The 71,705-nt window shown below is 43.5% G+C and overlaps 3 protein-coding genes across 3 annotated transcripts; 1 reads left to right on the top strand and 2 right to left on the bottom strand.

Annotated features, from left to right (window-relative positions):
* Nucleotides 1-19,161: 19,161 nt before the first annotated feature.
* On the top strand, nt 19,162-20,087 carry LOC129840204 (basic helix-loop-helix transcription factor scleraxis-like). Its single transcript, XM_055907869.1, has 2 exons — nt 19,162-19,726; nt 19,948-20,087. The coding sequence occupies exons 1-2, from the start codon at nt 19,226-19,228 to the stop codon at nt 19,978-19,980; spliced, it is 534 nt and encodes a 177-aa protein (XP_055763844.1). The 5' UTR covers nt 19,162-19,225; the 3' UTR covers nt 19,981-20,087.
* A 1,951-nt stretch (nt 20,088-22,038) lies between these two features.
* Nucleotides 22,039-32,050, bottom strand: LOC129840203 (eIF5-mimic protein 2-A). The gene is made up of 12 exons (XM_055907868.1): nt 31,924-32,050; nt 31,136-31,209; nt 30,849-31,025; nt 30,515-30,609; nt 30,303-30,368; nt 30,011-30,146; nt 29,602-29,711; nt 25,526-25,696; nt 24,113-24,259; nt 23,352-23,490; nt 22,931-23,053; nt 22,039-22,798 (listed from the first exon to the last, which is right to left on the bottom strand). Exons 2-12 carry the CDS (start codon nt 31,197-31,199, stop codon nt 22,767-22,769), a joined length of 1,260 nt encoding a protein of 419 aa, XP_055763843.1. The 5' UTR covers nt 31,200-31,209; nt 31,924-32,050; the 3' UTR covers nt 22,039-22,766.
* An 18,451-nt stretch (nt 32,051-50,501) lies between these two features.
* Nucleotides 50,502-67,732, bottom strand: aox6 (aldehyde oxidase 6). The gene is made up of 31 exons (XM_055907984.1): nt 67,421-67,732; nt 67,088-67,145; nt 66,377-66,473; nt 65,739-65,847; nt 65,471-65,659; nt 65,297-65,377; nt 64,347-64,430; nt 63,774-64,011; nt 63,534-63,685; nt 63,172-63,265; nt 62,951-63,060; nt 62,618-62,802; nt 62,244-62,406; nt 62,047-62,136; nt 60,881-61,050; nt 56,528-56,654; nt 54,946-55,165; nt 54,706-54,830; nt 54,442-54,575; nt 54,213-54,300; nt 54,019-54,105; nt 53,695-53,886; nt 53,133-53,360; nt 52,938-53,033; nt 52,654-52,782; nt 52,425-52,499; nt 52,252-52,304; nt 51,890-52,004; nt 51,483-51,737; nt 51,164-51,331; nt 50,502-50,881 (listed from the first exon to the last, which is right to left on the bottom strand). The coding sequence occupies exons 1-31, from the start codon at nt 67,472-67,474 to the stop codon at nt 50,861-50,863; spliced, it is 3,987 nt and encodes a 1,328-aa protein (XP_055763959.1). The 5' UTR covers nt 67,475-67,732; the 3' UTR covers nt 50,502-50,860.
* Between the last annotated feature and the right edge of the window lie 3,973 nt (nt 67,733-71,705).

The raw sequence follows: 71,705 nt of genomic DNA, 5'->3' as shown, positions 1-71,705 counted from the left end.
TTTTTTACTTACATTTATTTTGTATATATTTTCTTAACTCTTTCTTGAGCTGCATTGTTGGTTAAGGGCTTGTAAGTAAGCATTTCACGGTAAGGTCTACACCTGTTGTATTCGGCGCACGTGACAAATAACATTTGATTTGATTTGCAACCCTTAATTAGTCTTTTATTCCAAGATGGATCTTTGTCAGGTTACTCACATTGAAATTGGATTGTACTTGGCAAACCATTGGTGTTAACGTCAAGGCTGTGTGCCTCCTCCTTGGGGTATACTATATAGGTGGAGAACATTGTCCAGAACAATGCTACGTCAAAAAATCCAGGTACAACCTTACAATTATATGGTATCTCTGTGTTGCTCATGTAACGGATGTGAAATGGCTAGCTAGTTAGAGGGTACGCGCTAGTAGCGTTTCAATCAGTTACGTCACTTGCTCTGAAACCTACTAGTAGTGTTGCCCCTTGCTCTGCAAGGGCTGCGGCTTTTGTGGAGCGATGGGCGTTTCAATCAGTTACGTCACTTGCTCTGAAACCTACTAGTAGTGTTGCCCCTTGTTCTGCAAGGGCTGCGGCTTTTGTGGAGCGATGGGCGTTTCAATCAGTTACGTCACTTGCTCGGAAACCTACAAGTGGTGTTGCCCCTTGCTCTGCAAGGGCCGCGGCTTTTGTGGAGCGATGGGTAATGACGCTTCGTGGATGTCAGTTGTTGATGTGTGCAGAGGGTCCCTGGTTCGCGCCCGGGTCGGGGCGAGGGGAGCCCGCCGTAAAGTTATACTGTTACACTCACTATATCCCATCTCTCTGTTCTGCAGTGGCGTGTAACCGCCACTGTCACAGCGGAGGAGAGTGTGTGTCTCCTGATGAGTGTGCCTGTCTGCCTGGCTGGACCGGACCCTCCTGTGAGACAGGTACAGCTCTGGTCCTGGGCACTTTCTTTCAGTTTATTAGGAACCCCATTAGCTGTTGCACATGCAGAACGCTATCCTTCTGGTGTGTTCTTCTGTCCTTCTGCTTGCTCTTTGGGGTCAAGGGTCAAGGCTACTGTAAAGCACTGTGTGACAACTGTCGATGTATGAAGGGCTTTATAAACACATGTGATTGATTGAATGGTCAGTTGATTGAATGGTTGACTGGTTGATTGTTCTGAGTGTCTGTCCTCCAGCTGTGTGCTCCCGTGTGTCTGAACGGAAGGACTTGTCTTCGTCTGAACACCTGTGGCTGTCCCCGGAGCTTCTACGGCGCCCAGTGTCAAAACAGTAAATTACACTCTTCATTTAATTGTTGCACTTAGGAGACACTTTTATCCAACGTGACTTACAGTAAAGTGGCTGCATACATTTTTAGTGTGTGGTCTCCACAACCTTGGCATTGCTAGCATCACACTCTTACCAGCTGAGCCACACACACACCATTCCGTCTGCCCATGTCCTTGTCCACATACTGTCCTGACAACACAACATGGGCCTGCTGTGGGATTTTTGACTTGTATATTTACTTGTTGAATGAAAGGAAAACGAATACAATAGATTGACAGAGGTTTAGGTGCATCTCTTTCTCTCCCACCTCTCTCTCTCTCACCTCCATCGCTCCCCGCCTCTCTTTCTCCATCTCTCCCCTGTCTTTCTATCTCTTGCTGTTTCCCAGCTGTCTGCAGCCCTCCCTGTAAGAACGAGGGCGTATGCATGAGAAACAGCGTCTGCTCCTGCGCCGAGGGATACACCGGATGGCGCTGTGAAAAAAGGGAGTAAAGCCACTCTACCTCCTCCTCCATGGCCCGCCCCTCCACCTGCTCCTCATCCACCTCCTCTTCCTCCACCTCCTCCTCTTCCATGGCCCGCCCCTCCACCTGCTCCTCTTCCATGGCCCGCCCCTCCACCTCCACCTCCTCCTCTTCCTCCACCTCCTCCTCTTCCATGGCCCGCCCCTCCACCTGCTCCTCATCCACCTCCTCTTCCTCCACCCTCTCCTCTCTTCGTCCTCTATCCCTCCTCCTCCTCCTCATCATCTCTTACCCACCACCATATGTGTGTCAGTGTGACAAAGTGCCCTCAACACAGTGGAGCCAGTTCATTCCAGAGCCTTGTTAATGTACAGCATATTGGCGGGTAAATTGAGCCATATGGATGAGGGAAGCATTTGATGGATGCACCCAGTAAGAGGCACCCGCCCAAGGGAGCAGGAACCAACATTTCAGAGCTTCATGTGGAGACTGGGTATAGTCAAATTGATGCTATGGAGTGCTATTGACTAAGAGTAGTGATGCATGCAGGGGTTTTTACGTGAAGGTTTTAATTTAGCTATACATTACCAACCTGCTACTAATGGGTAATTAGTGCCGTTATAGCTTCAGCAATGTGCTCATGGTAGAACTGGCTGTCCTCTCCACTGCATTGATCGGGGCGGCAGCGTAGCCTAGTGGTTAGAGCGTTGGATTAGTAGCTGAAAGGTTGCAAGTTCAAATCCCTGAGCTGACAAGGTAAAAATCTGTTGTTCTGCCCCTGACCAAGGCAGTTAACCCACTGTTCCTAGGCTGTCATTGAAAATTAGAATTTTTTTCTGAACTGACTTTCCTAGTTAAATAAAGATAAAATATTACGGCTATCAGGTACAATAAATGCATTGGTCAGTTGAAAATCTCTCTCTGCTGTGTGAGATACTGTGGATAGTTATTCTGGTTAATATGTAGGAGCTGAGGTGGTAAGTTCTAGTCTCTCCATCCCTCCCTCCCTTATGCAGGTATGTGAGCCCATGTGTATGAACGGCGGGCGGTGCGTGGGGTCCAGATGTGTGTGACTGTCCATCTGGATGGAGAGGAAAGCGGTGGCCTCACGTAGGAGTTCCACAGTTGCACCGCTACCTGTAAACAGATGCCTCCACGCTAGCTGCGTACGGGAGCAATTAATCATGGCGTTTGGGATGTGTAGTGGTTCACCGACGGCAGGCTGTGTCATGCCCTCACAGACAAGCATTTAATAGCAGCAGGTAGTCACATAGAATGTTAACAGCTTGTAAAGCGCTATATGCAAGCCTGTTTAGAGCACAATGTGGACACAATTATAACATACCAAAATATTTTCTGGTAAGGACTTCATAACACATTCATAACAATACATTTAGAACGTTCATAAGCCATACATAACTCATTCATAAGCTACTCGTAACTCATTCATAAGCCATAGTTAACTCATTCATCAGCAGTGGTTTGTGAATTGATTGATGTTCTGTTGTCTCTCCCCAGCCACTTGTCTACAGAAGTGTCTGAATGGAGGAGAGTGTGTTGGCCATAACACTTGCCACTGTCCTCCAGGCTGGCAGGGCATGCTATGCCAAGTCCGTAAGTACGCCTACATATGCGAGCCTGCTTGTACACACACTCACGCACGCACAAACACACACACACACACTTACTTCCTCTCTGAAGAGAATGGTGTGTTTAGGTTAACTATCTGAAATTGTCTGTTAATTGCCTCCCACCGCCCCAGTTCTCCCGTGGAGAGTGGAACTGTCTCTGTGATCAATGTTCTGTCTCCTTCCCCTGTTCTGTGTGTCTAGCATAGGCCAGGTCTCTACTACAATTACAATGTTAGGTGTAGACCAGAGGAGGCTGGGGGGGGGGGGGGGGGGGTAGCTAATAGGAGGACAGGCTCATTGTAATGGCTAGAAGTCAAACCTGAGGTCTCCTTACTTAGAACCTTTTAGTTCTTCTGCAGTGACACCACAGTCTGAATAGTGATATTGGTCATTCCTATGTTGAAGTCTTTACATGTGTTCTATTATGTGTTTGATACCATTCCATTCAATCCATTCCAGCCATTACAATGAGCCCGTCCTCCTATAGCTCCCACCAGCCTCCTCTGGTGTTGACTCCTGAGACCAGCTCTACACAGTCCTGGGCTGGTTTATGATACCACTGAGATACCGATTTAGACAGTGGTTATTCCCCCAGAGTTACCGCTGATAAACCTCTTTATTTATTTTCTAAAGGGGTAGATCAGCTTAAATAATGCAGATAGATTGTGGCTTCCATCAATGTAATTGTCTACATCATTTCCATTCATCCATATATTTTTGGGGGAATATATACAGTGGGGAGAACAAGTATTTGATACACTGCCAATTTTGCAGGTTTTCCTACTTACAAAGCATATAGAGGTCTGTAATGTTTATCATAAGTACACTTCAACTGTGAGAGACGGAATCTAAAACAAAAATCCAGAGAATCACATTGTATGATTTTTAAGTAATTAATTTGAATTTTATTGCATGACATAAGTATTTGATACATCAGAAAAGCAGAACTTAATATTTGGTACAGAAACCTTTGTTTGCAATTACAGAGATCATACGTTTCCTGTAGTTCTTGACCAGGTTTGCACACACTGCAGCAGGGATTTTGGCCCACTCCTTCATACAGACCTTCTCCAGATCCTTCAGGTTTCGGGGCTGTCGCTGGGCAATACGGACTTTCAGGTCCCTCCAAAGATTTTCTATTGGGCTCAGGTCTGGAGACTGGCAAGGCCACTCCAGGACCTTGAGATGCTTCTTACGGAGCCGTTCCTTAGTTGCCCTGGCTGTGTGTTTCGGGTCGTTGTCATGCTGGAAGACCCAGCCACGACCCATCTTCAATGCTCTTACTGAGGGAAGGAGGTTGTTGGCCAAGATCTCGCGATACATGGCCCCATCCATCCTCCCCTCAATACGGTGCAGTCGTCCTGTCCCCTTTGCAAAAAAGCATCCCCAACGAATGATGTTTCCACCTCCATGCTTCACGGTTGGGATGGTGTTCTTGGGGTTGTAGTCATCCTTCTTCTTCCTCATCCAGATGGTCATTGGCAAACTTCAGACGGGCCTGGACATGCGTTGGCTTGAGCAGGGGGACCTTGCGTGCGCTGCAGGATTTTAATCCATGACAGCGTAGTGTGTTACTAATGGTTTTCTTTGAGACTGTGGTCCCAGTTCTCTTCAGGTCATTGACCATGTCCTGCCGTGTAGTTCTGGGCTGATCCCTCACCTTCCTTATGATCATTGATGCCCCACGAGGGGAGATCTTGCATGGAGCCCCAGAACGAGGGTGATTGACCGTCATCTTGAACTTCTTCCATTTTCTAATAATTGCGCCAACAGTTGTTGCCTTCTCACCAAGCTGCTTGCCTATTGTCCTGTAGCCCATCCCAGCCCTGTGCAGGTCTACAATTTTATCCCTGATGTCCTTACACAGCTCTCTGGTCTTGGCCATTGTGGAGAGGTTGGAGTCTGTTTGATTGAGTGTGTGGACAGGTGTCTTTTATACAGGTAACGAGTTCAAACAAGTGCAGTTAATACAGGTAATGAGTGGAGAACAGGAGGGCTTCTTAAAGAAAAACGAACAGGTCTGTGAGAGACGGAATTCTTACTGGTTGGTAGGTGTTCAAATACTTATGTCATGCAATAAAATGCAAATTAATTACTTAAAAATCATACAATGTGATTTTCTGGATTTTTGTGTGTACGTATGATAAAAATTACAGACCTCTACATGCTTTGTAAGTAGGAAAATCTGCAAAATCCGCAGTGTATCAAATACTTGTTCTCCCCACTGTATATATATTTTTTTTTCATATATATTTTCCTTTATTATTTCCCCCTAACCTTACCACCCCTCCCCTAATTGAAGTAAACTAATGGACAACAACCCTTAGGCTTCTACTTACAGCTTATACATAATGTATACATTTTTATGGACACAGTATATTTTACAATAGTTCTCTTTTATTGACGTTTATTGCCAGTTTCATATGTCTCTAAAACATCCCTCGTCAGCTCACTCTCACCACCACCATGCGTAACAAGCTCTCGGTTAACAACTTTCATCATCTGGTCACAGCAGCAGCAGCAACAACAAGAGCCCCAACCACGTTAACAATCCGCTGTGTCTTTGTTGCACACACAAACACTAACAGCTACATCTCATCAGAGTATCACTAGTAGTTCCTGCAGGAGCTCGTTCAGCATCCCAGCATTAACCAGCCAATACATGACTTTGAAGAATGACTCGGGAGTCATGAGAGGAACGGAAGTACTTAACTCCCTTTATAGTGAAGTCACCGTCCGTAAAGATGATTCATCATTTCTGTTTATCTGTTTACACTGCCTCAGCCCTATTTATTTCTTTCTATCAAACCACTAATAGCTGTAAGTAAATCTCCCAAGTATACGGCGTAGTAAAATCTATAAAATTCAGTCCACACAGTATTCAAGTGTATAATAAAGTCATTCCTGCCTTAAATTCAAAGGCAGACTCAGTCCCAGTGTTCACATTTAGTTATGCATGGTAATGATTCAGAGGTTTGATGGGATGATTATGGTAACTGTGTTGTCATGGCTCCATTTTGGCCCCTCTCTGGGACTTACCCAGAATCCTCAGGATGGTAATATGAGTAGAGAGGGATTAGTGTCAGCTCTGTCGTTATGACGATGTCATTATTAGGATGCTAGGCTGATTTAGGACTTGTCCTTCACCTGCTGCCTCTCTCTCTCTCTCTTCTCTGCATTGTGATTTTCATTTTCAAATTTGTCATTTCTACATTGTGATTTCTGACATTTCTATAGCACTCTGTGAACAGAAGTGTCTTTACGGGAGCAGTTGTATCCGCCCTAATGTCTGTGCCTGCCGGAAAGGATATTCAGGGGTCCTGTGTTCCCATAAGGTAAGTAGATACATCACCTCAACACCTACTGTGACTGGAATCAAGAGAGGAATTGGGAGTATAATTTGAAAGCCGAGCATCAAGCTCACGCCTGAAAGTCAGAAATCTTTTATTGATGATGGCTTTTCCACTCTCTTGCATTGGCTGGTCCATTTCAAGACTGTATGAATGCACGGTGGAATGAGTGTGGCCAAAATATGTGTGGTGTTTCTCATCTCCCAATTCCACGAGGCTGATGGAGGTCTGTGAACTATGTAGTGAAGATGCTGGGCTGAAACAAGACAATGCAACTCCTAATGGAGCCACCACACTGAATATCAGGATGCTCAATACCACTGTTTTTGTTTCTTCAAAATAATTTGTCACAATTCCAAAGATTATGATCTGTACATAATATATGTATAATATTTGTATAATACTTTTTCTTAGAACCAATAATACTGTATTTTATCTTTTGAAGTCTGGCTTTTTTTTATACGATTAAAACAAAGCACAAAACAGTCCTGTGTACTGTGGAACAAACTCACCAAGTTGGCAGTTTACGGTCAAACTAAAAACTCACTTGGAATTGTTATTTATTTGGTTGTCTGATGTTTTATAATTTTATACTGTTGTACATATCATCAAATAGGTTTTGTATTAATCACAAATCAAACCCAGGCAATGTATGATATTAAAGTCCATTTGTTATGCGCAATACATAGTCTTGATTCTCATTCTGCATACAATCATTTCTTAAAATGTGAGAAGAAATGTGCTTCGTGTAATGTCTATATTTTTTATTTTAGCTTTATTTAAAACAGGTCACCGTTGAGATTAGGGTCTCTTTCGCCAAGGAGCCCTGCGCATACAATCTGCACGTACAATTCATAGACCAAATCAAATGAAAATCTGAAAAAAACTAAAATACAGCACAACAATCAATCAAGAAAACAGCCACATTCCACAGCAAATAGTTCCCCAATCAATATTTACATTTTCCCTATGCGGCATCAGAGCATCCAATTCCAGTGTATTTTGCAGTTGGTTCCAGTAATGAGGTGCATTAAAACTAAAAGCGGATTTACCTAATTCGGTGGAGACCCGAGCAATCTCAAGAGTTAACCAACCATGGTTTGGTCTCTCATGGTTTAAAAAACAATACTTTAACAACAAAGTTAAGTAAGTTGAAAGCTTGTGTAGTAGGGCTTTGTGAACAAATGGGGAGTAATGAATTGATCTATGGGACTTTAATGAGGACCAGCCAACCTTTTGATACAGGATGCAGTGATGAGTATTAAAACTGTCGCCCTGTGATAAAACAAATGTCCCTATGGTAGACGGCATCCAAAGGAGAGTAGAGTAGTGACTGCTGCAATGTGGGAAACGGTGTCACCATAATCAAGAACTAGCAATAAGGTTGACTGTACAACCTGCTTCCTGCTATTTAGGGAGAGGCAAGATCTACAGTTGAAGTCGGAAGTTTACATACACCTTAGCCAAATACATTTAAACTCAGTTTTCACAATCCCTGATATTTATATCCTAGTAACTATTCCCTGTCTTAGGTCAGTTAGGATCAACACTTTATTTTAAGAATGTGAAATGTCAGAATAATAGTAGAGAGAATTATTTATTTCAGCATTTATTTATTTCATCACACTCCCAGTGGGACAAAAGTTTACAAACACTCAATTAGTATTTGGTAGCATTGCCTTTAAATTGCTAACTTGGGTCAAACGTTTCGGGTAGCCTTCCAAAAGCTTCCCACAATAAGTTGGGTGAATTTTGGCCCATTCTGTGTCAGGTTTGTAGGCCTCCATGCTCGCACACACTTTTTCAGTTCTGCCCACAAATTTTCTATAGGATTGAGGTCAGGGCTTTGTGATGGCCATTTCAATACCTTGGCTTTGTTGTCCTTAAGCCATTTTCCACAACTTTGGAAGTATGCTTGGGGTCATTGTCCATTTGGAAGACCCATTTGCGATCAAGCTTTAACTTCCTGACTGATGTCTTGAGATGTTGCTTCAATATATCCACATAATTTTCCTGCCTCATGATGCCATCTATTTTGTGAAATGCACCAGTCCCTCCTGCAGCAAAGCACCCCCACAACATGATGCTGCCACCCCCGTGCTTCACAGTTGGGATGGTGTTCTTCGGTTTGCAATTCTCCCTTTTTCCTCCAAATATAACGATGGTCATTATGGCCAAACAGTTACATTTTTGTTTCTTCAGACCAGAGGACAACTCTCCAAAAAGTACGGTCTTTGTACAGGTGCAAACCGTAGTCTGGCTTTTTATGGCGGATTTTGAGCAGTGGCTTCTTCCTTGCTGAGCGGCCTTTCAGGTTATGTCGACATAGGACTCGTTTTACTGTGGATATAGATACTTTTGTACCTGTTTCCTCCAGCATCTTCACAAGGTCCTTTGCCGCTGTTCTGGGATTGATTTGCACTTTTCGCACCAAAGTACGTTCATCTCTAGGAGACTGAACGTGTCTCCTTCCTGAGCAGTATGACGGAAACGTGGTCCCATGGTGTTTATACTTGCGTACTATTGTTTGTACAGATGAACGTGGTACCTTCATGCATTTTGAAATTTCTCCCAAGAATGAACCAGACTTGTGGAGGTCTGCAATTTTCTTTCTGGGGTCTTGGCTGATTTCTTTAGATTTTCCCATGATGTCAAGCTAAGAGGCACTGAGTTTGAAGGTAGGCCTTGAAATACATCCACAGGTACAACTCCAATTGACTCAAATTATGTCAATTAGCCTATCAGAAGCTTCTAAAGCCATGATATAATTTTCTGGAATTTTCCAAGCTTTTTAAAGGCACAGTCAACTTAGTGTATGTAAACTTCTGACCCACTGGAATTGTGATACAGTGAATTATAAGTGAAATAATCTGTCTGTAAACAATTGTTGGAAAAATTACTTGTGTCATGCACAAAGTAGATGTCCTAACCGACTTGACAAAACTATAGTTTGTTAACAACAAATTTATGGTGGTTGAAAAACAAGTTTTAATGACTCCAACCTAAGTGTATGTAAACTTCCGACTTCAACTGTATTTATAAAAAAAGGGCCGTAGCTTTTTAACTAGCTCATCCGTATGTTTTTTAAGCATTAAGTCTTTGTCTAATTAATAAATATGTAGAAACATTCTTGTGAGAAAAACATATATTTAGTCCTTCAAGTTAAGCCAACCAAGGCTTTCTGTAAGGTAACAAGGTCAGATTTCAGCTCTAACACACAAAAGGTGTGATGGGTCCGCACTCACAAACATGTCCCATAAAGCTTACTTTTATACATTAAGTAAGCTTTATGCAACATCTTTTTGAGTGCGGACCCATCACACCTTTTGTTTGTCTGAATTCACGGGTTTTACACACCAGCCACGCTTCTGGAAGAGCGCGATGGTCCCCTTTTGGTTTGTGCACCTCTAACAAAGCCTGGTCAACAGTTGGGGCAATGACGTACATGACAGTGTTGTTCGCATACAGATGAATAATACAAGTTAACAGATATACCATTATTATTTACATAAATAGTAAAGAGAACAGGTCCCAGTACTGACCCCTGTGGTACACCTTTTGTAATATCCATGAACAATTTATGTTCAAATCTGTGCATACCAAACCATTTATAAATGAGGCCCCTGGTAATGATGCAGTGAGGAAGTTAGGGGTACAGGGGTTAGAGGAATGCCTCACCTAGCCCAGGGGCCACAGACATTCACTATGTGAGTCACTGGAGGTGGAGGATGAGGAGGAAATGGGGATTAAACAGATAAAACCACCACCAAACTGCATCAACTCTGAGCCAATTACGACAGGCTATTCTGCTCCAGCAGCTTTTGTGGTTGGTTTTCAAATCTCATTTAAATGAGTCTTAGTTGCCCTGTTTGAGCAGAGTAGGATTAGTCTTTTTGCAAGTCAGTTGATGTTTGCGTATCTTTGTTCTAATCCCCCGTACTCTGCATACTGGCAGCTAATTCTAGTTGAACCCAAACAAGCAGCCTATGCTTTTGAAATAGTGTTCCGAATAATTCTGTGGCAACCTCACCAACTCCTGGATGGTAAATATCACGGGAAAGCCTGAGATCCACCCTCAGCGATTGTCTCTCGCGGTTAAAACTTTGAGAAGCGAAACAAACTTTGTGATGGAAATGACTGTATTCTCTGCTCTTTATCCCTCACAAGATGCTGAAAGATATTAGTTTATGGAAATTGATTTCTTTTGGAATAACAGATTTGCTTGCATTAAATGAAAACGCTGTTCATTTTGTCACAGAAATGACAATGGATCTTCCTCTCCAACAAATTTAGTCAGAGCTTCGCTTTCTGTGTTTGTCTGACTGTCTTCACTGTCTCTGTCTGACTGTCTCTGTCAGATCCTCAACAGTTCTACAGCTGCCCCAGAGAGCATCTTGACTGGCTGCATCACTAGGGCCGAGCTCCCTGCCATCCAGGACCTCTACGCCAGGTGGTGTCAGAGGAAGGCCCCCAAAAATTGTCAAAGACTCCAGCCATAGAGTGTTCTCTCTGCAACTGCACGGCAAGCAATATCAGTGCACCAAGTCTGGAACCAACAGCACCGTGAACAGCTTCTTCCCCCAAGCCATAAGACTGCTAATCAAATCGCTACCTGGACTATCTGCATTGACCCTTTTCCGGCACTAACTCTGTTGCACTGACTCTATGCACACAAACTGGACTACCCACACACTCACACATACGTACACTGAAACCCCAACACACACACACACACACTTAACATGCGCACACATGCATACTCACACCACACTCACTCACAAACACACACTTTCACACGCTGCTGCTACTGTCTGTTATCCATCCTGTTGCCTAGTCACTTTACCCTTACCTATATATACATAGCTACCTCAATTACCTCTTACCCCTGCACATCGACTCGGTACTGGTATTGCCTGTAAATAGCCATGTCATTTTTTACACGTTATTGTTATTCGTTATTCGCTGTGTATTTATTCCTTGTGTCACGCCTTCTATTTTTTATGTTTAACTCTGCATTGTTGGAAAATGATCCGTAAACTAGAATTTCACTGTGAATCTACACATGTTGTTTACGACGCATGTGACAAATACAAATGTATTTTTATTTTATTCTCTCTCGGTCTGTCTCTCTCTCTTTTCACTATGTCCTCTGTTAGTCCCCAGTCTCACTGTCTGATCTCTCTAAACCCTTCATATGTACCAATAAAGTGTGCCTGTACACGTCTATGGGTGGTAATCAAAGTGATTTGGGAGGTGCAAAGTTTCCTAGTGTTGCATAATGGTCCAGAAGCAAAGGGGAGACGCAGCTGCTGCTAATGACCCTACTAACAGAAAGAAAAGGCTGAACCACACCTCTCTTTTAGCACAGACAGACAAGCATGTAGGCCTGCACCTCGCTCCTTGAATCCCTCAGCCCCCTCCTCTCTCGCTCCCCTCTCTCTCCCACCTCCTGTCGTTCTCTACCCTATCCCCCTCTCTCTCTCAGGAGCAGTTTGCCTCTGAGCTCTCCCTCTGTCAACAGTGTTAGTGACAGAGCTGCTGCGTCAAACATGTCACGCACTTCTCACTAGTAAGTCAAGCCAATGCGCTGTCACACACACACAGCCCACACACGACTGACACAGCACCATTCCTGCGCATGCCCGTGCCCACCTACACAAATAAGGGCTGTCAAAGTGGCTCATTGTAGTTCCACACCAGTGCTATATTGCCATCTAGTGGTGACATGCAGTCTATTGCTATATAACCCATAGTGTAGACCTGAAATACCAAAACAACAACTTGACAATGCACATACAAATTAACTACCCTAATTTTTTACATTTTAATTTCCACAATTTATGGCTGCATTGATTAGCTCAGTTTGCCCTTTGAAATCACTCAAACCTATTGATATGAAATTGCTGTGATTAGAATTCCCTTTCCACACAACTTACATTGCTCTCGGGAACACAAACTATTGCTGGTATCATGACGAAGATCTTGGTGTGATGATCTTAAAGTTTACTGAAGTAACACTATATAAGTGACTTGTGCATTTACAGATATTTATATCAAGGCTAAAGATGGCACAGGTTATGGGGAGACTGCCACGGGGTGGAGGAACAGCTGGCGGGTGACCGGTACACCTGGACTATTCACTCACGGTCCTGGTCGGGGGGGTGCTAAAGCTGGTGTCATGACTCGAAGACCAAGGAGTAATTCCTTCACTGGGGTTTGAACTGAGTTTGAATTTGAGTTCTGAGAGCTGTTGACATGCTGTAACGAAGTAGCACTTCCACCGAAACGCTTCACCAAATCATACTGACAGGATTTCTAGGAGCACACATCCTAACGTGAATCTGTGCAACGTGTTTTAAATAGCAGTCATTTGACTGACACAGTGGTCTAACGTAAACCGGATGAATGTTTTCACTATGTCCAGATTTGCATTATCATCATTATGTGACCTTTGCACCTTTACGTGCAATAGAAGTTTGGGCGACTGTGTGTATGTTGTTGAGGCTTCCCGTAGTTAGACCGGCGTTTGAGTCAGCGGGAGAAGATGAAAGACTTCCAGGAAACAGGAGATGAGAAAATGAAGGTTTGTGATGAAGGAGGGAGTCACAGCATGACCATGTCTTTACCTGGGCTGAGAGTCGGAGAAGGTTAATGTAGTGCATCTGCACTGTCACACTGTCTGTCACACCCTGACTCCTCAATGTGTGCAGATCTGAAGCGGCTGGAGAAGTATAAATCAAATCAAATATATTTATATAGCCCTTCTTACATCAGCTGATATCTCAAAGTGCTGTACAGAAACCCAGCCTAAAACCCCAAACAGCAAGCAATGCAGGTGTAGAAGCACGGTGGCTAGGAAAAACTCCCTAGAAAGGCTAAAAGCTAGGAAGAAACCTAGAGAGGAACCAGGCTATGAGGGGTGGTCAGTCCTCTTCTGGCTGTGCCGGGTGGAGATTACAACAGAACATGGCCAAGATGTTCAAATGTTCATAAATGACCAGCATGGTCAAATAATAATAATCACAGAAAGTCAGCACATCAGGAGTAGATGTCGGTTGGCTTTTCATAGCCGATCATTAAGAGTATCTCTACCGCTCCTGCTGTCTCTAGAGAGTTGAAAACAGCAGGTCTGGGACAGGTAGCACGTCTGGTGAACAGGTCAGGGTTCCATAGCCGCAGGCAGAACAGTTGAAACTGGAGCAGCAGCACGGCCAGGTGGACTGGGGACAACAAGGAGTCATCATGCCAGGTAGTCCTGAGGCATGGTCCTAGGGCTCAGGTCCTCCGAGAGAGAGAAAGAAAGAAAGAGAGAAAGAAAGAATTAGAGAGAGCATACTTAAATTCACACAGGACACCGGATAAGACAGGAGAAGTACTCCAGATATAACAAACTGACCCTAGCCCCCCGACACAATAAATACTGGAGGCTGAGACAGGAGGGGCCAGGAGACACTGTGGCCCCATCCGATGATACCCCCGGACAGGGCCAAACGGGAAGGATATAACCCCACCCACTTTGCCAAACACAGCCCCCACACCACTAGAGGGATATCTTCAACCACCAACTTACCATCCTGAGACAAGGCCGAGTATAGCCCACAAAGATCTCCGCCACGGCAAAACCCAAGGGGGGGCGCCAAACCAGACAGGAAGATCACGTCAGTGACTCAACCCACTCAAGTGACGCACCCCTCCTAGGGACGGCATGAAAGAGCACCAGTAAGCCAGTGACTCAGCCCCTGTAATAGGGTTATAGGCAGAGAATCCCAGTGGAGAGAGGGGAACCGGCCAGGCAGAGACAGCAAGGGCGGTTCGTTGGTCCAGAGCCTTTCCGTTCACCTTCACACTCCTGGGCCAGACTACACTCAATCATATGACCTACTGAAGAGATAAGTCTTCAGTAAAGACTTAAAGGTTGAGACCGAGTCTGCGTCTCTCACATGGGTAGGCAGACCATTCCATAAAAATGGAGCTCTATAGGAGAAAGCCCTGCCTCCAGCTGTTTGCTTAGAAATTCTAGGGACAATTAGGAGGCCTGTGTCTTGTGACCGTAGCGTACGTGTAGATATGTACGGCAGGACCAAATCGGAAAGATAGGTAGGAGCAAGCCCATGTAATGCTTTGTAGGTTAGCAGTAAAACCTTGAAATCAGCCCTTGCCTTAACAGGAAGCCAGTGTAGGGAGGCTAGCACTGGAGTAATATGATCAAATATTTTGGTTCTAGTCAGGATTCTAGCAGCCGTATTTAGCACTAACTGAAGTTTATTTATGCCTTTATCCGGGTAGCCGGAAGGTAGAGCATTGCAGTAGTCTAACCTAGAAGTAACAAAAGCATGGATTAATTTTTCTGCATCATTTTGGACAGAAAGTTCCTGCTTTTTGCAATGTTACGTAGATGGAAAAAAGCTGTCCTTGAAACAGTCTTGATATGTTCGTCAAAAGAGAGATCAGGGTCCAGAGTAACGCCGAGGTCCTTCACAGTTTAATTTGAGACGACTTTACAACCATCAAGATTAATTGTCAGATTCAACAGAAGATCTCTTTGTTTCTTGAGACCTAGAACAAGCATCTCTGTTTTGTCCGAGTTTAAAAGTAGAAAGTTGGCAGCCATCCACTTCCTTACGTCTGAAACACAGGCTTCTAGCGAGGGCAATTTTGGGGCTTCACCAAGTTTCATTGAAATGTACAGCTGTGTGTCATCCGCATAGCAGTGAAAGTTAACATTATGTTTTCGAATGACATCCCCAAGAGGTAAAATATATAGTGAAAACAATAGTGGTCCTAAAACGGAACCTTGAGGAACACCGAAATTTACAGTTGATTTTTCAGAGGTCAAACTATTCACAGAGACAAACTGATATCTTTCCGACAGATAAGATCTAAACCAGGCCAGAACTTGTCCGTGTAGACCAATTTGGGTTTCCAATCTCTCCAAAAGAATGTGGTGATCGATGAAATCAAAGGCAGCACTAAGGTCTAGGAGCACGAGGACAGATACACAGCCTCGGTCTGACGCCATTAAAAGGTAATTTACCACCTTCACAAGTGCAGTCTCAGTGCTATGATGGGGTCTAAAACCAGACTGAAGCATTTCGTATACATTGTTTGTCTTCAGGAAGGCAGTGAGTTGCTGCGCAACAGCTTTTTCTAAAATTCTTGAGAGGAATGGAAGATTCGATATAGGCCGATAGTTTTTTATATTTTCTGGGTCAAGGGTTGGCTTTTTCAAGAGAGGCTTTATTACTGCCACTTTTAGTGAGTTTGGTACACATCCGGTGGATAGAGAGACGTTTATTATGTTCAACATAGGAGGGCAGGAAGCAGCTCTTTCAGTAGTTTAGTTGGAATAGGGTCCAGTATGCAGCTTGAAGGTTTAGAGGCCATGATTATTTTCATCATTGTGTCAAGAGATATAGTACTAAAACACTTAAGTGTCTCTCTTGATCCTAGGTCCTGGCAGAGTTGTGCAGACTCAGGACAACTGAGCTTTGGAGGAATAAGCAGATTTAAAGAGAAGTCCGTAATTTGATCTTTTCCTCAAAGAAGTTCATGAATTTATTACTGCTGAAGTGAAAGCCATCCTCACTTGGGGAATGCTGCTTTTTAGTTAGCTTTGCGATAGTATCAAAAATAAATTTCGGATTGTTCTTATTTTCCTCAATTAAGTTGGAAAAATAGGATGATCGAGCAGCAGTGAGGGCTCTTCGATACTGCACGGTACTGTCTTTCCAAGCTAGTCGGAAGACTTCCAGTTTGGTGTGGCGCCATTTCCGTTCCAGTTTTCTGGAAGCTTGCTTCAGAGCTCGGGTATTTTCTGTATACCAGGGAGCTAGTTTCTTATGACAAATGTTTTTAGTTTTTAGGGGTGCAACTGCATCTAGGGTATTGCGCAAGGTTAAATTGAGTTCCTCAGTTAGGTGGTTAACTGATTTTTGTCCTCTGACGTCCTTGGGTAGGCAGAGGGAGTCTGGAAGTGCATCAAGGAATCTTTGTGTTGTCTGAGAATTTATAGCACGACTTTTGATGCTCCTTGGTTGGGGTCTGAGCAGATTATTTGTTGCGATTGCAAACGTAATAAAATGGTGGTCCGATAGTCCAGGATTATGAGGAAAAACAGGATCCACAACATTTATTCCATGGGACAAAACTAGGTCCAGAGTATGACTGTGACAGTGAGTAGGTCCAGAGACATGTTGGACAAAACCAGTCGATGATGGCTCCGAAAGCCTTTTGGAGTGGGTCTGTGGACTTTTCCATGTGAATATTAAAATCACCAAAAATTTGAATATTATCTGCTATGACTACAAGGTCCGATAGGAATTCAGAGAACTCAGTGAGGAACACTGTATATGGCCCAGGAGGCCTGTAAACAGTTTCTATAAAAAGTGATTGAGTAGGCTGCATAGATTTCATGACTAGAAGCTCAAAAAAAGAAAACGTCATATTTTCTGCTATCGTAAATGTTTGCAACACCTCCGCCTTTGCAGGATGCACAGGGGATATGGTCACTAGTGTAACCAGGAGGTGAGGCCTCATTTAACACAGTAAATTCATCAGGCTTAAGCCATGTTTCAGTCAGGCCAATCACATCAAGATTATGATCAGTGATTAGTTCATTAACTATAACTGCCTTTGAAGTGAGGGATCTAACATTAAGTAGCCCTATTTTGAGATGTGAGGTATCACGATCTCTTTCAATAATGGCAGAAATGGAGGAGGTCTTTATCCTAGTGAGATTGCTAAGGCGAACACCGCCATGTTAAGTTTTGCCCAACCTAGGTCGAGGCAAAGACATGTCTCAATGGGGAAAGCTGAGCTGACTACACTGACTGTGCTAGTGGCAGACTCCACTAAGTTGGCAGGCTGGCTAACAGCCTACTGCCTGGCCTGCACCCTATTTCATTGTGGAGCTAGAGGAGTTAGAGCCCTGTCTATGTTGGTAGATAAGATGAGAGCACCTCTCCAGCTAGGATGGAGTCCGTCACTCCTCAGCAGGCCAGGCTTGGTCCCAGAAAGAGGGCCAATTATCTACAAATTCTATCTTTTGGGAGGGGCAGAAAACAGTTTTCAACCAGCGATTGAGTTGTGAGACTCTGCTGTAGAGCTCAAAACTCCCCCTAACTGGGAGGGGACCAGAGACAATTACTCGATGCCGACACATCTTTCTAGCTGATTTACACTCTGAAGCTATGTTGCGCTTGGTGACCTCTGACTGTTTCATCCTAACATCTTTGGTGCTGACGTGGATAACAATATCTCTTATACTCGCCAGTTTTAGCTTTAGCCAGCACCATCTTCAGATTAGCTTTAACGTTGGTAGCCCTGCCCCCTGGTAAACAGTGTATGATCGCTGGATGATTCGTTTTAAGTCTAATACTGCGGGTAATGAAGTCGCCAATGACTAGGGTTTTCAATTTGTCAGAGCTAATGGTGGGAAGCTTCGGCGTCCCAGACCCCGTAACGGGAGGTGTAGAGACAAGAGAAGGCTCGGCCTCAGACTCCGACTTGCTGCTTAATGGGGAAAACCGGTTGAAAGTTTCTGTCGGCTGAATGAGCGACACCGGTTGAGCATTCCTACAGCATTTCCCTCCAGAAGCCATGAGAAAGTTATCCGGCTGCGGGGACCATGCGAGGGGATTTATACTAACGTTACTATCTGTACTTACTGGTGGCACAGACGCTGTTTCATCCTTTCCTACACTGAACTTACTCTTGCCTAACGATTGCGTCTGAAGCTGGGCTTGCAGCACAGCTATCCTCGACGTAAGGCGATCGTTCTCCAGTATATTATGAGTACAGCGACTGCAATTTAGAAGGCATCATGTTAATGTTACTACTTAGCTTTGGCTGTTGGAGGTCCTGACGAACCATGCCGAGATAAAGCGTCCGGAGTGACAAAGTTGAATGAAAAAAAGTTAAGTGAGGGAAAAAAAAAAAATATACACGGTAATTACAAAGTCAAAAACGTAAAGTTGTCAGGTAGCAAAGTAAGGTTGGCAACAAAACGCACTGCAACACGTAAACAAGTCAAATTGTAAGCAGTGTAATGGTCAAGCTTCCACCATATTGCTTCCACTTTACAGATCTGCAAACATGGAAGGGTTAGGGGTCAAGGGGCAGGGGTTAGGAGCAAAGTGGGAGTGTGCTGGCTCTCCGTGTGGGGGGGGGGTTATATATATAAACCTCTAGCACCCAAGAACCACGACAGGTGGCCTCTACTCTCTAGCCTCCACCTGTCTTTCCTTTTCCAGAGGCCGCATGCATGGTGACCGGGCCCAGAACGGATCCGTTATTCAAGAAATGGCATGCTGCTCTGCCAAGGGAATGGCGTGAGCCCAGTTAACGCAGGATCCCCCACCCCCAGTCACCGGATCACACGGCGGCAGCTGGTCCCAGGTGCTATTTTCACTCTGCTTTTATAAAGTGGTTGGCAGCAGTCGGCTGCACCATGAAACAGACACAGTTGCAGAGCCAGTCCCAGATCCCAGCTCAGTCCCCCGCCTTAGACACCCAGCCAGGTCCACCATGAAGTCCACAGGGAGCGAACAGGGTGCCACGCCGGACGGTTTCCCTTCCGACCTGGACGAGCTGGAGAGTGGAAGCGAGGAGAGCTCCGACAACAAGTCGACGAGCGGTGGCTGTAGCCCCCAGGGAGAGTGCCGGGAGGGAGCCAGGCAGAGGGAGGGGGGGTACAGCAGCCGTCTGCCGGGCGTTAGCAAACAGAGACAGGCAGCCAACGCGCGGGAACGGGACAGGACCCACAGCGTGAACACGGCGTTCACCGCGCTGCGCACCCTCATCCCCACAGAACCGGCAGACAGGAAACTGTCCAAGATCGAGACGCTGCGCCTGGCGTCCAGCTACATCTCCCACCTTGCCAACGTGCTGCTACTGGGGGACGAGTGTTTGGACGGGCAGCCCTGTCTCAGGTACCACAGCATACTGCAGAGCAGCACCAACATCAGTAGCAGCAGCCCCCCGCTCAGGCCCATATGCACTTTCTGTCTCAGTAACCAGAGGAAAACGGTGAGTCCTCAAAATAAATCAGTATTTATTGGTTGACAGACTGTGGGCTATCATGGAAGGTTGCACGTAATCTCCACAAGAAAACAATGGATGGGATTTGGCTACATTTAGATAACGGGACTTTATTTAACATTGGAGCAATTCCATAACAGCATCACAATCAATAGTATTTCAACGGTTTTATTTCAATGTAAACGACTACAATTTCTCTACCCTCACAGCTCAGAGATGGAGAAAAGCACACAGCCATCTGACATGGGTTCAACAAGGATGTATACCAAGTCACACGGATGTTTACATGTACCTACGAGTGGAAAAAAAGATATCACTTTGTACATATTTTTGCTGAATCTTAGGACAACCCCCCCCCCCCCCCCCCCCCCACTGAAATGCACTTTCCGTTCTCACATGTGCGTCTTATCCACTGTGTTTTGGTCAAATTGTAACTCGAGCACAATGTGTAAGGTTCCACCTGACAGTGGGCTATTTCGGTATCAGAAATAGTAAGCCCTAGTGTCGCGCTCCTAAAAACACAGTCTCGCCTCCCCCATGCAGCCAGTCACATGGTTGTAACCCAAACATAGGCCATGCAGCGGTTGCTGTCAGTAGAGTAGTGGACTGGTTGGCTTGTCTCCTGACTGACTCATCTTTTGCCAACTGAGTAGAGGGTGCCTTGCTTGATTATTATGATTTCAAACTCAATAGCCCCAAATATACTTTGGTAGCTGTAAAATTGTATTTCATTTTAACCAGGATAGTGCACTTATTAGTAAATGAGTATAAGCCACTGCTTTCGTGGGAGTCTTGAAATCTAAATGGGGGAGGCAAAACAAATATAAAATGTGCTTGAATCCAAATATGATGAATTAGTGTTATATAGGCCCGGCCCACTAGTACAGCAGAAGCAACCACACTTGGTGTTTACAAACTTTACCACAACATCAAATCATATTCCATGTCAAATGTAGCATGGTGTGGAACAGAACAAAACATAACATATATGTAAACACTGCTTTTGGGAGCTCAATGTTATACCGTATGTTGAGAAATGTTTACTTGCATGTATTGCACAAGCCTTTTCACAATTCACAAACACACAATAGTTCTGCATGTGTGTCTGTGCAGTATTGGTTGCACCTTTGAAGGCCCAATGCAGCTGTTTTTATATCACCATTAAATAATTTATACTTAAAAGTACCTTACTGTAATAGATTTCCATTAAAATTGGAAAAAAATTGCTTTTTAGCACAACTTTCTCCAGCAAGAATTTTGCTAGGACTGTCTGGGAGTGGTCTGAGTTGGAAGGGTAAACTGAAAACTAGCCGTTACTGGCAGAGAAGTTTGGAACTCTTATAGGTCATGGTGTATTAACCAATTAACCGCACGGTGATGTCAAAACTCCCGCCCATGCAAACCTGCTGATCAGAAGGTCCTGTGTAGATTGTATTTTCAACCAGCAACTATCAGGAAATAACACTGATCAATGTTTTCATACTTTTACAGTGTTAAGTTTCATCAGCACAATAGAAGTTAAAAGACCGGGACAGAATTGACTGCACTAGACCTTCAACACCTTTAAGCTTAACACAATATTTGTATTTTATGCATCGACTGGGTATATATCAAATTATTTCAAAATCATGCAAGATAAAAATACAATTTTTATGAATTATCCAACACACATAACTTGTTGCACACTGATTGCAATACACTTTTACCTCAATGAAGACCTCTGAATGTATTAACCTAATAGAATTATAGGCCTACCGCCAAGTCTATTGTAATGTGTATCATTGTTGTAAACATACTTGAATTTCTCCTAACTTATGGAAGACAATTGTCCTCTGCACATAATGAGAAGCTGTTTAAGAAAAAAAAAAATGTATTTTTGTACAATGAGTTAAAAATATATATTAGTTGACTTGTAAACAATCATTAAACTACTTTCAAAAAAAATAATGGACTGATGACTTGAATGTGCATGTAAAAAAACCATTAGGCCAAGTTTACACAGGTAGTCCAATTCTGATTTTTTCACTAACTTGACCAATCAGATCAGCTCTTGTCAATAATTGTCCAAACGATCAGAATTGTGCTGCCTGCATTAACACAGCCTTAAAATATATATATATATATTTTTAAATCACTCAAGACCATTTACTGTGGATACCCAGTAATAACATTAAGCTGTGTGTGAATTTGGGACCTCAGGTGGAGATGTATTAGTACAGCAGGCAGCCAAGTTAAAGTATAGTAATTGATTGCATTGCTACACAAACATACAATGTATACCATAAATAATCAAAACAATATGAATGTCATCTTTATTTCTTTAAAAAAGTCAATTGGTTTAATCAGATTAAAGTAGTAACCAAAATTAATTACTTAGCTGGCAATTCATCTTCCAGAGAGGTTGTCAGTTAGGTCAAAGGGTGGATCTACCCAAGATGAGTCACCGCACAACGTTCATCTGATCACCAATTCAACTGTTCATTACAGGTTTGTCCAAAAGGCCAAGGTAAGGAAAGGAGCTAACATGAGGATAGAGCTACCGGTAAATCCTTTGGCGAGAAGGCAATGACTTGTCATTTTAGGGTGCCTTTAAGTCACACGGCAAGAAGGCGCACTACTGCAATATTAACAGATATAGCAGTATCCGGGATATCATGGTTTATCAGACTTTAGACTGGATGCAGCAACATAAAATCTTAATCTTCAAGTAGAATGAAATACTAATAACAAAAGGGAGTTCATTTCTGCATCTTTCCAAACAAATCAACACTTAATTTGTTCATTTTATGATTGAGGTTTTAATTCACAATATATGTGAACTATTAAGGGTAAGTTTCAAATAAAATCTAATAAGGAGTGCACTGTTGACATCACAGCTCTTGAATTAAATGTAAATGTTGAAGTTGGAGAGGGGTGAAAGAAACCAGAAGGTAAAATAGAAAAACAGGACTGGGAGAGACTAGCACTTCAGTAACATTCTACTGCTCCTACTGTGCTGTTTAAAATGCACATCCAGAGGGTCGAGTTCTCAGTTCTCTTCCTCCTCCTCGGACTCAGACTCTGGAAGACAGAAAAAAGTCGACTCAAATCAGAACATTACAATTTACATCAACATGAATATTAAGAGAACTTTGGTGTTTTTCAAAACGGTGACTATTTACTATGAAAACGTTTTTTTTGTTGTTTTTTTACCTTCCTCTGCATGCTTCAGCCACTCAACAAATTTCTTCATCTGGTCGAGGAAAACACTCTTTCCTTTAGCAACGTGTGCCTCTGTGTACCACTTAAGAATGGCCTCTTCACTCAAAACATCCGCTGTGTTGGGAGAGGGGGGGGGGGGGACAAGGAACAGAAGAATGTTAGGTCAAAGGTCATGAAAGCCAGGGGACCAGGGTTCATTAGGGCACACCATAAAGCCTCAATGGAAAAAAAATGTAATGTTTCTTATTAGAGAAGTCTGGGAAGTCTGTACCCGTTTCAGTCCATTTTATTCCGTTTGGTACCAAATGAACGTACCAAAATGTCATGTCACATGAGACACCCCCTACACAGTCTGTCCAAAATGGCACCCTAATTCCCTTTAGTGTGCACTACTTTCAACCAGGGCCCACACCTTTGTAGAGGAGCACCACAATCTTCTGGAAGGCCTTCATGAAGTGGATGTTGTCATAGCAGTACTCCTGGATCTTCACCAGCAGGATAATCTCAGAGGCTCCCTGGGAGGTGAATGCCTTCAGGAGAGGACTGTATTGCTGTGGAGAAGAGAGAAAGACACATGGTTAGGGTACAGGAGGGTTAGAGACTAGATGGCCTCCTTTGGAGGTTAACAACTTCAGGAGAGGACTAATGCTGTGGTGGAGAGAAGACCAATTAGTTTCCATGTATCCAATCTTTGATTTACTAAATAGGCAAGTCAATTAAGAACAGATTCTTAGTTTCAATGACAAGATGTCAGGGGCAAGCACAGCAGCAATATAAGCACCTACATTTACATTTTAGTCATTAAACCGATGCTCTTATCCAGAGCAATTAGGGTTAAGTGCCTTGCTTAAAGGCACATTGACAGTATTTTCACCTAGTCGGCTTGTGGATTTGAACCGGCAACATTTTGGTTACTTACCCAACACTCTTAACCGCTATACGAGGGGCGGGGGGCACAAGGTGGTTGACTGAACTAAAACCTAAATCACACTCCAATCTGGCCCATATTAGTACCACCCCACCCTCTTCCAATACTATACAGTTCCACAAAACACTAATCTGCAGTTAACTTAGCAACTAATTTAACCTTTATCTAGGTTTGTCTCATTGTGAAATCTTAGGCAAAAGACCTGTTCAAGAACACAGAAGATTACAATTACAAAAAGCATTTACCTTCAAGTGTTTGATAGATTGCTCACAGACCAGCTCTTCCTTCTTGTTCCATTCCACACAGCTCATGACACTGGACCACACGATGCCGATCATCAGTTGTTCAGAGATGCTGGTCTTCTTCATCTCCTCCCTGACGTAGGCAATTATCTAAACAAAGCAGGGAACATGTCAATGAACAATGCCCAGCTATCAAGTGTATGTATGCATATATATATAACACACTGAACAAAAATATAAATGCAACATGTAAAGTGTTGGTCCAATGTTTCATGAGTGGGAAAAAATAAAATAAAAATCTCTATACCGTATGCACAAAAAGTGTATTTTAATTTGTTTACTTCCCTGCAAGTGAGCATTTCTCCTTTGCAAACAATCCATCTACCCAACAGGTGTGGCATATTAAGAAGTTGATTAAACAGCATGCTTATTACACAGGTGCACCTTGTGCTGAGGACAAAAGGCCACTAAAATGTGCAGTTGTCACAACACAATGTCACAGATGCCTCTGCTGACTAGAGGAATGTCCATCAGAGCTGTTGCCAGAGAATTGAGCATTCATTTCTCTACAATAAGCCATTTTAGAGAATTTTTCAGTACTTCTAGCCTCAGAACTGCAGACCATGTGCAACCACACAAGCCCAGAACCTCCACCAGGTTCTTCGCCTGCGGGAATGGTAGAAACCAGCCACCCGGAACACTGATGAAACTGACGAGTGTTTGTGTCAATAATAAAGTCCTTTTGTGGAAGCAAACTCATTCTGATAGGCTGGGTCTGGATCCCAAGTGGGTGGGCTGATGCCCTCCCAGGGCCATGCACCTGGTCATGTGAAATCCATAGAAAAGCCTCAAATGCATTTCAATTGACTGATTTCCTTATATGAACTGTACAGCGCATTCGGACCCCTTGACTCTTCCACTTTGTTACATTACAGCCTTACTCTAAAATGGATTTAAAATGTTTTTCCCCCCTCAATCTACACACAACATCCCACAATGACAAAGCAAAAACTTTAAATCCTTTACTCAGTACTTTGTTGAAGCACCTTTGGTAGCGATTACAGCCTCTAGGCTTCTTGAGTATTACGCTACAATCGTTGCATGCTAGGAATATGGGACCAAATACTAAATTGTTGACTACTTTAAAACAAATTAATTTGTCCCAATACTTTTAGTCCTCCTCCTCCTCCAAAAAAAAAGTGGGGACTACGTACAAAAAGTGGTGCAATTTCTAAATAGTTCACCCGATCGATGAAAATCCCCTCAAATGAATGCTGAGTCTGCACTTTAACCGGTCATTGTATCATTTCAAATACCAAGTTCTGTATGCAGTTGAGACCCCCCCCAAAAAATTGGGGTCACTGTCCCAATACTTTGAGCCCACCGTATAAGAATAATAGTGAAGCCGGGCCTCACATCTTTGAAGTTGTCTCCGCGGGCCATCATCTCCTGGAGCTCTTTCTGCAGCTCCTTACGGGACCCGATGGCCTCCTGGTTCCTGGCAAAGTCTGACAGCTCCTTCAGTCCCGCGTCAGTGAAGTACTTCGAAAAATGTTCACAGCTCCGCTTGTTGGCAGGAAAGAGTTCCTGTGACAGATATTGATACAAGTAATTAGTTCCCATTCAATATTTATTTTGTTTTAAATCTATAGGCCTATATAAAAACTCTTAGGGCTGGTTCAACAGACAATCTCCTCCATTGAACATGCTTTTTAGACTACGACTAGTCTTGAAGGGATAGTTCACCCAAATTACAAAATTATACTTGCTTCCTTACTCCTATGGATAAGGTACGACAGAAATCCATGCTTTGGTTTAGTATCCCTCGCACAATTTCAACATGCTAACGTTTCAGCATATATGAACAAATCCCATTAAAGTCATGGGACCAATTAGCATTTTCCACACATGCCCAAATCATCCAAAAGTATCTAAAATTGATTTTGAAGCTCAACAAAGTCACTCAGAGGATGTGAAAGTGGTGTGAAATGTTAATATCGGTCCCATGACTTTAATGGGATTTGTTCATAAATGCTGAAACGTTAGCATGTTGAAATTGTGCCACAAATGCTAAAATGTTAACATACGGAAACAGTGCCAGGGATACTAACCTAAAGCATGGATTGCTGTCATGCCTTGTCCATAGACCGCTTACAGCAGGTGTATCAAACTATTTCCATGGAGGGCCTAGTGCCTGCTGGTTTTTCCCTTTCAATTAAGACCTAGACAAGCAGGTGGGGAGAGTGTTACTAATTAGTGACCTTGAGTCAAACAAGTACAAGGGACGAGCGAAAACCCGCAGACACTCGGCCTTCCGTAGAATTAGTATGACAGGGCTTACAGGGTAAACAAATCAAGACTTATTTGTCACATGCGCCGAATACAACAGGTGAAATGTTTACTTTACAAGCCCTTAAACCAACAATATACAGTTCAGAAAATAACCTTTTAAAAAGTAAGAAATAACTAAAGAGCAGCAGTAAAATAACAATATCGAGGCTATATACAGGGGGGTACAGGTACAGAGTCAATGTGTGGGGGCACCTGTTAGTCGAGGTAATATGTCCATGTAGGTAGAGTTAAAGTGACTATGCATAGATTAGAGAGTAGCAGCAGCGTAAGGGGGGGGGGGGGGGAGACACACACACAATGCAAATAGTCTGGGTAGTCATTTAAATAGATGTTCAAGAGTTTTATGGCTTGGGGGTAGAAGCTGTTTAAAAGCCTGGGTCGTACGCACTTGCCTCTGTAGTGCCTTGCAGTCGGAGGCCGGACAGTTGCCATACCAGCAAGCGTCAGGATGCCCTCGATGGTGCAGCTGTAGAACCTTTTGAGGATATGAAGACCCATGCCAAATCTTTTCAGTCTCCTGAGGGGGAATAGGTTTTGTCGTGCCCTCTTCACGACTGTCTTGGTGTGTTTGGACCATGTTCGTTTGTTGGTGATATGGACACCAAGGAACTTGAAGCTCTCAACCTGCTCTACTATAGCCCTGTCAATGAGAATGGGGGTGTGCGCAGTCCTCCTTTTCCTGTCGTCCACAATCATCTCCTTAGTCTTGATCACGCTGAGGGAGAGGTTGTCCTTGCACCACACGGGCAGGTCTCTGACCTGCCTATAGGCTGTCTCGTTGTTTTTCAGGCCTACCACTGTTGTGTCAATGGCAAACTTTATGGTGTTGGAGTTGTGCAATCATGAGTGAACAGGGAGTACAGGAGGGGACTGAGTACGCACCCCTGAGGGGTCCCCGTGTTGAGGATTATTGTGGAGGATGTGTTGTTACCTACCCTTACCACCTGGGGCAACCCGTCAGGAAGTCTAGGATCCAGTTGCTGAGGGAGGTGTTTAGTCCCAGGGTCCTTAGCTTAGTGATGAGCTTTGAGGGCACTATGGTGTTGAACGCTGAGCTGTAGTCAATTATTTGCTTTCTCACATAGGTGTTCCTGTTGTCCAGGTGTGAAAGGGCAGTGTGGAGTGCAATAGAGATTGCATCATCTGTGGATCTGTTGGGGCAGTATGCAAATTTGAGTGGGTCTAGGGTTTCTGGGATAATGGTGTTGATGTGAGCCATGACCAGCCTTTCAAAGCACTTCATGGCTACAGATGTGAGTGCTACGGGTCTCTAGTCATTTAGGAAAGTTAACTTGGTGTTCTTGGGCACAGGGGCAATGGTGGTCTGCTTGAAACATGTTGGTACTACAGACTACAGACAGGGAGAGGTTGAAAATTTCAGTGAAGATACTTGCCAGTAGGTCAGTGCATGCTCAGAGTGCACGTCCTGGTAATCCGTCTGGCCCTGCGGCCTTGTGAATGTTGACCTGTTTAAAAGTCACAACAGCTGCAGAGAGCGTGATCACACAGTCCGCAACAGCTGATGCTCTCATGCGTGTTTCAGTGTTACTTGCCTCGAAGCGAGCATAGAAGTTATTTAGCTCATCTGATAGCTGCCCAGTGACACGAGCCTCTCAGCTGTGCTTCCCTTTGTAGTCTAATAGTTTGCAAGCCCTGCCCCCATCCAACGAGCGTCAGAGCCGGTGTAGTACGATTTGATCTTAGTCCTATATTGATGCTTCGCCTGTTTGATGGTTCAGAGGGCATAGCGGGATTTCTTATAAGCTTCCGGGTTAGAGTCCCACTCCTTGAAAGTGGTAGCTCTACCCTTTAACCAGGTGCGGATGTTGCCTGTAATCCATGGCTTCTGGTTGGGGTATGTACGTACAGCCACTGTGGGGATGACGTCATTGATGCACTTATTGATGAAGCCAGTGACTGATGTGGTGTACTCCTCAATGCCATCGAAAGAATCCCGGAACACATTCCAGTCTGTGCTAGCAAAACAGTCCTGTAGCTTAGCATCTGCGTCATCTGACCACTTTTTTATTGACCGAGTCACTGGTGCTTCCTGCTATAATTTTAGCTTGTAAGCAGGAATCAGGAAAGAATGTCAGATTTGCTAAATGGAAGGCGAGGGAGAGCTTTGTACATGTCTCTGTGTGGAATAACGGCGGTCTAGAGCTCCTCCCCCCTCTCTGGTTGCACATTTAATATGCTGATAAAAATGAGGTACAACTGATTTAAGTTTCCCATGCATTAAAGTTCACGGCCACTAGGAGCGCCACCTCTGGATGAGCGTTTTCCTGTTTGCTTATGGTGGTATACAGCTTATTGAGTGCTGTCTTAGTGCAGCGTCGGTCTGTGGTGGTATGTAGACAGCTATGAAAAATACACATGAAAACTCTAGGTAGATTGTGTGGTCTACAGCGTATCATGAAATACTCGACATCAGGCGAGCAAAACATTGAGACTTCCTTCCTACCAATATACATAGACCGCTACCCCTTGTCTTACCAGAGACTGCTGTTCTATCCTGCCAATAGAGTGTATAACCCGCCAGCTGTATGTTATTCATGTCGTCATTCAGCCACGATGTCTCAGTGAAACATAAGATTACAGTTAATGTCCCGTTGGTAGGATATAAATGCTTTTAGTTCGTCCCATTTATTTTCCAGCGATTGTACGTTGGCTAACAGTACGGATGGCAAAGGCAGATTAGCCACTCATCGCCTAATCCTCACAAGGCACCCCCAATCTCCCGCAAAATCTTTGTCTCTTTCTGCTGCTGTGAACGACAGGTATGAGGGCCTGTTCGTGTGTCTGGAGTAAATCCCTCTTGTACAACTCATTAAAGAAAAAGTCTTTGTACAGTTCAAGATGAGTAATCACTGTTCTGATGTCCAGAAGCTCATTTCGGTCACATTTCGGTAGCTGTAACATTATGTACAAAATAAGTTAAACGCAAAAATAAAATAGCACGGTTGGTTAAGAGCCAATAAAATAGTAGCCATCCTCTCCGGCGCCATTAAATGTTGCAAGGAAACGCATGTAATTTTGGAGAACCACCCCTTTAATCTGTGTTGAGGAAAGCACCACATACTCTATGTATTGGTATACTTGGAGGGACAAAAAAAAAAGTAAGGATTTGTAGCTTTTACCATCAGCCTGTTGTCCATGCCGACTTTGCGGAGAGCGACAGCAACAGCGTTGATGTCCCTTTCATAGATCCAGGACTTGAACAGTTTCACAGCAAAGGCCGCAGATACTCCTGCAAACAGTCATAAAGCAACAGTCAAAGCAGCAGGTACCCTGCAATGAACAGCACTCAAATCACTATTTTGTATGAACTAAAAACATTCATTTCAGAGACATTGGATTCACAAAAAATAAGTTGTTTGACTGAATTCTGTGTCCATTTCAGAGACCATTTAACAAAAAGGTGGGTATCCAGTGAAGAGGGTCATGTTCATTAGGGCCCACCGTAACCAAACATTTGTGAAAATGAAAACAAGCAGCTCTTATTGGACAGGTCCAGGTAAAGATAGTGGTGGGTTGGCAGACACTCACCCTCTTTGACCACGTTCTCGTTGAAGAGACTTCCAATGACGGCGGCTGATATGTTTCCATTGGCCAACAGAATGCCAGTGAGCATGGCCAGCTTGTTGCGTTCTGATTCGGTGAACCCTTTTAAAAAGAGCAGCAACTGTGGAGTAGATAGAATAATGAGCCTGCTGGGTAAATGTTTTAGGTCTTTGTTGTGAAAATAAAATATCCCATTCAAACAGCTCATGCAGGTTCCATTGCGTGCAACTTCCATCAGTGCCAACTGCCAAGCAGGAGTTCAAACCAACTGTCTCACCTTCTTGATCTCCTCCTCAAACCCTTTCTCCAGGTACTTGTAACGCCGGATCAGCTTGTTAAAAACCTACAAGTCCAAAACAAAGGAAGATGTGAAATTGTGGTAAATTCATTATACATCATTGATTAGCTGGATAGAGCTTCTTGACAGATGTATATCTAGAGTGGGATATAGATACTTTGCCCTAATAAATTATTTCCACATCCTCTTACCTGAGCATATGCTTGCATTGTCTCAAGGTCCTCTTGTGCCGTGAAGAGGCAGAACTCTGTGCGGGTCAGGTCATCAGATATACTACCTCCTGGGGCTGCCAACAGGTGAAGGGGGAGAAAGAGAAAGTGTCAGTGTGCTGATCTGGACTTTAGTGGCTTTCCAAATGGTATGGAAACTGACTTCCAACACTACACTTCCTCTAAAACTTTCCACGAATCCTCTTTCCTTCTCAAAAAACACATCGTAGAAGGTCAGATGGGTGGGACTTTGGAAGGGGGCAAGGGATCCCTGAAAGCTACTGACTTTCAACACTGCTTAAAGATCTGTACTCACCAAGCATTCCGCCAGCCACCAGGATGTCAAAGAGCGTCTCTGCATACCTGCGGTAGTCAAGCTTGGCGCCAGAGGCATCAAGGAATTTTGCAACAGCTTCCAAATCAGAGCCAGTTTGATTTAAGCCTTGTACGATACTTTCTTGAAACTGAGTAGGGTCAAATCTCTCCTTTTCATCTGTTGAAAAACATGCCAGAATTTCACCGCTGGTAGCATCTTGACATAGCTAAGTGAAACCCCCAAAAAGTAGTGGTCAATTTGGTCGACAATGAAGATGCCCAACTTACCTCTTTTCCTCGTTTTGAAACGCTGGCCGGTTAGCGTTGGCTTTTGCTGCTTTTGATTATTCATAAAAGACACTCTGGATGAGAGAAGTTTCATATTAACGTCTGTGATTGAGCACTGTCAAGATAGCCTGATAATGTTAACTAGTTTTGTATAGCTAGTTGGAAACGTGCTCTGCCCAACAGGATTTATGTAACGTTAGGCCCATAAGAGCCAGTCAGAACTATGCTATGCCTTGTTCTGGATATCTTTTGGCAAGCCACACCTGGTAATTTGGATAACTGGTAAAGTTGACATTGTTTTATATTCATCATGACAAAGCTAGGTTACAATCAAAATGTAGTTAGGTGACGTTAGCTAGCCTGCTTAGTTACCATCCAAGATGGTAGGCTTTAGTGTGAGCACCGGGACCTTCCCCCATGCGCCTGTTCAGCCAGGCCTTGCTTGTTCGTGTGGCACCAGCGAAACTCCCATAGGAGCTAACGTTAGCTAACAAGCTACAATTTCCTGTAATGCCAACAAAACTTGGACCAAAGGACGTCGATATGGCAACTAGGTGTCTCTACCGTGGGTAGTTACTTATACATGCGTTTCAACGTGCCATATCTAACAAAGTCAGTTCTTCCGACATGATAGTTGTTAGCCATTTAGTTCGCTAAGTAACGTTAGCCAAGTTGTGCTTGCTAGCGAACAATGCCTGAAAAAGAACTCTAGCTAGCCAATGTTAGTTTAAACAGACACGTGTAGATTAAATTGTCTACCGAATGTGCAAAGTATGCAGGTCACCTACCGAAATTTATGCAGATAAAAAACGGTTAGAGTAAGAACAAATTCAAACACCCGATTTCAGTTCTATCGACCTAACAAAAATACCCTTTCCGGAACCAACCAGTGACCGGTTTTCGCAAGTACGCATGCGTGTTTAAATATGTCTCTATCGTGTATTTGTAATGTTTCTTTGTCATGATATAACTTTCTTGATAATGTGTGTAAATGATTGTCATGCTCAAGCAATGTGACATTGGTCAATTCCAAAGGTATTTCAACTGCCACAAATGATAGTTCAGAGTTTCAAATTGCTGCTTTTGAGTAAACATCACTGATGTCACCCCACCAAGTTGCAGTGAATTGATTTTCGATGTCATATCAAATCAAACTTTATTTGTCACATGCGCCGAATACAAGTGTAGACTTTACCGTGAAATTCTTACTTACAAGCCCTTAACCAACAGTGCAGTTCAAGAAGAGTCAAGAAAATATTCACCAAGTATTCTAAAATTAAAAGGAATAATAAAAGCACAATAAGAATAACGAGGCTATATACAGGGGGCAGTGTACCGAGATAGTGTGCGGGGTTAGTTGTGGTAATTTGTACATGTAGTTGGGGGTGAAGTGACTATGCATAGATAATAAACAGCAAGTAGCAGGGAGGGGGGTCAATGTAAATTGTCCGGTGGCGATTTTATTAATTGTTCGACAGTCTTATGGCTTGGGGACTAAGTACACACCCCTGAGAGGCCCCAGTGTTAAGGATCAGCGTGACAGCCGTGTTGTTGCCTACTCTTACAACCTGGGGACGGCCCGTCAGGAAGTCCAGGATCCAGTTGCAGAGGGAGGTGTTTAGTCCCAGAGTCCTTAGCTTAGTGATGAGCTTCGTGGGCACTATGGTGTTGAACGCTGAGCTGTAGTCAATGAACAGCATTCTCTAATAGGTGTTGGTTTTGTCCAGGTGAGAAAGGGCAGTGTGGAGTACGATTGAGATTGTGTCATCTGTGGATCTGCTGGGGCGGTATGCGAATTGGAGTGGGTCTAGGGTGTCCGGGAGGATGCTGTTTCAAAGCACTTCATGGCTATTGACGTGAGTGCCACGGGGCAGTAATCATTTAGGCAGGTTACCTTCGCTTCTTTGGGCACAGGGACTATGGTGGTCTGCTTGGAACATTTAGGTATTACAGACTCGGTCAGGGAGAGGTTGAAAATGTCTGTGAAGACACTTGACAGTTGGTCCATGCATGCTTTGAGTACACGTCCTGGTAATCCGTCTGACCCTGCGGTGTTGCTTGCCTCGAAGCGAGCATAAAAGGCATTTAGCTCATCTGGTAGGCTAGCGCCACTGGGCAGCTCGCGTCTGGGTTTCGTTTGTAGTCCATAATAGTTTTCAAGCCCTGCCACATCTGATGAGCATCAGAGCCGGTGTTGTAGGATTCAATCTTAATCCTGTATTGACTCTTTGCTTGTTTGATTCTTCTTATTAGGGCATAGCGCGATTTCTTATAAGAGTCTGGATTAGTCTCCCGCTCCTCTAGCCTTTAGCTCTATGCGGATGTTGCCTGTAATCCATGGCTTCTGGTTGGGATATGTACGTACAGTCACTGTGGGAACGACGTCGTCGATACACTTATTGATGAAGCCGGTGACTGAGGTGGTGTACTCCTCAATGACTTTGGATGAATCCCGGAACATATTCCAGTCTGTGCTAGCAAAACAGTCCTGTAGTGTAGCATCCACATCATCTGACCACTTCCGTATTGAGCGAGCCACTGGTATTTCCTGCTTTAGTTTTTCTTGTAAGCAGGAATCAGGAGGCTAGAATTATGGTCAGATGTGCCAAATGGATGGCGGGGGAGAGCTTTGTATGCATCTCTGTGTGTGGAGTAAAGCCTCCTGATTATCAAGAAGAACGGATGGCAGTGGGTGTTTACTCGCTCGCCTACGGATTCTCAGAAGGATGGAGAAAAGATCCGAATTGGGCTGCCTGTGTAAAAAAAAAAATCCGGACTGCTTAACCATATTGGATCAACACTTTATTTACTCTCCATTAGATGTTGGTTTGACCATTTATGCTGTACTGGTCTTTTGGAATAACATTAGGCCACATTTTCAAACTGCAGAGGACGGTATATTTTCCTTTTGCTGAGCAGCTCAATTGACATTAGTTCCAAATGAAATTGAATAATAATTGTCATTTACGCTATGAAGTTGTCTGGTAAATGTTTATTGTGTTTGTGATACTTTCTATTATTTCTATGGTTAGTATGAGCAAATCATATCACTTCAACACTGTAAGAAAATATTAAACAAAAGGCTGCTTTTTAAAATTTATAATCTTCTGAAATATTTTATTATGCAGTATTCAATATATTGATGCATATTCCTCCAGTCCTCCCACCTCAAATTGTTGACTTTTATGTAAAGCACATGATTGTCAGCAGACTGATACACCAATATCCTGATTATAGTCACAGATAGTACTGTAGATTAGATGCAGAGAGTATGACATTCTAAAGCCACCCGTGATATCATTTTGACTCTCCAGGGTCCTTTCCTGTCTCCAGGGACTTTCCTTTCTCCTGATGTAGATATGCCTTGTTACTGTTTTCTCACAGACAGAGGCTTGGTTGTCTTAGAATAGATTGTGGTGTGTGTGTGTGGTGTGTGGTGTGTGGTGTGTGGTGTGTGTGTGTGTGTGTGTGTGTGTGTGTGTGTGTGTGTGTGTGTGTGTGTGTGTGTGTGTGTGCATTTCAGATCTTAGAGAGGAATGCCGATCCAGAGGAGGTGCTCCTCAAATTCCTCAGAAGGAAAGGTACTTTTCCTCAACAAAATAACAACACCTTTTTTATGTAAATAACAGCACGTAATGTCTATGTTCATCAAATCTAATTGCATTGGTCACATACACATATTTAGCAGATATTATTGCAGGTGTAGCAAAATGCTTGTGTTCCTAGCTCCAACAGTGCAGTAGTATCTAACAATACACAAATCTAAAAGTAAAAAAATGGAATTAAGAAATATATAAATATTAGGACGAGCAATGATGGAGTGGCATTGACTAAATACAGTAGAATAGAATACAGTTAATACATATGAGATTAGTAAATCAGTAAGTAAACAGTATTAAAGTGACTAGTGTTCCATTATTAAAGTGGCCAGTGATTCCATGTCTATGTATATAGGTCAGCAGCCTCTAAGGTGCAGGGTTGAGTAGCAGTGAGTCATTTCAAAATGCTTAGCCAAAATCCTCTACATGTATCTCTTCTCTATATAGTGCTTCTAACTGGGACTAAGTATGGTTGTGGAGGGGGTGGGGCCTGCACGGTCATGGTGTCCAGATATGACCAACTCCACAACAGAGTTCTCTATCCTTTCGTTCTAATACTGCCCTCACAACTATATCTGGGAAGCAAACCATTTCATTTAATATTTTACTAAATAACACTGCAAAATATCATGACTGAGAAACCCAGTTTTGAGGTAAAATGACTGGAATCTTCTTCAGTTTGCGTCACACTATTCTATTCCATTCGAGACGGCACTGCTTGTAATATCCTTGACCTCTGATCCTAGCCACTGCACTGTTAACGCTTGTCTGCAGCCCATCTGCACACTGCGTGGGGCTGCTGTGGTAACAGTGGAGGGTATCGGCAGCATCAAGACCAAACTGCATCCGGTTCAGGTAGGTCCTACTATAGGGTTATATAGGGTTTTGTGATCCTAAATCCTACAAGTGTATCTCACCATTCATTGTAAGGGAAGCTGATATGTCTAGGTACTTCAAGGAGCGTATAGCTAAGGCCCACGGATCTCAGTGTGGGTTCTGTACTCCAGGCATGGTGATGTCCATGTGCACTTTACTGAGGAACAAACCACAGCCCACCATGGATGTCATCAGACCTAGGAGGTCATTTCTATATATTTTATAGATCAAATATAAAACATAGGTTATTTACTATTATTATTATTTTTATAATATTGAGTAGTCCAAAGGTCTCTATAAAAACATTAGCTGTAGGTGCTAGCTATTTTCAAACATTATTGACAAGTTTTTTGACCACATTCTCAAAGGAAACCTCTGCCGCCGTACTGGCTACAGGCCGATCATGAATGGATTCCAAACTTTCTATGATACCTTTAACCCATTTCCACAAGCTAGTTGTTTGATTCAAAGCACATGTCTGTTAACCACAATGCACATGTTTTCTCTTTTTATTACTTTGACACATGTTCTGTAAAAATGCATGTTACATATCACTAGGTATCAGAGAATGGAGAGGGATGTTGCCGGAATGGCCAGAATGGAGAATCAGGGGGAAAGTTGCTGTATAGAGAATGGAACTAAGCAACACATGGATAGTGACGTGAGTTAAATACTTTACATTTTCACCTAATGAATTCCAACCTTATACTTGCGCAAGATGCGTTAGGGAATGGTATAGTCCTATAGTCCCCATAACCCAACGAGTCCCACCATAATGCCAGCGTGTTTTGGACTTTTAACACCTTTTAAACATTGTGTGTTTGAGCTACAGACTTCTGGGGTGAACCTTTGGCTTTTTATATTTATTCTGCATCCGTTAGTCTTTGTGGTTAGTGGGGGCTGAGCTAGAGCGGTGTTTGTGAGACAAGGGCGGATCCCGAAGGGGCGCGGGGCTGGGTCTTTTACATAAATGTCTGTGGAGTTCGAATGGTTTCAGCTACAAACGATTAAAAGCTGAGACTCACAAATATGCACGTTTTGTGTCTATTGTGACATAGTGTCTAAAATGCTATAATAAGCTCATATACTGTAGTTGCTGTCACAAACTCCACACAGTTGTCACTGACTAGTTGGATATTCATTTCCCAGCGAGCAAACAATTTCTGCATTCATATAAATTCATTTTTTATCAGGTTTTTGCTTTGGCAGACCTTATTTTATGTCAATAAAAATCATGGATGCAGCTGTTTATGTCAAATTGTTTTGTGTACTACTCTACTTGTAGCCCTGGTTGTTGTGAAACTAAAATGGTAAAACATTTAATTGTCAGGCTAAATATAAGGGCTGGACATGCAGATAAAGGAAAGTCCGATAAATGAAAAGCAGATTTTTGCTGGGGTTTCGGAACTGATAGGGTTAACCAAAAGAATACCTTAACACTAATTCATGTAAAGGTAGTCACAGCATGTAACTACATGGCCCTAAGGGGCAAATTAGCTTTTTCAATTAAGGTCACAGTTATGAAAACTTAGGACACTAAAGAGGCCTTTCTACTGACTCTGAAAAACACCAAAAGAAAGATCCCCAGGGTCCCTGCTCATGCCCAGGGTCTTGTTATGTTCATACAAATATTTACACATGTTAAGTTTGCTGAAAATAAATGCAGTTGACAGTAAGAGGGCGTTTCTTTTTTTGCTGAGTTTAGACCCATACGTTGTATACGGTATAAAAAAATATTAATCCTGATGACTACTAAGCCACATTGTATCTTTTATGCGTGTATTTATTTTGAACAGGACCAAAAATGCAAGTGAAAGGAGTCCATGATCCTCTCATCATCTACGCCGGGAGAGTTTCAGATTTACATACTATGACGTGGGGGAAGGAAGGTAGGTTTAGATGTGTATTTATTGTCTGTTCATTTAAATTACTTTTCAGCTTTTCGTCATCTACTTGTGTTCGTGTCCATGCAGGTGTGAGTGTAGGGGCTGTCTGCACCCTGTCCAGTATGAAGGAGGAGATGGAAAGGGCTGTGAGGGAGATGGAGGCAGAGAGAACCAGGGGGTACCAGGCCCTGCTTCAGACCCTACAGTGTCTAGCAGGGAAACAGATCCGCAACATGGCTGTAAGCCCTATAACTGTTACCTACAGATACAGATGTTCTATCATAATTTGACCAGTTTCTCACAGCAGGAAAGTAATCCTGCAGCAAAATGACACTTTAATTAGTATGTGGATTATAATTAATGGACATGTTTGTATTGGCTGATACATTTTTAGTTAGGGTAAATCATGTCTGACATTTTAAATGACCAACTTTAGAAGCCTAATTCTCTGTGACAACAGAATGATCAAATTAAGATAGCACACCTGTATGTACCCAACAAACTTAACTGTGGCGGCTCAGATATTTTCTTCTCACCTTTTTAGCATGGTTCCAGCAGCTATGGTCAATGCGTAACCAGGCAAGCACAGACAGCTTGGCTTGGCTATGTAGTGTGAAAAGGGTGTCGCTGGGCCACTGTCGTGCAATAGGCCAGTCGTATGACATTAGATCACTGCATTACTCTTGCCCAAAAGCCTTATTGATGTGTTTTATTTGATCGGTTTTATGATGTCCCATGTCTACAGACCATTGGAGGCAATATCCTCAGTGCCAACCCAAAGTATGATCTCAATGGTGTTCTAGCTGCCTTGGACTGCACGATTCTCCTTGATTTGATCATTTTTCTTTCAGTTCGTGATCATGCAATATCACATGACCTAAATGGGAAGGACATGGTTGATTGAGTGATGCCTAGATTCATAGTATAAAACTTTTTGTTGTAGAAAATGGGACAAGGGAGATCACTCTGAATGAAGAACTCTTCACTGGCTTTGGCAAGACAGAGCTTAGATCAGATGAAGTCCTCCTGTCCATTGACATCGCTTACACCAAACCAGTGAGGAATAACTGCTTTACTCTCTCATTCAAATACCACTCTGGATATTGATGATGACCTGAGTTTAACTCATAACTCCAACCTGATTTTTTTCAAATACATGACAATACTTTCAACCTGGACTCCGGGGTAGACGTAAGATAGTAAATGTAAATCTGGGACACTCCAATTAGTAGGATATGTTACATTTCGTGTGGTATTTATTAATTTGTGGATGTCCATAATCCATTTTGTTTGATATTTTCCCATTTACAATTTGTATGATATGTAACGAATTGTAATTCGTACAATATATTACAGATTGCAATTCGTACAATATGTTACAAGTTTGCAAACGTATGATATGTTACGAATTCCAATTTGTTGTGGCTAATGTTAGCTAGGTGGCTAATGTTAGCTTGGCTAAGGGTTAGGGTTGGCAGTTAAGGTTCGGAGTTAGGTTCAGGTTAATTTTACATTTAAAGTTTTATTTTTTATTGAACCTTTATTTAACTAGGCAGGTCAGTTAAGAACAAATTCCTATTTACAATGACGGCCTACAGGGGAACAGTGGGTTACTGCCTTGTTCAAGGGCAGAACGACAGATTTTTACCTTGTCAGCTCGGGGATTCGATCCAGCAACCTTCGGGTACTGGCCCAACATGCTAAGTAGATGCAAAGCTGCTAATTAGCTTAAATGCTAAAGTTATCCGTGATGAGATTGGACACACAACCTTTCGGTTGCTAGACTTTGCGTTATACGCCTGACCCAGCACCCTATTGTCATGTAAATTCATCACTAAGGAGTCAAATTCAAAGTAAATTAAGTTATCTTTATTATCACAGCCGGAGAGGTTCACAAACTCAATACAATCTATCCTTTCAGTCCTTACAAATTGCTACACAAACAAGTCACATAAGCATGATTTACATTATTCATTATTGAACTTGGTTCCTGCATTTGACTGACTGATACCTCACGAGTGTTCTTCTCTGAGATGCTCCTTTTGGTTCCCAGAGCAATGTTCTTGGCATACTGCCAAATTGCTTATCAATATGGGAAGGGATTCCTCCCATATACAATCAATCAGTCACTCTCATGAACCCAACCAAGACAGGTTATTAGAAAAGCAGCATTATACTAAACATACGATCTGATACGCAGACGAAATTTCCATCACACTCCCTCCTTTTATCACTCTGTGATAATTATTGTTACATATTAAGGTAAGCATTAGATTGTGGCTTACACTATCAAAGAAGGTTATATCAAAACACTTATATTAAAAGTAAATCCAGACACTTTATCCTTTCAAACCCTTCAATCTGGGTTGTACAATCTAACTAGTAAGTGATCCTTATTCCATACAATCAAATCAAATTATATTGGTCACGTACACATGGTTAGCAGATGTTATGGCGAGAGTAGCGAAAGTGTAGCAATATCTAACAAGTAATATCTAACAATTCCACAACAAATACCTAATACACAACACTCTCGGTATAGGAATTGAATAAGAATATATATATATATGTATGGATAAGCAATCACAGAGTGCATAGGCTAAGATGCAATAGATAGTGTAGAATACAGTATATACATATGCGTGTGCTGAGAGAGTGCTGAGAGAGCACAGTGTTACGCCCTGGCCATAGAGAGGCTTTTATTCTCTATTTTGGTTAGGCCAGTGTGTGACTAAGGTGGGAATTCTAGTTTCTTAATTTCTATGTTTTGTATTTCTATGTTTTGGCCGGGTATGGTTCTCAATCAGGGACAGCTGTCTATCGTTGTCTCTAATTGGGAATCATAATTAGGCAGCCTTTTTTCCTTTGCTGGTTGTGGGTAGTTGACTTTGTTAGTGGCACTATAGCCCTAGTAAGCTTCACGGTCGTTTCTTTGTTTCTTGTTTTGTTGGCGACATTCTAAATAAAAGAATGTACGCTCAACACGCTGCACCTTGGTCCGGTCATTTCCACCTAGACGACGGCCGTGACACACGGCTCCTATACCAGCTTCGGACGCGTCCACCTCCACTATGAATGCCAAAGAGGGATCCGGATGGGCCAGCACTGGAACCGAGGTAAACAGAGCCCTCAGGTGACCAAAGGCCCTGTCCGCCTCAGCCGACCACTGCAAACGTACCGGTCCCCCCTTCAGCAGTGAGGTAATGGGAGCCGCTACCTGACCAAAACCCCAGATAAAGCTCCGGTAGTAATTGGCAAACCCTAGAAACCACTGCACCCCCTTTACCGTGGTAGGAGTCGGCCAATTACGCACGGCTGAGATGCGGTCACTCTCCATCCCTGAGGTGGAAATGCGGTACCCTAGGAAGGAGATGGACTGTTGGAAGAACAGACATTTCTCAGCCTTGGCGTACAGGTCATGCTCCAACAGTCGACTAAGCACTTTGCTCACCAGGGACACATGCTCGGCGCGTGTAACGGAGTATATCAGAATGTCATCAATATACACCACTACACCCTGCCCGTGCAGGTCCCTGAAAATCTCCTCTACACAGGCTTGGAAGACTGATGGAGCATTAATCAACCCGTATGGCATGACGAGGTATAATGCCCGGAGGTCGTACTGAAAGCCGTCTTCCACTCGTCTCCCTCCCGGATACGCACCAGGTTGTAAGCACTCCTGAGACCAAGTTTGGTGAAGAAGCGCGCCCCATGCATTGACTCAATCGCCGTGGCGATAAGAGGTAGCAGGGTAACTGTTCCTCACAGTTATCTGATTAATTAAGACCTCGGTAGTCAATACACGGGCGCAGACCTCCCTCCTTCTTCACAAAAAAGAAACCGGAGGAGGCGGGGGAAGTGGAGGACCGAATGTACCCCTGACACAGGGATTCGGAGACATATGTTTCCATAGCCACCGTCTCCGCCTGTGACAGAGGATATACGTCACTCCTGGGAAGTGCAGCGTCTACCAGGAGATGTATCGCACAATCCCCCTGTCGATGGGGTGGTAATTGAGTCACCTTCTTTTTGGAGAAGGCGGGAGCCTAATCGGCATATTCGAGGGGAATGCGCACTGTGGAGACCTGGTCTGGACTTTCCACCGTAGTAGCACCTACGGAAACCATTAAACACCTCCCCGAGCACTCTCGCGACCACCCCGTGAGAGCCCTCTGTAGCCATGAAACAGTGGGGTCATGACAAGCTAACCAGGGTAGGCCCAACACCACAGGAAACACAGGAGAGTCAATGAGAAAGAGACTGATTCTCTCCGTGTGACCCCCCTGCGTCACCATGCCCAGAGGAGCGGTGACCGCCCTAATCAACCCTGACCTTAATGGTCGACTATCTAAGGCGTGAACTGGGAAGGGCGTAGCCACAGGAACAATGGGGATTCCTAAACTATGGGCAAATGATCTGTCAATAAAATTCCCAGCCGCGCCTGAATCGACGAGCGCCTTATGCTGGGAATGCGGGAAAAACTCAGGAAAAGTGACGAACAAAAACATGTGTGCAACAGAGGGCTCTGGGTGAGAATGGTGCTTTCTCACCTGGGGTGACGCCAGAGTGCCCTGTCTGCTGCCTTGACCCCCAGAGGAACCAACCCGGCACCGACCGGCAGTGTGACCTCTGCGGCCACAGATGGTGCTCGAGACGGAACCTCCACCGGTCTCCCTGAGCGCAGCACCTCCCAACTCCATGGGCATTGGAGCGGTGGTGCTGGGGGATGGAACCAACAGACCCCGATCTGGACGTCCGCGGGTAGCCAGCAGGTTATCCAGCCGAATGGACAGGTCCACCAGCTGGTCGAAGGTAAGGGTGGTGTCCCTGCAGGCCAACTATCGACGGACGTCCTCGCGCAAACTGCAGCGCTAGTGGTCGATCAGGGCCCTGTCGTTCCATGCCGCTCTGGAGGCCAGGGTCCGAAAGACCAAAGCGAACTCCTGTGCGCTCCTCGTCCCCTGCCGCAGGTGGAAAAGACGTTCACCTGCTCTGCCTTTGGGCAGGTGGTCAAAGACTGCCCGGAAACGACGGGTGAACTCCTCAAAGTGGTCCAGACGGCGTTGGCCCACTCCAGGGCTTTCCCCGAGAGACATGAGACGAGGGAGGATACCCTCTCACGGCCCTAAGGAGCCGGGTGGATGGTTGCCAGGTATAAATCCAACTGCAGCAGGAAACCCTGGCAGCGGGCAGCCATCCCATCGTACCCCCCGGGGAGGGTGAAGCGAATCCCACTGGAACTGGGTGCAGGGGGAGTGAGTAGTGGAGGCCCCGGTTGTGCTGGGGGAGGCACTGGTGGAACTCCCTGTCTCTCCGGTCCATGGTGGCGCCGAGATGGTGGATCATCGCCTCTTGCTTCAGGACGCGCTCCTCGACCCCTTATACCAGGGGCACCTGCTCCTGCTGACTCCATATAGGTTGGTTTGGAATTCTGTAAGGGGTGCGAAACTGGTGGCAGGGAATTCAGATGCAGGAGAGCAGAACTAGGTAATAGCCGGAGCAGTTTAATTGTAAAACCAACGGCATAACGAAATAAACAAACATGGGTACAAAACCCGACGCGCACTAGTAACACGTGCACTTACAATAAACAATTCCACACAAAGACATGGGGGAACAGAGGGTTAAATACACAACAACAAATGAGGGAAATTGAAACCAGGTGTGTAGAAAACAAGACAAAACAAATGAAAAAGACCCTACGCAATAAATCAGACACGGTATTAACACCACTAACAAATATGCACAACAGGTGGATTGTGTGTGTGCTGGCGTTTGTGGTGAAACGTAAGGCAAAAGCAAATGGCCAGGCCTTACTTAATTGGGAGCTGGGTACCTTTACACTTAATAGAACAGCAGAATTTCAAACTGCTCTCCCAAGGCAACATCCTCTGGAAACATTTCAAAGGACGAGATAGGGATACCCCCCGCTCTGTACCCCTCCCTCAAGGGTGCAGCTCTGATGACCATCTACAAGGATGGCTCGGTGCTGGTGACACAGAGATGGGTCAGGGCATCAACACCAAAGCCCTTCAGATTGCCGGTCGTATCCTGAAGGTGCCTATGTCCTCAATCCACATCAAAAATACCTGTACGGGCAACGTTCCCAATGCTGCACCCTCAGGAGCCTCCTTTGGCACGGACGCAGTGGGCATGGCAGTCAAGGTATTTCAACAAAGCCTGGTCTCTGATCGGTTTGTGTTGTCACGCCAACTCCTATGGACAATGACCATAGGAGTTGGCAAGACTGCACGAACAGATCTGGGACTAGGCTAGCTCCAATTTTCTGTTCTCACAGGCTTCTCATAGGCTTATAAATACATACTGTTTCAATGTGTTTATTGTACTCTTACAAAATGTTACTGTGTATGATTTCAGGATGCTTGTGAGAAACTGATGAGGCGCTTGAAGCCAGTCATGGAAAATCATCCCAAATATACATGGCAACAATGGGTAATCAACAAACATCCACCAGACTATAATAAACTCAATATAATTATGTTTTTGTGTCAATCTCCATAATGGTATAGCATACAATAACTTGTGTTCTTTCCCACAGATTGTCAAGGCTTATTGCCAGAAGGTCAGCTAATCTGCAACTGTCTTCTTCTTGTACGTACCCTGTCAACACAGTAGACTGTAGTGTGTAATGAAGCAATGCAGCGTATCACTGACTGTTGTAAGTTCTTGATCACTGCAACGGCACGATTACGGCTCTCATATTAGGAAAGTCTCAGTGACAAGTAGGCTATCCTAATATGGACATCGTATGGGTTCCAGGGGACCTCACACGGGTGTTGACTGGGAGAACAGCGAGGGTCCAGCCTACTATTACTTCACCTTTGGGGCCGGCTGCTCAGAAGTGGAGATTGACTGTCTCACTGGAGAGCATGAAGTACAGTATTACCTTTTGTCTAAATCAGTGAAATGTTCATTAACACTACTTCATACTGTACCTGCAGGCATGCCTTAGAACTTGCAATAAGCATGTATGAGCCTTTGATTTATGTTATGTCTCAAGGACGTCATTGGCTTTATACAATTAACTGTGTGTTTGTTGCAGAATCTCAGAACAGATATTGTGATGGCTGTTTTTTTTTTTTTTGGGGGGGGGGGGTGGATCAGCTTAATATTGCGGAAAGAATGTTGCTTCCAATGTAATTGTCTGCATCATTTCCAATCCCCCATATTTTTTGGGGTAAATATATATATCCATTCACGTATGCATACATATACACATACCTACATAGACATACATACTATTTTTAAAGAGTATACCTTTATTATTATTCCCTGCAAACCCTACCACCGATCCCCCAATTGGAGTAAACTGATAAACATTTCTGTTTTTACCTTCAATTTATACATCTTATACACATTTTACAGACACAGTCTACTTTATAATAGTTCTCTCTTGTTTGTTCTTAGTCCTTCCTCTATTTCTGTTGTCCATCCAGTTTGATTTCCACTTGTAACTGTGCTATTTCACAATAGCTCCGCACCTATACACATTTCACAGATCCCGTATGCCCTACAATGTTTATCTTGTTATTAGTCCCACCCTTCAGCTCCACTCAACCTTTCCCATCTATCTTCCAACATCATCCATTTCGGATTTTTATTTGCCATATATTTTTCAACTGTGCTGTGATGCTTCACAAAAGATTTGAATCTTCCTATTCTCATAGCTTCCACGGATTGTAAATTAAAAATAAACATTTTTGCTAAAATAATTATTATATTATTGATTGATTGACTATGGCTTTTCAAATCCCCCAGTATTGCTATCTGTAGCGTTAGTTCTACGCAAATGTTGCAATTCTTCAACCATTCCTGGACCTGTGACCAAAAACGAGCTACATTTTTTATTTTTTCACCTTTATTTAACCAGGTAGGCAAATTGAGAACACGTTCTCATTTACAATTGCGACCTGGCCAAGATAAAGCAAAGCAGTTCGGCACATACAACAACACATAGTTACACATGGAGTAAAACAAACATACAGTCAATAATACAGTGAAAAATAAGTCTATATACAATATGAGCAAGTGAGGTGAGATAAGGGAGGTGAAGGCAAACAAAATATATATATAAATAAATAAAAATATAAAAAGGCCATGGTGGTGAAGTAAATACAATATAGCAAGTAAAAAAACACTGGAAAGGTTGGTTTGCAGTGGAAGAAGGTGCAAAGTAGAGATAGAAATAATGGGGTGCAAAGGAGCAAAATAAATAAATACAGTAGGTAAAGAGGTAGTTTGGGCTAAATTATAGATGGGCTATGTACAGGTGCAGTAATGTATGAGCTGCTCTGACAGCTGGTGCTTAAAGCTAGTGAGGGAGATAAGTGTTTCCAGTTTCAGAGATTTTTGTAGTTCGTTCCAGTCATTGGCAGCAGAGAACTGGAAGGAGAGGCGGCCAAAGGAAGAATTGGTTTTGGGGTGACCAGAGAGATATACCTGCTGGAGCGCGTGCTACGGGTGGGCATTGCTATGGTGACCAGCGAGCTGAGATAAGGGGGGACTTTACCTAGCAGGGTCTTGTAGATGACCTGGAGCCAGTAGGTTTGGCGACGAGTGTGAAGCGAGGGCCAGCCAACGAGAGCGTACAGGTCGCAGTGGTGGGTAGTATATGGGGCTTTGGTGACAAAACGGATGGCACTGTGATAGACTGCATCCAATTTATTGAGTAGGGTTTTGGAGGCTATTTTGTAAATGACATCACCGAAGTCGAGGATTGGTAGGATGGTCAGTTTTACAAGGGTATGTTTGGCAGCATGAGTGAAGGATGCTTTGTTGCGGAATAGGAAGCCGATTCTAGATTTAACTTTGGATTGGAGATGCTTGATGTGAGTCTGGAAGGAGAGTTTACAGTCTAACCAGACACCTAGGTATTTGTAGTTGTTCACATATTCTAAGTCAGAGCCGTCCAAAGTAGTGATGTTGGTCAGGCGGGCAGGTGCAGGCAGCGATCGGTTGAAGAGCATGCATTTAGTTTTACTTGTATTTAAGAGCAATTGGAGGCCACGGAAGGAGAGTTGTATGGCATTGAAGCTCGTCTGGAGGGTTGTTAACACAGTGTCAAAAGAAGGGCCAGAAGTATACAGAATAGTGTCGTCTGCGTAGAGGTGGATCAGAGACTCACCAGCAGCAAGAGCGACATCATTGATGTATACAGAGAAGAGAGTCGGTCCAAGAATTGAACCCTGTGGCACCCCCATAGAGACTGCCAGAGGTCTGGACAACACACCCTCCGATTTGACACACTGAACTCGATCAGAGAAGTAGTTGGTGAACCAGGCGAGGCAATCATTAGAGAAACCAAGGCTGTCGAGTCTGCCGATGAGGATGTGGTGATTGACAGAGTCAAAAGCCTTGGCCAGGTCAATGAATATGGCTGCACAGTACTGTTTCCTATCGATAGCGGTTAAGATATCGTTTATGACCTTGAGCGTGGCTGAGGTGCACCCATGACCAGCTCTGAAACCAGATTGCATAGCGGAGAAGGTATGGTGGGATTCGAGATGGTCGGTAATCTGTTTGTTGACTTGGCTTTCGAAGACCTTAGAAAGGCAGGGTAGGATAGATATAGGTCTGTAGCTGTTTGGGTCAAGAGTGTCCCCCCCTTTGAAGAGGGGGATAACCGCAGCTGCTTTCCAATCTTTGGGAATCTCAGACGACACGAAAGAGAGGTTGAAAAGGCTGGTAATAGGGGTGGCAACAATTTCAGCAGATAGTTTTAGAAAGAAAGGGTCCAGATTATCTAGCCCGGCTGATTTGTAAGGGTCCAGATTTTGCAGCTCTTTCAGAACATCAGCTGACTGTATTTGGGAGAAAGAGAAATGGGGAAGGCGTGGGCGAGTAGCAGAGGGGAGGCCAGTGCTGTTGACCGGGGTAGGGGTAGCCAGGTGGAAAGCATGGCCAGCCGTAGAAAAATGCTTGTTGAAATTCTCAATTATAGTGGATTTGTCGGTGGTGACAGTGTTTCCTATCTTCAGTGCATTTGGAAGCTGGGTGGAGGTGTTCTTATTCTCCATGGACTTTACAGTACAATACCAAAATAAATGGTCTAATGACTCTGCCTCCTCACAGCAGAATCTACAGAGCTGAGAAGATTGTATCCCCCATATATATAACATTCTATTAGTTGCAAGAATTTTGTACAATAATTTAAATTGAAAAATTCGAAGTTTTGAATCCGGCGTTGTTTTGCGTATCAATTCATAAACCATGTGCCATGGAATGGGTACAGCGAAAATCTCTACCCAACTATTTTGCAATTTATATGGCACAGCTGTAAGTTTTTTGGTCCTTAAATGAAATTGGTATATGTTTTTATTTATCACACTTTTCTTTAACCATTTATGTTCTTTAACATAAGGCCGACATACAAGTTCCTTACTTTTATCCCCTTCCACCTGCCTCTTCCATTTTTGTGGTAATGCTGCAATTAATTGGTTGTAATTTTGGGTAGAGCAGACATTTCCATATGTCTGTGTTAGCTGCATGTGTGACATTACTCCACCAGTCCTATTTATGATATCATTCACAAAAATTATACCTTTTTTAAACATTTCTTCGATAAATACAGTTTTTTTATCAATTACTATATTTGAATTTAACCACAAGATTTGTTGTACTATTTGTTCCGTCCTTTCAGGTGGATTAAACTGAAATTGCAACCAACTTTCTAAGGCTTGTTTAAAAAATAAAGATATTTTGGAAATTATTTCCTTTTCAAGCAACCGAAAGTGAGCAGGTGTAATCTAAATAAAGGAAAAAAGGCCCTTCTTGAACATAGGATGAGACATTCGTACCAATCTACTAGAGAACCAGTTTGGATTTAAGTATAACTTTTGTATGACTGATGCCTTTAGTGAGAGGTTTAAATGCTTTAATATTTAATCATTTCTGCCCTCCGAATTCATATTCGTTATATAAATAGGCCCTTTTAATTTTATCTGGCTTGCCGTTCCAAATAAAATTGAATATTTTTTGTTCATATAATTTAAAAAGCAGGTCACTAGGTGTAGGCAAAACCATAAGCAAATAGGTAAACTGTGATATGATTAAAGAGTTAATCAGGGTGATTTTCCCACAAATAGACAGGTATTTTCCTTTCCATGGTAGCAAGATCTTATCTATTTTTGCTAACTTTCTATAAAAATTTATTGGAGTGAGATCATTTCTTTCTTTTGGGATTTGTATACCGAGTATGTCCACATCACCGTCAGACCATTTAATTGGTAAACTACATGGCAATGTAAAATGTGTATTTTTTAGTGATCCAATACGTAATATGGTACATTTATCATAATTTGGTTTTAATCCAGAGAGGATAGCAAATGTATCTAGATCCTCTAAGAGGCCGTGGAGAGATTCTAGTTGTGGTTTTAAAAGAAAACATGAATCATCAGCGTACAATGACACCTTAGTTTTTAGGCCCTGGATTTCTAATCCCTTAATATTAATGTTTGATCTAATTTTAACAGCTAACATTTCGATGGCAATAATAAATAGATATGCCGATAGTGGACAACCTTGTTTTACTCCTCTAGATAGTTTAAAACTTTCTGAGATGTAGCCATTATTGACTATTTTACACCTAGGGTTACTATACATAATTTTTACCCATTTTATAAGAGATTCCCCAAAATTGAAATATTCTAGGCATTTATATATAAACTCCAGTCGTACTTTATCAAAAGCCTTTTCAAAGTCAGCTATGAAAACCAGGCCTGGTGTCCCCGATATTTCATAGTGTTCTATTGTTTCCAGTACTGTGATGGCTGTTGGAAGAAGCCTCAATCCAGCTCTAGATATAGGACGGGTACAGGGTACAGACTTAAGACAAAGTTAACACGGTGCTATATATTCAGGATTGAGGGAGGCTTTGTCCAGGGCATAGGTCTGTACACCATAGAGGAGCTGCAGTTATCTCCTGAGGGGGTTCTGATGACCAGGGGTCCATTCCAGTACAAGATTCCTGCCCTCTGATGTCCACCTGCTAGCCAACGCACAGAACCCACATGCCATCTACATGTCCAAGGCATGACAAACGACATCACTTGACACATCCATAAAGGCATCAGTTAAGCCTAAATAAAGATCATTCTCTGGACTGAACGATTTGCACCATGCCACATTGTCAAGTTCAAGTTTGTCGTGTGCCGCCAGTGTTCTTGGCCAGCACCATCTTCTTGCCATAAAAGGAGGCAGTTGCTGCAGCCCGTAGAGAGGGGGTTAGGAGACAGCTTCCCTCTAAGCTCCCCCTGCTACTGCTGAGAGGAAACGCATGGCCTGTGAGGACCAGTTCACTAAGATGGTAACTTTTCTTCATTTCAGAGGACACAGATCAAGTCTAGCTCTAGACTAAAAAGCAGTTTGATGGAAATTCTCCATTGAAAGTGCTTTTTAGTTCAGGACTAGGCTTATTCTGAGTCCACTAACTGGCCCATGTTTACTGTTTTGGTCTCTCCGATTCCCTTTCGCCAACAACATTCGTTTAATGGGCATTATCTTTTTTTCCTCAAGGCTCCATCTCCAAAGAAAGGAACATTCAAACCATGGAGTATCAGCATATGAGTCAACTGAAGATGACTTGGCAGCCTCGTCAGACCTGGGCTTGGCGCCAACTATTAATCATTCACCAAATCGTAATGTGTTGTTCGGTCTTGGTGGGTTGCTCGCAGATTGTGTGCTTTCTGGATGACTTGGAAATGTGTCCAGAATATGCACTTGACGCTGTTGCTTGAAATTTCACTTTTGTCCTAGGAACCAAGGGTAAGATAAATACACCATCTGGTGTTGTTTGGTCGTGTATGTTCTGGGCTGTTTGTTCAAACTTTAACATCCTGCATCTGTGACCTACGGCCAAGAGCAGTCAACAAACAGAGGAACACAGATTCACCTAAAAATAGAAGTGAACTTTGAGCGTTGGTTAAATTCTGTGCTGTAAAGCATTCTGATGTCTGACTAATAAAGGATACATTTTTGAAGCATGTATTCAAGTTGAGAAACATGCAATTTATTGAAGGTGAAGAGGCATACATGGCATTGGATAGATTCACAATTGGACAACCCTACCTTTTACATCAAATTTAATTTGAGACAGACTTATTATACATATATATTTTTTAAGCAAAGTATAGGTTGGCAGCAAAAGCGTAGGCTTCTTTTGTAATTTGATATTTAAAGTATTACAATCATACAGTGTTATTAATCCTTATTCAGCTAAATATAGAATTTCTGTGTTAGTAACATTCTATGATTAGGTAGTATTCCTTATGGCAGTGATCAGTACCTCTGACAAGTCAGAATGTTATTTTAATTCAGGGAATACTCAAAGCCCATGGTTGGAATGATCATTGTTTGCTGGCTGGAATCTGGAAGAGAACAATGGCTGACATTACTCCTGAGCAGCAAGTTGGATTTCAAACAGTCATGGCTGCCATGTGAATAAGGTACAGTACATTGAACTGGCGACTTGCCGGTTCCATTTCACTCCCTACCCCTTCCTGTTCCTAACTCCTTTATGTTTGCAGATCTGTAAGATGGAAGCAGTATGAAAACTCCATATTCAAATTGGCAAACATTGACGGGTTAGGGTCAAGCATTATGGGTTGGGGTAGGGAGTGAATTGAGACTGGCTGGTGGCGTCGCCTTACCTTCTGAGTAAAGGGGGTGTTACAGGCCAGACAGGTCCTCTCTGGGGTAGCAGGGCTGTTCAGGGTAAAGGGTCCCACCATACCAGCCTCTACCCGGGCTGCTGCCACCGCGTCTTTAATGGCGAAGAACACAGAGCTACCCAGGAACAGCACTGGCTCTCCGATTCCCTGTAGAGAAGAATATTTACTTTATCGTCAAATTAACTCGACAGAACATTCTTCACGGACTACTGTAGACGCCAAAGGTCTTGGTTAAAGGCTATAACTAGTTTAACGATAGTTTTTCCTGGTCACACACACACACACACCCGTCGCTCACCTTAGATGAGTAGATGGCATGTGGGTTGTCAGAGTCTGAAAGCAGGTAGACGTTGAACTGAAGTGGTATGTCACAGAGAGCAGGGATCTTGTACTGGGACGGGCCACGCGTGTACAACACTCCCGAGGGAGAGAACTTCAGCTCCTCCATGGTGTACAGACCCAAACCCTGGATGAAGGCGCCCTCAATCTGGCCAATGTCTACGGAGGGGTTGATGCTCCTGCCAATATCCATAACAATGTCTGTCCTCACCGTCTAGACATGGGCAGAAAACAACGTCAAATTGTGCATATTTCATAGTATGAAATAGTGAATGTCTTATTTTGACCAGCTGACTAGTACCTAAGATAAAGTGTGTAACAACAGTAAAAGCATGTAAGAGATACTGGTTGTATAATGGAGGTTACCCTGTAGTCTCCAGTGAGACAGTCGACCTCCACCTCACTGCAACAGGCACCGTAGGTGTAGTAGGCATACGGCTTGCCCTCCTGCTTCTCCCAGTCCATGTGGAGGTCATGACCCCTATACAAAACGTCGGCATTTTGTGTGTTACACATCATTTATACACACACTGCTATCTACTGTAAATCTATACATGTTTGTATCTTTCCACATTAGGTAAGAGTAGCAATATTTCACACATAGGCCCTACAGTCCTAAAAGTCAATGGTTTTGTATCTGCAATAGTGAAATAAAAGACGAGATGAAAGGCTTTCTGTACACTCCCATGCGTTAGGTCTGCATGGAAGTCTATGTTGAATCTCATTACCTGTAGTATCCAGTAGCTGACAGACTGATCTTATGGATGAATGCTGAGTGCACCTATTTTCCAGAACACAAAACTGGTCATTTAGAACCATGTCGCTATTCATGAACTGATTCATATCCCTCTGTTCTACTTAAATCATTTTGTCATGGGAAGTGGACATCAATATGAAATACCCAGGTCTGCCATGTGCCTTCTGGGTTCTCTTTCCTGACAGGTTCTAGTCTTTGGTACAGGGTCTCACAGGCATCCTAACGGACAAGACAAAAAAAAAGACTGCTTGAATATGACTGATCGATTGAATATCCATACTAACACGCCAACAGGAAAATATCCACATCAGGTGTTGGAGGACCAACTGATCTGGGATCGGGCTACCTGGGGAGATCCCAGGCAATACTGTACCTTCACGGCCATGCCATTGGCATCCGTGCCGAAGGAGGCGGCGGAGGGGCAGGTGTTGGGCACAGCACTGGTGTTGGTCTCTGTGATGTGGATGAGAGAGGCGGGGATGTGCAGCTCTCTACTCGCCACCTGAAGATAGATTCATTGATTGAATGTAAAAAGTACATACAGCCGAGTAGAAGCAGTACACATTTATGGAATAGTTATAGTTAGTACAGAATGTGGACTACAATCATTATTTCACTCCAACTAAGTCAAGCTAAGTGAGAAAATACTGTACCTACCTGTTGCATTTTAGTGTGTATTCCCTGGCCCATCTCGGTTCCACCATGACTGACTAGAACAGAACCATCCTTGTAGATGTGTACCAGAGATGCAGCCTGTCTCACAGACACACAGCGAAAATATCAAACCTCTATTTTATTGATTCATTATGCATAATTTGATTGACTAATTTGACAGTGTAAGGCAAAGCAAACCTGGTTAAGGAAGCCGTCTGAGAATGCGATGCCATACTTAATGGGTATCGTGGCCATGCCTCTCTTCTTCCAGCGGTTCTGCTGGTTAAACTGGGCGATGGATTTGCGTCTACTGCCATAGTCAGACTTCTCCTTGCATTCATCCCAGCAACGCAGGAGGTTCTTAGGATCAAACTCAAACTTGTAATGTGTCAGGGACACCTCTTTGTACATGTTGATCTCACGGATCTGCTCAAGAAAGAGAAAATATTAAGAGTACGGCGTTATGACGTGTACACAGTACTTTATGAAACCTTTAAGGCATTTATAGCATATTGACTTTATAGCATATTCAGCTTAATAATCAGACGTCATCAGTCTTTGAACAGACTTAATTTATGCATGTCTGTCATGAGACTAACCACAGAAATATTTGTTTATATCAATTCGATTTTCCTCAATAGAAGGCTCTGGTACCACCCACTCTTTCATCATAGAAACGTAAATTAGCTAGATTCTATTTATATGGCTTTCCTCCCTGTCCCCATGTACCCTCCCGGACCCCTAACACTTGACCTCTGACCTCTTCAGCGTTGCAGCCCAACTTCATGGCCACGTCATTGATCATGTTCTCAGTGACCAACATGCTCTGGGGCACGCCGAAGCCTCGGAACGCCGTGTTGGAGGGCAGGTTGGTTTTACACGCCACCGAGCGACCGCGAAGGTTGGGCACGTTGTAGGCATTGTCCAGGTGAAGGAGAATCTTCTCTATTACCTGGAGAAAAGGAGGGAGCAAAGAGCTCAGACACCGCCTATGACAAGCATAGAGACGGAGTCTGGTGTTAACCCCAAGTCCTCCTTGAAAGCTAAGAATTGAATGGTGAAAGGCAGAGGAAGAGTGACTCACCAACAAAGACTCATCTGCTGTGTTTCCAGAGTTGGCGTAATAATGTAGATCAGCAGCCATTATCCTCCCATCTTTCATAAAGCCCACCTGGAGACATTATCATTATCAATCAAATCTACAATACCACTTAGAGATCCCTCAAATGCCTCCCTTTGTGAGTCAGTCATATCACAAAGGCTTAAGAGGGGGAGCACCTTGTGTTTGCCCAGGACAGGGTGGCGGGCCCCAGTGATCAGCATGTCCTCTCCTCTCTCCAGAACACAACGCACGGCCCGACCAGTCCTGGGTAGACAGATCAGAACAGGCCGGGATTCAAACAAACACATAAATGATGTTTTGGATTCATAGAGTACCATTGCATTTGGGTTAAATATGTAATGTGTCATTGGATCAAGTCAGTTATTTTTGAAGTATTTTACTTACTTCCACGCAGCCACAGAAGTGATGCAGGCTATGATAGACGTTTTGGTCACTTTCCCTCCAAACGCTCCGCCAACTCTCTTCACGTGACAGGACACTCTGTTGGAGGGAATCCCAAGAGTCTCCGCGATGGATTCCTACAGAAAAGACACAAGACAAGAAACATTTCATTTGGCAATTAGGAGTAATGACTTACACTTCAACAGTGACTATTTGATATTTTCCTATCCTCAGGGATGGAGATTGAAGGAGTAGAGTTGACTGTACCTGGGCATAGGTTGGGTGTTGACAGGAGAGATAAACCTTGAGCTCCCTCTCTTCTCCAGAAGGCACAACAACCATGCTCTGTGTTTCCATGTAGAAATGCTCCTGACCACCAAGCCGGATCTCCCCTGAGATTAAAGAGCACAACGCGGCTCAGTACATCGACTTAACCGGTACAAACACTCAAGATAGGAACCAGGTTGACACACCTAGTACGCAATACGAAACTAAGACATACTGTACCTTCGTAAATGTGGTCAACCTTATCAAAAGCCTCATCCACGTTGCCTCGCTCGATCATCCTCTGGGGCAGAAAGAAGGACTGTTTCTCAATAGCCTCCTCAACAGTGAACACTGGGCCTGGCAGATCCTCGTAGCCGATCTTCACTAGAGCCGCCCCTCTCTTAGCCTGCTTCCTGGTGTCAGCCACCACTGCACACACCATGTGACCCACGCATGACACCTGAGGAAGAGAGACGTACATAAACCTGGGAATAACATTTGCGGACATAGTTAATAGTTACAGTCATGCATCTGTGTGAGAATGGCCTTCATACATGACCAAACGTATGGTGACACCTGCTCGTCGAACATCTCATTCCAAAATCATGGGCTTTAATATGGAGTTGGGGGACTTGCTTCCATTCAGCCAAAAGAGCATTAGTGAGGTCAGGCACTGATGTTGGGCGATTAGGCCTGGCTCGCAGTCGGCGTTCCAATTTATCCCAAACGTTTTTGATGAGGTCAGGGATCTGTGCAGGCCAGTCAAACCATTTCTCTGTAGACCTTGCTTTATGCACAGGGGCTTTGTCATGCTGAAACAGGAAAGGGCCTTCCCCAAAAGGTTGCCACAAAGTTGGAAGCACAGAATCATCTAGAATGTCATTGTATGCTGTAGCGTTAAGATTTCCCTTCACTGAAACTAAGAGGCCTAGCCCGAACCATGAAAAACATCCCAAGTCCATTATTCCTCCTCCACCAAACTTTACAGTTAGCACTATGCCTTCGGGCAGGTAGTGTTCTCCTGGCATCCACCATACCCAAATTTGTCCGTCGGACTGCCAGATTGTGAAGCGTGATTAATCACTCCAGAGAATGTGTTTCCACTGCTCCAGAGTCCAATGGCGGCGAGCTTTACACCACTCCAGCCGACGCTTGGCATTGCGATCTTAGGCTTGTGTGCGGCTACTCGGCCATGGAAACCCATTTCATGAAGCTCCCAGCGACGATGCTTCCAGAGGCAGTTGGAACTCGGAACTCGGTAATGAGTGTTGCAACCAAGGACAGATGATTTGTACACGATATGCGCTTTAGCACTCGTCGGTCCCGTTCTGTGAGCTTGTGTGGCCTAACACTTCACGGCTGAGCCATTGTTGCTCCTAGACGTTCCACTTCACAATTACAGCACCTACAGTTGACCGGGGCAGGTCTTGCAGGGCAGAAATTTGAAGAACTGACTTGTTGGAAAGGTGGCATCCTATGACAGGGCCACTTTGAAAGTCACTGAGCTCTTCAGTAAGGCCATTCTGCTGTGAATGTTTGTCTATGGAGATGACATGGCTGTGTGCTCTATTTTACACACCTGTCAGCAACAGGTGTGGCTGAAATAGCAGAATCCACTAATTTGAAGGGGTGTCCACATACTTTTGTATATACACGGTATAGTCTACATTGTGAGGTGAATAAACAGCATGGCTACTCAGTTCCGGTGTGACAACACACTGGACAAGCCTTTGATGACATCATACACTGTATGAAAACAACAACACATATGATATGACACGTGCGATTCTGGTTGTGTCTCTTCGATGAAGCACTACAATACCTCATTCTGAGCCAGAATGTCCTCGTCTATGCCTGTAAACGTCCTAAACTTCTTCCCTGGGATGTCTTTAGAAGTGATGACATCCACCACACCTGGAACCTGGAGCGCTTCACTGATATCTATGTCTCTGTTAGGAGGGGGGGGGGGGAAATACAGTGAGTAGAGAGACAGTCATTCACATACTAACCAATGCTACCTCTCATTTCATACAGGTTAGGATTATACATGGCGTTGTGTTCATATGGCCATTACTCATTTACAGTGAATGACATTCAGATAAGGATCTATGGTGGTGTATAACCATTTAACAATGAGGATAACTACCTATTGAGGCCCACATGACGCACCATGCTGGTTAACAATAGCCAGTCTCTCTACACTGGTGTGGTTATGAAGCCCACTTCCTGTCCAATGAATAGTGAATGAGTGAGTAAGGTCTATACTTTGTATTCTATACAACCTGGATAAAACCCATTATTACTGTTGGCTGTGGATAGAGGGTTCTATTGGATTTTTATAATTCAATATTTAGCACAGTGCAGCCAAATGAATATCTTAAGATTCCTCATTAAATGAGAGGCAGTATTGGTGATTATAGGAATGATTGGGACTCTGCTCACTGTATGATCTACACCAGGGGTGTACAACAGGCGGCCCGTGGGCCAAAACCGGCCTACAAGTGATTATTTTTGGCCCTCAAGTTTAGGAAAATTTAGTAATCCCACAAATAAAAAGAGAGACGTGATCGTGTCTCAATGTAATCAAGGTATGAAGTTACTATGCTATTTTCCAATAAAATCTCTTATTGGGCTTACTTGTAGGCAATTTGCATAGTACAAATTATAATTACATCCCGTTTCCCCCCCGACCTCCAACTCCCCAAAAAATTGCCCCGCAGCTGAATCTAGTTGGTTACCCCTAGGCTACACAGTGGGCTCTATTTTCAGATAGCATTAAGCCAGCGCAATTGTCAAGCACATGATCTTTGGCAATTTCAACCTGTTAACGGGGAAACCTTAGTCAGTTGTACAACTGAATGCATTCAACTGAAATATGTCTTCCGCATGTAACCCAACCCCTCTGAATCACAGTTGCGGAGGTCTGACTTAAAATCGACATCCACATCTTTGGCACCCGGGTGACAGTGAGTTAACTGCCTTGCTCAGGGGCAGAACGACAGATTTTTACCTTGTCAGTTCAGGGATTCGATCCAGCAACCTTTCGGTTACTGGCCCAATGCTCCTACCCACCAGGCTACCTGCCTCCCCTACTAAAGCCGGTGCCCTTTTATTTTCACACCCTGAGCTTGCTTGTGCTGAGGTAGGAGGGGTGGCTATAGCTGAGCTGTGTCCTTAAAAAATGTGAAAAAGTTCAAAATGTCAGTATGTGCTGGTGAGGATATTTAAGACCAACCGAAAGCTGGTCTTAGCGGTAACGCGGTTGGTTATGGCATGTATTTTGACAACGGAAGTGCAGCCTATCCAGCCATGACACTGTGCCCATATGCACATGGAACACAAGGTGTTTGTGCCCATAAACACCATATTAAAGAAACATTCCCCATTTTGTTTCATTTAGATTAAAAAGTTTAGCCTCTCAATGAAGGCAGTCTTTTTTGTCTGGCCCAATCCATTCACCAAGTAGACAAGAATATTAATAAAGGGTTTGGCTCCTAAGACCGCCTTAAAATAAATCTTAATTAAGAGTCTATTGACACACGTGTGTGTCAATCTCCAACAAAATCCATCACTTTATGCTAAATATATTTCCCATGGGCTGCATCTCAATCCACCGCATCAGCCTATAGAAATCGGCCTTCCGCATCGGCGGTGGAAGGCGGCCGAGCTACAGCAGTATTTGTCAGACCATGAGACACCCCCGATAATCGGTCTTCTCACAAAAATTACTTGTGTCCAAACGGTTCCGCCTACAATCCAAGCTGAAAGATGCTTCTCTCACAAACACATTGGTTTTGGAGGTAGTTTTGTCCCCCCCCCCCCCCCCCTGAGCTTTCTTACTGTATATCTCCTAGATATAGGGCAAACACTTCAAAACATTTTACATTTTTGGACTGTCTGTTGCCATTTATGAATGTTTTATTCAATGCGTTTCTATGGGCTATAAAGGCCAAATGCAATATTTTATCAAATAACTTTTGGGGGGGATACCTACAGGGTTCCTAAAATTCTAAATCAAATAGCTAAATAATCCATGATATGACAATCTTAAAACAATCAATATTATTTTAAGGCATAGATTTTTAGCTAATCACAAAGCTTTATTAAAAAGACCAAGTTCGAGAGCAGCAAAACAGTAAGTGGAGATCCGTTTTATCTATACTGAACAAAAATATAAAATGCAACAATTAAGCTGAGTAACAGTTCACATAAGGACATCGGTCAATTGAAATACATTCATCATTCATTAATCTATGGATTTCACATGACTGAGAATATAGATATGCATCGGCTGGTCACAGATACCTTAAACAAATGGTAGGGACATAGATCAGAAAACTAGTCAGTATCTGGTGTGACCATTTTCCCCATGCAGCATAACTCATATCCTTCGCCTAGAGTTGATCAGGCTGTTGATTGTGGCCTGTGGAATGTTATCCCACTCCTCTTCAATGGCTGTGCGAAGTTGCTGGATATTGTTAGGAACTCAAACACGCTGTCGTACATGTCGACCCAGAGCACCCCAAACATGCTCAATGGGTGACATGTCTGGTGAGTATGCAGGCCAAGGAAGAACTTGAAAATTTTCAGCTTACAGGAATTGTGTACAGTTCCTAGTGACATGGGGCAGTGCACTATAATGCTGAAACATGAGGTGATGGCGGCGGATGAATGTTCAAAATAATGGGTCTCAGGATCTCGTCACTGTACCTCTTTGCATTCAAATTGCCATCGATAAAATGCAATTGTGTTCGTTGTCCATAGATTATGTCTGCCCATACCATAACCCCACCGCCACCATGGGGCACTCTGTTGACAACGTTGACATCAGCAAACCGCTCACCCACACGACAACATATACATGGTCTGCGGTTGTGAGGCCAGTTGGACATACTCAATTCTCTAAAATGACGTTGGAGGCGGCTTATGGTAGAGAAATTAACATTCAATTCTCTGGCAACAGCTCTGCTGGACATTCCTGCAGTCAGCATGCCAATTGCGCACTTCCTCAAAACTTGAAGACATCTGTGGCATTGTGTTGTGTGACAGAACTGCACATTTTAGATTGGCCTTTTATTGTCCCCAGCACAAGGTGCACCTCTATAATGATTATGCTGTTTAATCAGCTTCTTGATATGCCACACCTGTCAGGTGGATGGATTATCTTGGCAAAGGAGAAATGTTCCCTAACAGGGATGTAAACACATTTCTGCAAAAAATGTAAGCGAAATAAGCTTTTCGTGCATATGGAAAAATTCTGAGATCTTTTATTTCAGCTCATGAAACCTGGGACCAACACTTTACATGTTGCGTTTATATTTTTGTTCAGTACACATTATTTTGGCCAGCTCCTTTTATTATTTTGTATGCGTGTTAATAAATACAAAATAATTTTTTTAAACTCCACGTAGGCCAGAAACTGAAAATATTGCTTTTTTAAAAGCAACTTTTCTGCAATTCTATGCATTTTTCCCATGGGGCTGATGTGCACTTCCATGTGCAGTTTTACAGCAAATTTTCTGAATTCTAGCACATTTTGCCATCGGTTGGAGGCAAACATTTGCAGTTTTTAATATAATAACTGATGATCAATGGACCCCACACAGGTCGGTAATTTGACCATGCTTACAAGTTTAGATAGCTGGCTGCTGTAAGAAAAGAAATGAGCTGATATGGACTAATTGTGTAACTGCTTACGCACACCCAAATTTCGTAATTGCACCTTGTGCATTCTATTGTTCTTACTCTGAACAATAAGTTAAGACCCCGAATAAGTTCCAAATGTTTTTAAGGGGGACTAGGACGAGAATATTCCGTTCCCCCAGCCGAATTAGTGTTGATGATACCGCACAGACTGCCAATAACCAACAGAACATGACAAAAGCATGCAGTATTAAGCCATGGAACGCCTTGATAGGCCAGTGAGTGGCCAAGCCCTCGTCACACCTACAACTTGTTTATTCATTGTGCCACCACTAGCTAATGCGCTCACAATTCCGGCTGTGAAAATAGCACAAATATTTCTGATCCCCCTGACCTATAGTGCTACCGCCAGTGCTTAGATTTACAATTGCTTTAGGTTTGTTAAAATAGAGCTCAGTATGTTATGAACAAAAAAAAGTGGTTTGTGAGAAAACTTATCCATGAATCCTTTGCAATGTTCTCCAGGACTTACAGGATCTTAGCATGTGGTCTGGTGCTGGTGACCAGGACTAGGTGGAGCTCTCCGTCCATCTTGGGGATGTCATCACAGTAAACAGCTTCTCCAGTAGCCTGGCTGATGGCTGAACGGTGCATGATAGGCCGACCTACTGGGTCGTCACCACTCTGGCCTTTCACCACAGCCTGCAAAAAAACACATGTTTTTATGACAGCCTGAGATGTAACCGTGTTTGTTTCCAGACCAATCAATCCAACTTTATTGTCCTCAGAGGAAATGTTGGTTTGTATGCAGGGGTAATCTTTCGTGGACAGAATACGTGAACTGATCAAATGATGTGAGATTTTAGTCCTGGGTTAACTGAGATTAAGGAAGGGGTAACATGATCAAACCATGATTGTTAATAAGAATTTGTTCTTAAAAAAGGAGAAGTTCTCATTTTTACAAGCAAATTAAAATTTTCGATATAAATCGCATGTTATAGAAGGGTCCAGACCCTTTTTTTGTTACGATTTTCTGTATTTTTACAATTTACCCCAACCAGCGCTTCACTTCCTCGTTATGAAGTATGGAGGCTCTGAAAAAACATGAACAAATACTAAAAAACTAAAACGTCCTTTTAGAAATGTCCCGGTATAATGATGCAGGTTCATTAGGTGCTGTAAACATGAAATGGTACGACTCGAGCCGTTTCCCCTATCCAGCTGTTCCATTCTCCGTATAGCCTGCCGCTAGAAAGGACGGCGAGGTATCGCTCGAGTCGCAACAAAACGGAATACAACGTTCAGAATGACAATGTCACGTGTACAACATGTAAAGACCTGCATCACGTTTCTAAAAGGACGATTTGGGTGTTTTTGGAGCATTTGTTCACGTGGTCAGATCACACGTATGTTAACTCGAAATGACACAACGACAAAGTTCCAGTTTAACAAAGTTTACTATACTATATGAACACACTACAAGTAGCCATCACACACTCGAGGCTAGGTCCAACAACGACCAAAACCTCCTGCGCATGCGCACTCTTGACTGAGTGATAGCCCCGTAATAACAGAAATATAGGGATACTTAAAACATGAACTTAACAACGTACTGCACAATGACGAACTGAGTCACTGGTTGGAGTAGGTGAAATTGCTAAATTCGTCTTCAACCGACTAAAATAAAATCAAACAGACCTGGAATTCTTGTAGGCTGGGCTGTAGCTGTTTAGGTAGTGGACGTATTGCACTGCTGATCTCTTCTGATAGGTCCTCCTGGATCACATTCTGTACAATGCCAAAAACATATCTATATTTAGAGAAACATTAGCAAATCCAAGTTCCAAATTTGCCAAGTCGGCTACCAATTGGGCGGAGAGTGACCCAGTCCATACCATCTCCCAGAGCTTGTGCAGCATCTGCAGATTGAACTTGAAGAGGAGGCTGAGAGTTAGGGACCTGCGGAACTCCACCTGCCCACCGGGGTGGGAGGGAGACAGGGATATCTCATCTAAGAGCTGGGTGTAGGCTTCACTCAGCGTCTGCTCATCCCACTTCCTGGAAGTGTGTGTGTTTGGACGTGGGGGGCGGGGGGGGGGGGGGTACAAAACAAGCAAGGATGTAAGACACAGATAATGTAACACAACAAGAACATTACTGAGGAGGGTAACAAGGAAACATATGAATTACAAACAAGTTTAGCTAGCTCTCCTCAAAAGAAAATAGCCCATTAACCAAATCCTAACTGTGTTAAAAATTCCCTCTGTACCTTCCGATGACTGCAGCACATGTTTTGGTGGCGCTGACAGTGCATGGCCCTACACCGCCGTAGTAGATACTAAGCTCCTTGACCACGCTGGAACCCTCTGTGAACATGACCCTCATCCCAGTGGTCACCGTGGCCAGGGCGTTCTCCTTACGAGGGGCCTGGCGGAACGCTCGCATGAACTCTCCCTGCAAACACACATTAGATTGGGAAAAACGTTGTTGTTCGCGCAGTCACAGGATTCAGCTCACCTCAAGGCCAGGAGTTCTTCCTGGTGAGGTCAAATGCATGAGATTCTCAAGAGGTTCTCCATTCCCAAGTGGATTCTTACTGTACCTGTCTAGATACTGGTATGAACACAGACAGGACAATCTCATCCGGTTTGAGAGATGTTTTTCCAAACCCCACAAAGAAATCTTTATTAAGCAGGATTTCCTGTCTTCCCCCTGGAAGAGAACCAATTAACACAATGATTTGTAAAAATTCAATACAAAACATGGTTAAATTAGACACGGAATAAATTCAATGAATGAAAATGGTCACTACTGACAACTCACTGTTTGACACCACATTAAGTGTGCAGTTCCCAGCAGCGAACACAGGGTTCAGGTCTGAATTGGGATATGCACTGACAATATTGCCTCCAATGGACTAACACACACAGAAACACACCATAAATATGTTTAACAGTCAAACAAATGCAAAAATACATGTTTACCAGTGATCCCCTGAGGGTAGTTAAGACGTAGAGATTTGGACAGTAATGTGCAACACAGCTGTTAGCCTGGTTCCAGACCTGTTTGTGCTATATAGCCAGCAATGACCAAAGGTGCTGGCAAGACCGGACAAACCAGGCTACAATCTGGGACCAGGCTACAAACCTGGTAGTGAATAACAGAAACAGATGATTCATACGCACGGCAACGTTACGTATCTGCTGTCCTCCCAGGTTCCCCAGCTGCTGTAGGAGGGATCTGTATATCTCAGTCTTCTCCTCAGGAATCTCCTGGACCAGCCCCTCCAACAGGGCCTTAACCACAGACAGACTGCAGCCAGCCCCGATACACACACCTACAGACACACATGAACAGTTCTGAGAGAGAGAGAGGGAGAGAGAGAGAGAGACCGGAACCGAGAGAATAAAAACGAGAGAGCTAACCTTGCGGAGTTTTGGTAACCTCGAACAGCTCCTGGACTCTGGTGGGTGATATTATTATGGGATGCCAGGCACCTTTGAACTTGATGTCTGGGCCGATGTTGGTGTTGCCCATGACCAGCGGGGCCTGAGGGTGGCTGGTCTTCAGCTGGATCAGTTCCTCCAGGGACACAGGGGAGACCCACACCATCCTTTCCCCACGGAACAGCTGACTAACCTGGGGCTCCGTCTCTGCCATCAGCTGAGTGGAGAATAGCGGAGGATTGTCAGGATATAAATATCGCTAGGTTATAGACTAACGAGGATATAGACTGTTTTAATGACATTACAGACTATAAGACCTATGAGTCATTCAACGGACAACTCTTATAGCAAAATAACAGTATTTTGCCGATTTGGTGTCAATTAATAATTCTGTCTTGTGTAAAGGTTGTTAATTCAACTATTTTAGACTGAAGAATGATACTTTTTGACTGTTACACAGTGACATACAGTATATGATGAGAGCATATCAAACTGTGTAATTCACTATTTGACCACTAGTACATTGAGTAGCCACTTGTCCCGCTGTCTTACTATGAGTTCTGGGGGGAAGATGAGATCTTGGGTGGGGTCCAGAGGGAGGAGGTCCTCCTGGTCAAACAGCTGTGGTGGAAGCTCCTGGAAGACACAGTCAAAGTCATGTATGCCAAAAAACACGTCTCGCTTTTTATAAAACAAGTGTGTTAAATCGGATTAAATGAAGCAATGTCATGGCATTGTGAACTATAACTTTACAGTATCATCAACATTTGTTTAAATTGAACCTTTATTTACTAGGCAAGTCAGTTAAGAACAAATTATTATTTACAATGATGGCCTACCCCGGCCAAACCCTAACCATTGGCCAATTGTGCGCCTCCCAATCACGGCCGGTTGTTATACAGAGCATAGACAGAGCAATGGATGCAAGGACTGACCATCCATCCAAATGATCATTTTTAACCATGTTGAGGGTATATAGAGTTTCTTTATATTACTTTGTTTACAAACATTGGAGTAAAACAAGCTTATATATTTTGGGCTCTGATGTGGTACGACAGTTGAACTAAGCCCATGAATCATAAGTTCTATTTTCAAGAATGAATGGGTACATATCATTCATTTACAAGTCCAAAAATGGATGCAGCAACTGCATATTACCCTTTAATGCATGCCCCTCTTCACACAAAAATATACAAAATAAATATATATATTTTTTAAAGTTGTACGATTGAGAGCAAAAATAAAATGTCCTCAAGCTTCCAGTAAAGAGATAAAAATACTTCCTATCGGGCTATGGCTGAACCATGCCTCTTTAAGCCTTCAAGTCAGGCAAGAATCTCTTGATTAGGTCACTAGGCGTTGAACTAAGGTTAATATAGTATTTTAACAAGAGGTTCTACATGATTTATTTATGTTTATTCACTTGCCTCACTTTTCAAAAAAGGAAAATCTGTTAAACATTTCATAAAATGTGTACGGCCTGAATAGAAAGATTCACTCACATTATCTGATCTCTCCGGAGGCGAAACTCCATTCAAACAACATCCAGCACCATTACCATTGGCTTGACAACAGTTTGATTCCTAAAGATGGATAACAGGATGGATTATACATTCACTTTACAGACAGTAAATACAAATGCCATGCATGTGTCTTATGTGCAATATAATTTATACCGGACTAAAAGTCTTGCAGCCATCAACAATGGGACGATATCCTGTGCACCGGCACAAATTGCCTCCAAGTGCCACTGTGATGTCCTCCATGTTGGGCTGTGGTTTGTTCCTCAGTAAAGTGTACATGGACATCACCATGCCTGGAGTACAGAACCCACACTGAGACCCGTGGGCCTTAGCTATACGCTCCTGCAAGCACACACAAGCATATAATCCAGTCAGCCACACTGAATGAGAGCTTCACTCATCCATGCGTGGTAGGGCCTACCTGTACTGGGTGCACCCTGGTCTTGGTGTTGCCAATGCCCTCCACAGTGGTGACGGCTGCCCCCTGAAGCTGGCAGACTGGCAGCAGGCAGGCGTTGGCAGAGTAATGGCTAGTAGGTGAAGGTAAACTGGCCTGAGTGGCATTTACATTTTCAATATGAACATTATATATCATTCAAGTATAATAGAGGACATCATAAGTAGGGCTTTGAAAACATTGGAGGATAAATGTTGGATTTGGCCATTTATCAGTTTTCTTTCATGCAACTTATGTCCAGAGGGCACCTGCTGCTGCCATCTCATTTTTTATTCATTTTTATTTAACTAGACAAGTCAGTTAAGAACAAATTCTTATTGACAATGACAGCCTACCAGGGAACAGTGGGTTGGTTAACTGCCTTGTTCAGGGGCAGAATGACAGATTTGTACCTGGTCAGCTCGGGGATTCAATCCAGCAATCTTTCGGTTACTGGCCCAACGCTCTAACCACTGGGCTACCTGCCACCCCACAGGAAAGGCCTACTTAAAAGTTACTGTCTCAGTATGCCAATTCTAGTATTCATCAACAGTGTAAACGTCATAAAAATCAGTCAATCATATATCCAAATGATGGACGTTTGTTGAGGGATGAAAGGATACAGGATGGTCTTGGTGCCAGGCTGGTAGCGAGACACCATGACAGTACAGGCTCCACATCCTCCTCCTCCACATCCGTACTTGGTACCAGTCAACCTCACTGGAGTCAGGCACCGTCAAGGACTATAATAGTATATGCCAGTCAGCAGACATTTTTATCCAAAGTGACTTGCAGTACAGTGAGTGATCGATGTATACATTTTCAGTATGTGATCAATGCAGAAATTCAACCCACAACGTTACCAACTGAGGAGACAATCTGCTTGGGCTAGACAATCTATCAGTATCCATATTTCCACATACCATAACAATAAATGATTCCAACGGATATATTATACAGCCAATCCTAATCAAAGGAAAGTGCACACTCACAGTGACACGCCCCATGGAACTATCTCTGATAGGCCTTATCATTATTGTCACACCTCAAACTCTGGACTAGCTTGTGTGGTAAACAAAACACACTTAGAAAATCAGTGCACCACCCTAGGCTACCCATAAAGTATGGATTTTTATAAGCTACTGATTGTGCAATAAATTGGCTATAGGTTACACAGCATCTGCCCGTTTTTCTTTAGGATAAATATTAATAAGAGTGTAATCACAATGACAACAACAAAAATAGTGCACTATATTATTCATTTCAATGTAAATACTTAAATCAATGTTGGTGCGTCACTTCTCATCGATACATCTTCAGCAAGAAAAGGATACACCTCTCTCTGAGGTAAGACAGTAACATAGTCTCTGGGTCTGCATTGTTTTCGGTCACCTGTTTGAAAGTAGGAGAGAAATCATGTAAAGTACTTGGCATTAGTTTTTTCGGTCATTCTGAGAGAGTTGACCTGAGGCCTACATCCAGTATCTTCGGTACAAACACAGACGACGGGAAGTAATCATTGGTAAACAACATTAGCAGCCATGCAGAGAGTTTCGTAGAGGAACAGTAGGCTAAAGTTAGGCAATGTGCAAAATAATCGCAAAGTGCTACAACTTGAAACCAACATACAGCTAATGCACAATAGAATAATACAGTAAATTATTTACCTTTTTACCGTTGACATAGAAACACAAGCAGTCGGTTTCTTTATTCTCACTCATTTTCCTCTCATCTGCGCATTAAAGTCCAGTGTTGACTGTTTTTGCGACTACTCAATAAATCCCACAGTGACCTCACACGCCTCCTTGACGAAAGCAAATTCAGCTGCTTTCCTGCCAGTTTTGTAGAACTTTTCACCTAGTGGTTGATATACAACAGTCCCCTAAACCAGTTGATAATTACTGGTTTTAAATCGATACGGTAGTCAGAGGAGAGAGTACATTTGGAGTGCCATAGTCTACTGTAAATTGACTCCACCTCCCAATGTCAATGTTATGTAACAACAAAGTTGAAACCTCTTAATTCAATCAACACTAACCGATAGTGTCCCGATACAGGATTAATACAATTCAATGAATGACATCTTGGTATCGTAACGTGCCCTAAATGGAAAAATAACCTATTAAATGTTGTTTTCTTCGCATAATTTTGACCAAAGAGAATGAAACTATGCATTTCTAACCAGAGGGTGGCACTAGAACCTAACCTACCTAAATCCTCTCAACAAAATCATTGTTAAATCACTTGTTAGGCTACCAAATTGATTGATCGAGCTGACAAGGTAAAAATCTGTCGTTTTGGCCCTGAACAAGGCAGTTAACCCACTGTTCCTTGGCCGTCATTGCAAATAAGATTTTGTTCTCAACTGACTTGCCTAGTTAAATAAAGGTAAAATAAAAATAAATATAAAGCTGACATTTATAATATACAACAATTGCCCTTTGAGTAATTTTCTTTCTGAGACCATGCCAAATCATAATGTGATGGGCAGTAAAAAAAAGTAGAATAAATCATTTTCAATATCATGATGTTTTTTGAGGAGTGTTGTTTTGATTTCATAGAGGCATGGTTAGGGTTAAATGTATTCTGCCCATGTGCACTAAATTCCACACTCTCAGAGGAAGACTGATAGATAGCCTTTTTGGGTGTTGGCAGGACACCTTGTTCTCTCTCTCTCTCTCTCTCCCTCTCTCTCTCTCTCTCTCTCTCTCTCTCTCTCTCTCTCTCTCTCTGTGTCTCTCTCACTCTGTGTCTCTCTGTGTCTCTCTCTCTCTCTGTGTCTCTCTCTCTCTCTCTCTCTCTGTGTCTCTCTCTCTCTCTCTCTCTCTGTGTGTGTCTCTCTCTCTCTCTCTGTGTGTCTCTCTCTCTCTCTGTGTCTCTCTCTCTCTCTGTGTGTCTCTCTCTGTGTGTCTCTCTCTCTCTCTCTCTCTCTCTCTCTCTCTCTCTCTCTCTCTCTCTCTCTCTCTCTCTCTCTCTCTCTCTGTGTCTCTCTCTCTCTCTCTCTCTCTCTCTGTCTCTCTCTGTGTCTCTCTCTGTCTCTCTCTGTGTGTCTCTCTCTCTGTGTGTCTCTCTTTCTCTGTGTCTCTTCAGCAGCACATTGTCTCCCAGTCAGACAGGCTGACCTAGACTGTGCTTCCTGTCTGTGCGCTGTTGTTCCGTTGTCAGGTCCCTCTCTGCTGCTCTGTAGGACAGTTCTGTCCCAGGGGACTGAGAATGAGAAATGCACTGAGAGCACTTTCACAAGAAAATGGTGTCTAATAATTCTGTATGACAAGACACAGAAATTAGTATTAATGAATGAATCTATTCATTCATTAAAGTGACCCCATTGAGTTCATGACTTCGTGTACCAGGGGTTACTGTAGATAAGCCCCAAACCATACATACAATTAGCATGTCAGCTGAATATGAGCTTCTTCTGGGTTGTTTGTGTGAATAGGGAGATAGAATAATAGGTATCACATCAGTGTGCTTTTCCCTGTTCCCCTCAGGGGTTCACATTGATGTTATTCCTTTATTATGATACTGGATGTCCCCTACCTAAAACAACATCAGTGTACATACAGTACAGTCTAGCTTCTGTCTTTGGTTACTCAGCTAGGAGATCTGAGTGATTTCAGTCGTGCTGCCATGTCTAATGTGGTGTCTTACATGCTGTTTCAACAGTCAACTTTGAAGATAGGATCAGGACTGCAGAACACAGTCACATAATGCTCAGACGACTAGAGCACAGTCAGACGGATTTACGTTCTCAGCTCGTTTCTAATTCAGTCTGACTTCCCCAAGAGGTTGAGGGAACAACATGACTCTGAATTTGACTTGAAAACCTCTTTCCTTCATTTCCTTCCCTCACTCGAGAAGCAAACCCTCTCAGGAATCCGGTCTGGGGAATTTAACCCAGTGGTGTTACTAGTCAGCCAAACTCTGGAGTTGAAATGAAGATGAAACATGATTTAAATGAAGGGGAGACTTACATCAAAAATAACCATTAAAGCAATGTTAAGTGGTGAAGGACAGGGCAGACACTTTAGGGTGCTGAGTGAGTAGTGGTGGTGGGGCACCACCATGGATGCCCAGTGGGACTAGGCTTCATGTTTATGGATGAGCCCCAGACTGCAACTGGCTCCCTGCTGGCTCCCTGCTGGGCCCCTGCTGGGGAATGATCATGGGCAGTGTGCCTCCTGGAGCGCTCATCACAGTGCTGCTAATGCAGGGTGCTGTAAGGCTGTGTGAAGGCTGCTCTCCTCTGGGATGACTGGGATTAGCCTAGCATACATAGGCATACTGGGATTAGTACTCGACTGCTCATGTTGTGTCTCGCCCACTGTGTCCGTTTGTGTCTCTCTCAACCTCAGTTCAAACATCTACTTTTCTAACTTAAAAGCTATATGTACGGTTTCTCTCAGGCTGGCGGTGGTGTTCAAGTGTATGGCATAGGTCCCTGTATTGGAGTCATGCCCCTGTGGATCAGTGTCGCGGAAACGTTACAACCCATCACCCTGGCATAGATGTTTCCTCCTTCCATTACCTCATCACTCCTTCCAGATCCCCATCTGCTCCCCATTCCACCACATATGTATGTATGTAGGGTCTTAGCTTCTCTCCCAGGGTGAAACAGCTGCACATCCAACGAGACACAGATCTGGGCTGCGTTCAGTACGCAAACACGTAGTGGAACATTGAAATAAAATGGAGCAGTGCTGTACTGAGTGACCAGTTGAAAAAACAGGGAGGTGTTGGGTTGGGTTGGGGGTTCAAAATGCGCGGCTGCACTTTAAAGACATCACTCATTGTTTCAAGCCACACCTGCCACACCCACCAAATGGAGCAAATGTACCTCGAATCTGTTCAAGAACGGACAAGAGCGTTTTGGGGAAGCGCGTCCTTCAGCACAAATCGTTACGCAACGTAGCAAACATTCAATCGAATTGAAGGCACCTCAGATCTGCATTACTTACTAATTAAAGCTCTAGCATGTGGCTGGCTAGAGAGCATTCCATTTCCCGCCCTCACTCAAATGTCACTTATAAAGCTTCAGCTGGGGCGAAGGCTGTTAGAATTGACTTTATTTTCAAAGCGTGCAAACAGTGACGCAAAACAGAGGCCTCAGTCGTGGCATTTACAATCCCAGACTCTTTGAGCAGTGCTCTACTACTCGCTCTCTGCTGCTCTTTCTCTCAAACTGTCCCGCGTATTCTCAGTTATGACGTCTTGGATTCAAGGCTGAAAACAGATAGCCTACCCTGAGTTATTGAGTCAGAAAGGGAAGGAAGATATTGTAAAGTGAGTGAAAGTAGCAAGGGGCAAAACGGTCACTGCCAGGGACCATTTGTAATTAATTTAGATCAGAGGAGAACCGTTTAATGGCAGCAGCCAGCCAGTGTACGAGCATGTTAAATAGGAACTGAAGTGCCCTGAGGATGTGCGCTGTACACAGTGTAATCTCACATGCAGGCAAGAGACCGCTTACACAGTCTGAGATGGAGAGAGAGCGAGAGAAGGATGGAGATAAAATTACCAGTGCTTTGAGACCCTGATCAGACAAGACAGAGAAAGAGAGAGAGTGGTAAATATTATTATTCAAAGAGCTCAGGAGTTTATGATGTAAAAAATAAGAGGAAAGTCTGCATGGATATTTCTTTGAAGATTTAATATACCATGAAAAGATCAAAACCACAAAGAAACTCAATAAACCTGCCAGCCCAGAGTATCAAAGCATTCAAGTAGAACCCAGCTGCTATAGGTGTACATACAGTGTCAGTTCCATGTGAGACAACTGTTGATATACAGTACGTACACAAAATTCCTTCACATTGACAATCTGTTCCTGGATCATATTTGGAACATACAAAGTCGTCAACAGTTCTTGCCGATACTTTTTGTGTACCGAAGGAGTGCCTATCATACTGCTACATACTGTAGTTATACTCAGAGCCCTTTACAGAGCTGCGG

Source organism: Salvelinus fontinalis, chromosome 41 (assembly GCF_029448725.1).
Source record: "Salvelinus fontinalis isolate EN_2023a chromosome 41, ASM2944872v1, whole genome shotgun sequence".
Taxonomy (NCBI): Eukaryota; Metazoa; Chordata; class Actinopteri; order Salmoniformes; family Salmonidae; genus Salvelinus; species Salvelinus fontinalis.
Note: the sequence above shows the minus strand (reverse complement) of the source record. Positions and strands in the feature narration are given on the sequence as shown.

Bases quoted from the DNA above. Each gene is read 5' to 3' on its own strand.
- LOC129840204 (XM_055907869.1), top strand. From the start codon at position 19,226: ATGAAGTCCACAGGGAGCGAACAGGGTGCCACGCCGGACGGTTTCCCT. The intron at 19,727-19,947 runs GTGAGTCCTCAA...CTACCCTCACAG, and splicing joins TCAGTAACCAGAGGAAAACG to CTCAGAGATGGAGAAAAGCA.
- LOC129840203 (XM_055907868.1), bottom strand. From the start codon at position 31,199: ATGAATAATCAAAAGCAGCAAAAGCCAACGCTAACCGGCCAGCGTTTC. The intron at 29,712-30,010 runs GTGAGTGTCTGC...GACTGTTTGCAG, and splicing joins CGAGAACGTGGTCAAAGAGG to GAGTATCTGCGGCCTTTGCT. The intron at 23,491-24,112 runs GTAAATGCTTTT...TCTTCTCCACAG, and splicing joins AATCTATCAAACACTTGAAG to CAATACAGTCCTCTCCTGAA.
- aox6 (XM_055907984.1), bottom strand. From the start codon at position 67,474: ATGAGTGAGAATAAAGAAACCGACTGCTTGTGTTTCTATGTCAACGGT. The intron at 65,848-66,376 runs GTATCCTTTCAT...TTCACCTACTAG, and splicing joins CCTGGCACCAAGACCATCCT to CCATTACTCTGCCAACGCCT. The intron at 62,407-62,617 runs GTACAGAGGGAA...ACACACTTCCAG, and splicing joins TGTGCTGCAGTCATCGGAAG to GAAGTGGGATGAGCAGACGC.